Raw genomic sequence first — 51,531 nt, forward strand, 5'->3', positions numbered from 1 at the left:
ATGTTAGCTATTTCTATTATTGATTCTTGTTTCAGGTAATGTCCTTTGCCACTGTGGCAGTACTTGCTGACTCCCACAGAAACATAGGCCTGTGTCTCTATCCATTCCTTAGTCAGTGGGTATTGTAACTGGTTGACTCATTTAGAACAATGGCCAACACAGAACCATGAGTATATATATTCACAATATCATTTGGTGACACCTAATTGCATAGTTAGAACTCAAGTGGAAATGAAAAGAAAAAAAAAAAAAAAGAGGTCTTATGCTAAGGCTTCTTTGCCTTTTAAATTCTGTCCATGATGTGATGTGATATTTCCTTGTTCCTTATACCAGTGATGTGAGGGGTCACCAGGACATTAGCACAGAACTCAATACTCCGTTTTCCTTTCCCAATCCATAGATTGTACAGTGTTTGGCATGTCATATACAGAAACACAAGGAATCTCAACTTTACTGGGGCAAGAAAAAAATCTTTGCTATCTGAATCTACCCTTTAATACAAAGATCAACAACACAGACACCAAAAGAGTTCATTAACTTTAATAGTTTAGCACAGTTTTAATAGTTCTTTCTAAGAATTATGTCCCAGGGACCCCCAGGATATTCACATACCACACCTACAAGTAGTCAAATTTTATAAATGCAATATTGCCAAAGCAGGAGAAGTAAGGAAAGCCTTTAGAGCCTTGAGATTAAAACAATGCTTAATCATGCTCTCAATTCTTGTTACTAGATGCTAAACACTAAATGCTAAAAAAGCTGGGCTGGTGGCTTGGAAAAAGCATGAAGAAGAAAGCTCTCAAAATGATGAGCACTTCTATACTCATTTTTTAAAAATCTCATAACCAGGATGACACAGGATAGGTCTCTCTATTTTGGTAACCATGTTGATGTCAAAGGGAGAAACATTTTCAGAGCAACAAATAGAGTTGGTTTTATTTATGCTACAATATGTTAGTGAGGGCCAAGATACCCAGACTTCTTATAACTGTGGTTTCCCCTTTTGCTCACACTTGGTGTCAAGAATTGAAACTAGGAACACAGAGCCAGAATCACTGTAGTAGCACAATAAAAATGTGTTAAATGAATGAACTTATACTTGGCATGCAGTGTGAGCAGGCTGGACCTAATTTTCTCTAAGTAGAAACCTTCCTGGGACATTTTGGGGAGGTGACATTCCAGCAGCAAGCTTGACTTGTCAGTGCCCTGGCAATCCCATGAAATCCAAAGAACAACTGAGTTCTTACTAGTTCATCCCAGTCCCCTGAAAATGCCCACTCAGCCTCAAAACTTGTGACCAGAATTTCAGACTCAATATCATATATAGTAAAATTAAAATGAATATGTGCATGCTTCATTCAATTACATTCAGTACATACAAGACTTTAAGTCTGGGGTAGAAACTGAGCAATGTGAGATCCCTTTCCCCCACCTTAACCTTTTGCCTTTTTAGCTTTCTCTCACTCTCTTATTGTCTGTCCTCCTTCCTGCCCCTTTCTTCTGAACTCAGTCTTTTGCCCTTCCCCCTGCTTTCTTCTTTTGCTTCCTCATTACTGAAGTTGAATAATTCTAAATATCTGTGGCTCCAGAGGGTTGGTCCAATGAAGTTGTTTTTAGTTCCCAGAAATAAGAGCAGTTGTAAGAAAAAGAAAATGGTTTCTGGCTGCATTAACAGTGATTTAGAGTCTCTTTTGAACACATAGATTTCGAGAACATTCTATTGAGTGTGAATATGGTACCTACACAGTAAGCTGGGGGTTTTAGTTTCTAGGATATAAATTTCATGGCGATGATAATGATATGATGATAAAACAATAAACAATTAGTCACACAGTGAGATCCACTTAAGTAAAACAAGTGGTGATGCTATTTAAAGCAGATGGGCATATCCAATACATATTTGTCACCATTCTTAATTTCAAATTCACAAGTGCTGGCTGGAGGAGATCCTTTCAGGCAGTAAATCAGTTTGCATTTCTTTCATAGCATAGAGAGCAAGACTAAAGGAGCCAGTCAGAATTACTGCAGGAGGTCAGTTCTCTGCTTTCATCTCCCTTCTCTCCATGCTTCAAATAAGAATATGAGGGAAATTCCAGGACACCCTATTGGTTACTATCCTTAGCCTGTTCCTACCCTCAAGAGCATAAGGTTCCTTTGGCCTATAAGAGTAACAGAAGTTATTTCCTTAGATAATTCTTTTTAAGGCTTTAAATTAATTCTACCCTGACACTGTATGGTTCTAAATGTCTTTTCACTCATTCATTCATTCAACAAATTTCCATTGAGTATCTACTCTCTGCCAAGCATGATTGTAAATGCTGGGTAATACATCAATTCCAGCTATTCTAATATTCTTTTGTAAGAAAAATCTTTGACACAATTGATATGATCTATTGGTAAACTGGAATATGCACAAATGTCAATCCTGTCACTATTAAGTGTTGAATCATTCTCAGCATATCTTATCTCTTAACTCTTTGGAAAATTTCCTTCCATATGACAATAATGAGAAAAAAGATGATACAAAATGGAAAATGAATAGCTACATTCTGGTTTTCTTCTTCTTTTGAGGAGCATACAAACCCATTTCCAGGCAACTTGGTATTGTGGGAAGACTACCAAACCTGGAGTCAGATGGCTTGGATGCATCTTAGCTTCATAACCTTCAGGAAGTTACTTCATTTTTTGAGTCTCCATTTTTTTATCCTAAAAACAGTCCAGGAATCTTTGCCCTACCTTCCTCTGGCATAACTGATACAAAAAATAACAACACTGAAATAATGTTTGTAAAAGTGATCTGAAAACCATCAAGCCCTTTCAAATGCAAATTACCACTATCAAACAATCTGATGCTCCTTTCAGGGAAAACCTTCACATTAGAATTTCTTTTTCTCCATTTTTAAGGGGGAAATTTACATAATCAACTAGCATTATTTGGGCATTTGGCAGTATAACCCACATTTATTTCCTCATGAAGTAGACCAATTAGAAGTTTTCCTTATTGAAAATGAAATGCACTCCCCGAGGGCCAGATTCAGAGTTGGAGATGCTTTGTTTACTGAGGGTTTCAGCCAAGGCTTCAGGTCCGCAGAGGAAAACTCCTATTCTGGTACTTTGGGGAAAGAAAGAAAGAAAAAGACAATTTCAGGCTTTGGGATGCCATAGATTAAACAGTAGTACGGGAATTTCCAAATGATTTCAGGCCCCAGGGCACAATCCCCTCTGCTCCTCCTTTGTCTTTTCTACAAATGGCTGAGTTCAGATGGCCCTGTCAGAGAGCTGCTCAGCCCTGTTTGTGAAAGCAGCAGGATACTTCAAATGGAAATTAACGTCCCTGGAAAATGACATTCAAGTAGGGTTTATGGAAATTTCTACTACAGAAAAAATGGTGGTGAATTTGTGAGTTGTGGGTTACTCGCCTCCAGGGCTCTGTGTCCTCCCAACCCTCTCCAGCATCCTGAAATTAGGTGCAAATCCAGTTTAGGTACAACAACTCTGCCCACAGCTTGGTGTGACTTTATCCCTCTACATTTTAGAGTCTGAAGCCCTGCTTCTCAAGGTGTGGTTCCAGACCAATAGCCTCAGGGGCAACTTTTTAACAATGCAGATTTTTGGGCCTCACCGCAGATCTACTAATACCAGCACCTGCATTTTGAAAAGATCCCCCAAGTGATTTATATGCTCATTAAAGGGTAAGCAATGGCTTAAGGGTATATTTGTGGAGATTTCTTGAGTTTATCATGTATTCTAGCAAGATAAAGGATCCCCTCAAAGTTTCCTGATGGGTAAAGTTTGAGTGAAGGCAGAAAGGACCTTGAAATGTCTGTCAACTTATGATTTTAGAAGCAAAAACTAAAACTGAAAGTGGGAACAGTGTCTCCTTAATAATATGTATAAATTGTAATAAATTAAAAGAAGTAGGGACACTAGTGAAATTTAGAAGGTCAAAGAAAAGAACCGACTTATGGCCCTATTGGGAGGAGCAGGATTCAGAAAGTCTGAAGTGGGGGCCTGAGAGTCTTTGCTTCTAATAATTCTCCAGGTAATTTTGATGTGATTAAAAGACTCCTATTGAAGTCAAAGATATGCAGAACCTTCAACTCGGTGTAAATACAGGAATCTTGGTATTTTCATTTTCAGTATACAGATCTAGCCATGTTTGGGAGCTGCTGCTTTTAGGCAGACCATGAGCCTCAAGAACACCTTGAAGTGGGAGATGCCTTACTTTGGGTGTTGACTCGCAATTGTCTTGAACTCATTATCCCAGTTGGGCCGTCCATACAAAGTCTTTTGTTTCAAGCCTGTGATGACATCTTTCTCTTCATCATGGTGCACAGCAAAGTGATCGGCCTGCAGGAAAGGAAATGAATTTAGAAAAAAGGGACATACTGTAAAAACACGTAGATATATTTACATGTCTCACAAAGCAAGCTCTCACTACCCATTCTAACAATATATATATATTTGGAGCAAAGCATTCTGAAGGGTAGAAGATAAAAAAGATGAACAAACTAGGTCTCCTCATACAATTTATAATCTAGAAGGGCAGACCTTGAAGTATCAATATGAATAATCATATTTGTAGAAGAGGGTATGATGAGTGCCATGGAAGAGACACAAATTTCTCAATGAGAGCAAAGAAGGGAGTTAAGGTGGGAGGATATGGGATGGTTTCAGGATGGCATCATTTGATTCAGGCTTTGAAGTGTGGGTAAGATACAAATTCTCTTACTTATTTTTCTCTCTGCTCTATATGTCATCTGCTCTACCACTTCATCTCTGTGCCAATATACTTCCACTCCCACTCTTGGAGGACAATCACTAAGCATTAAAACAACCATTGACTAAAATGCACTCATAGCCCGGCCGGGCGTGGCTCAGTGGTTGAGCGTCGACCCAGGATCCAGGCGATCGGGGTTCGATTCCGGGTCAGGGCATATTCCCCGGGTTGCGGGCTCGATCAATGACTTTCTCATCATTGATGTTTCTATCTCTCTCTCTCCCTCTCCTTTCCTCTCTCTGAAATCAATAAAGATATATTTTAAAAAAATAAAATGCACTCATATTTTGATAACATAATGAGACATCAAATCAAGCTTAAAGCCAGTCTGTGTGTGTGTGTGTGTGTACATGTCACATATTGATTTCTGCTACCATTCTAGGGAGCCTCAGTTTGAACAACAAACATGTTTTATAAAAGCAGTTACTTAAATTTATTTAAAATTAAATTAGATTTTAAATCCACTGGACAGGGGATGAATGAAGTTAAGAAGGGTGGTTACTCTGGTTTAATAATCATCTAGAGCCTAGTTTGGCAAAGCAAAATAACTCTTTTTCAATACAAATAAATTTCCCATAAAAAACTGTATCTGGCTCTTTAAATAACAAAACTGTAAAGCAATTTATATATTATAGATTTTTTTCAGAATTTCATTTTTATCAAATATTTTTTGTTGTTTTGTTTTTAAATTACAGAAGTCACATAAAACCACTTTTCTGGAGTAGCAATTTTCATGGTCATGTCAAGACTCTTCTAAGACTTAGAGAATCTATGCTAAATAATATGCCAAAACTCAAATGAGAAAAGGTCAATTTTCAAGGTACGAGGTACATGGGGAAGATGCCCAGGATTGAGGAGCCACTGTGATACTGAGATACTGGTCAGGATAGACAGAGACTCTTGCCTGTAGCTCTTCTCCCAGTGACAACTTATGCTGCTTCTATGCAAATAATTAATGTTTGCTTATTTATAAATATGTTATCCCCTTGGAATTAACTTGTTTTAAAGTTTCTCAACTGAGGCATTCTTGTCATGTAGGGCTAGATAACCCTTTGTTGTCGGGGGTGTCTTGTGAATTGTAGAATGTTTACATTGCTAAATGTCCCTGGAGGGAGGGGAAACATACACACACACACGCACACACACACACACACATATATGTCATCTATGTTAGATATATTTTGATTTATTTACAAATTATAATAGTGAACTACTGGGAGTTGCTAAGGGTCCAGCTCTTGAGCATTCTGACTCTGCTAATTACTAATTGGATGCCCTTGGACAAATGACTTCACTTGTTTTAGGCCTTGGTTTCCTCATCTGTAAAATGTGGATAATAATACTGGTTGCTTCATAGGGTTGTTGTGAGGATTCAATTAGACAAACTACATAAACACTAATAATAATATCTGGCCCATAGTATATGCTTAATACCTCTGAGCAATTTAATACTAGTTTAAAAATATACTGTGTATACTATAAAACATGCACAAACATAGAATTAAAAGTATGTACAGTATATGTATGTATGTGTATCTATAAAAGGAGAGAGAGAGAAAGAGAGCTAATACTTTCTTCTCATTACCTAGTGGATCATCTAGTCCACCTGGTTTGAGACCCCCTGGTGGTCTAATAAGGTCGAAGTCATGCCTTTTATTCCTTGTCAGCTCCTTAGCTTTGATCTGTTCCACAGATATCAACTTTAAATATAATCTCAACAGTCTGAACAAGTGGGGATACTGAGTGAGAGTGAATGGGCTGCGTCACCAGAATCCATCAACTGTTATTAGTAAAAACAGTGCACAAGATACTCCAATAGCCAAGGGGAAGTCAGTAAGCCCTGGGCACTGTGGGAAGGACCTGAAATTTGGGATCTTGTCCTCACCTGTGACTCATCCCAGCCGGTGAGGTAGATGTTATAGCTGAGGAAGTCAGCATTATTCCTTTCCTGCATCTGGGTCTCCAGCAACTGTAGCAAGTCTGCAAACCACTCAAAGGCATGTGTGTCCCGGCACAGCCAATAAAAGTAGATCTGAAAGAGGATGGATCATAAAGCAGATTATATTTAAGTAGGACTTGTCAGAATTGACACAAAGATTTCTTCCCTCCTCCCAACTTTTTCTTGCTGCTTAGAAGGTCTAGAAAGAGGTTTTTAGAAAGCTCTGGGCATTTGGCAAGCTGGTTCACATGAACCTGCTCTGGCCTTCATATCAGCAAGGCAGTAAATGAATTGTTTGGCCTCGAAACACATAGTTAAGAAAAAATATTAGCCCACCACTTTCTCTCTGGGTCTGCTCTTGCCATCCCAGAATCCCTGTCCTCTTTTGTACCTCCTTTCAGAAAGACCACTGGAATTTAGACTAGTAATGGCTGCCACAGGACTACTTTCCTGACTGCTACTGCCTGAGTTCCTAGGGAAAAAAGTAGTTCTACCCACACCTTCCTCACATAGAAAAATGGAAAAGGGGGTAATAAAAGGTCATGGTAAGCTTAGTGTTCCTATTAGAGGTAATCTCTAAGGTTACTAGAATGTCTCAAGTTTTTTTAAAGATGTCCTCTATCAGATAATGAAGCAAAATTTATATGGGACATACAAAATCCTCTGGGAATTTATTCTGAAGAGATATCCATAAGAAAGTAAAAGTTACATGAAAGACATGTCTCCTGCTCTCTTATTGGGGGGCTGAAAATGAAATCTGTCTTGATCACTAACCTAAGATGATAGAAAAATTATTCTATATTCTCTCAATGCAACATGAAGGAATCATTAAAATGATTATTGTAAAGCCTGCGACAACACTGAAAACACTGTTTTTAAAAAAACGACATGAAATTGTACATCCTCATCAGTTACAACTTTCTAAAAGAATGTAAACATGTGGGAAAATATTGAAAGAGAATATACAAACAAGGGTAGTTATTGGGTTGGGGTTGTGAATATTTTCTCTCTACCTCAACTTTCTTCTGAATTTCCTGTAATATACTATTCTATATAGTAATATACAAATACAGTATATTACTTTTACTAATGGGCCTGTTTATATAGAAGAACATTTAACTTATCAAATAGCCCTTTTAAGAGAATCCTGCCTCTCAGGAACCATCCTGAGCCTGCCTACACTTCCCTTGGTCTCTGTCACCTTCAGCCACAAAGTCTCCCTCAGGCTTCACTGGTAAGAGTGTGATGGATATTCCAAGCCCTCTGAGAAATGATGGAACCTACCTTTTTGAGCCTCAGATTGGTGGCATTATTGCAATATTTGTACCAGACTGACTTGAGAATGGATGCAAAGGGTGTGACCCCAATCCCTGCTCCCACTAACATCACCACCTCATAGCTGAACACATCTTCGCTGGCTGTGCCAAAGGGCCCGTCAACCGCTATCCTGGAGGGAAGCATAAGAGGAGATGGTTACAGACATATTTTACACTTCAGAGTAAGATGGAGCACACATTATTACCGGGGGTGTGCAATCTGTCATTGCAAACCAGGACAAGGCATCTACGGGGCACTTTATTTTGTGCAACAGCTTTCAAGTAACCACCTTAGTGTCAACATTGGGGTTGGAAGGACGAAGAGGAATTTTTAGCTTATTGAAAACATTTGGTAACTGTCAGGGGTATTTTGTTCATCTCTCCACCACTCTTCACCCACAACACACTGACATACACACACACGCACATCTGTATTTCTTGCTAGGGCATCCCACGCTTGAAATTTCTGCTTATATTGCACATTGAAGTAAAGTGAGAAATTTCTACATCATAATATCTTATAGATTTAATATGTCCAATTTTCATCTGTCTATTCATTGAGTTATTCAACAAACTTTTCTCCAGCATCTACTAAATGCCTCACATCATGTTAGGCATGTGGGGAGAAGGAGGTAAAATGAATGATATATGGCATTTACCCTCAAATAATGTATAGTAATTATACTTTAAGAATATCTTTAATACACTATAAGTTTGTTAGAAAGGTTAATATACCTTGGACTTGATCCTTACATGCTGAAAGGAATTTTGGCATGTTCATTGTTAATATTTGATTCAAATATTTTACATTTAATATAAGATTTATAAATATATGCACAAATACACCACATACATAAAATGGGGACTATAGAGATAGCTACCTATATTTGTAGAACCTGTGTGTTTTGTCAGACTCAGGAGATAGAGATGGGAGGAAAGGAGCTTTTTAATGTCATTTTTCCTTACCTCATACATCTTTGCAATATGTACTTTGTACTCACTTAGGTAGTTTCCAGGCATCTTGAAACTCCTGCTTATCACAGCCACAAGCATTAAACAGTCCCTCCGTCCAGTCCCCAACAATGCGGATATGGATGCTAAAAAAGTCTTCCTCAGGGGCAGAGGTCAGCGTGAAAGGGTGCCACTCCAGCTTGGACACCTTGGGGCATTTGACAAAAATGTATTGCCCCACTTCCATCTTGAATCCCTTCTTCTTCATCTGTAGCTCGATGGTTTTGAAAGGATGAGTGACCACCTATAGAACAAAACATGTCTCTGAAAACTACACTTACAAAAAAGCTTGCTTTTTCAGTATCCATATGGATGAAGAGCTTAGCTAAGATGCCACACCCAGGACCCTTCTTCAGGGCCAACACAGCATTTCCTGCAGTGGATGTGTCTCTCATTGGGCACTGCCCTTGGTTGTAGCCCATGGCCAATGAGCAGCTGGTGCAGGGATACAAAGGTTTGGCCCCTTTCCTCAATTTGGGACAACTCGAAGGTGCTATACTAACTCCAGCAATTCCTGTAGGATCAGCTGAGGCTGCAATTGCAAACATACTGAGGGTCAGCTTTTTCCTCTGCCTAATCTTGCCTTTCTTTTCTTTGATGGGTTCATCTCCTGAGCTGAGAACATGCCCCAGCAAACCTTCCACATTCAGTTTTCTGTCTCAGAGTCTTTACAAGGGAATTCAATTTAAGACACCAACTTATTATCACTTTTTTTTTTTCCCTAAGAAGTCAAGGCAGGGGCTAGAAACAGAAAGAAGAGAAGGTTTCCTGCTCATCCTTCCTGTTTCCCCAGAGAATGAGAGTCTTAGCAACTGGATAGAAGAAGAAGAAGACCCCATTGGCAAGTTATAGCAATATCTCGCAAAGGCTAACTGTATTTGTCTGCCTTTGTCTTAAATCACACCTTGAACCTGTCTGACTCCATTCATTTTTTCTACATTTTGTCTTATTTGGGGAATACACCATCCATCTCTCTCAAAGCCAGATGCTACCTACCCATTGCCATCCATCCGTATACGTGGGTGTTAATAACATCTTTGTTTATAAAAGCAAAAAATTGGAAATAGTCTAAATGTACATCAATTGATAACTTGGTAAGTAATTTTTAAAAATAGAATGCAATAGATCCCAAGATGGCTGCGGACTGAGTGGAAGCTACACTGACACTGTCTTAAGACTAAACTGGAATTACAACTAAAATAGAGGGAAAACATCCTGAATAATCAACTGAAGACTAGCTAGAGAGAACCCTCATAACCAAGGTCATCAAGTGGAGATGAATAGAGACTGGTAGAAAGTGTGGAGGCGTGAGATGGCTGGCGGGGATCCCACAGGCAGCAGCTGAAGGTCTGGAGGGATATTTCAGCTGTGGGGGGTTCCCACTGAGAATTCTGGGGTCTAAATCCCAAGCTGGGCTCCCCAGTAGAAAGTACCACAACTGAGAAAGGTGCCCACATAACATCTGGCTGTGAAAAGCAACAGGGTTTCTGTCTTCCAGGGAGAAATGGCTGAAAATGCAGGCACCCTCTTAAAGGGCCAATGCACAAAATTTTGTGTGCAGCAAATCACCTTGGGCTCTGGCAGACGGAGGGAGGAGTGGACTAGAGCTATGTGAGAAAAACCCAAGGATGCTTGCCCTGGGGATAGAGCTCAGAGGGGAGCCATACGGATCCCTGTGATGAGTCATTTCCCTATTCAGCAGAAGACATCGTTCCTAGGCAGACAATTTGTTGCTTTTGCTTGGAGGGGGGAGGGAGAAATTGCCCCACCCTGCTGGAAAACCACTTGCCCCACCCTGTGAAGTTTACACCTTACTGTGGTGTACAGTCTGAGGCTCATTAAGAGACTCAGATTAATCTTCCTGCAGGCAGAGGTGGGCCTCTGGGTATTTTGAGACTTTGCCTGATATGCTTCTTGACCTGAACCTTGGAAAAGCAGACTTTGTTGGGCATCTTGGTACTGTCCAAACACACCCAGCCCCAGCAGAGTGGACAACAAGTTGTGGATTGTTGATAGCTCCAAACAGGGTACTGAAGGCCAGTCACAAATAGTGTCTAACATTGGCATCCAAAAAGACTGGGAGTCCTAGCAGATATACTTAATACATAGAAACAAATCCAAACAGGCAGCCAAAATGGGGAGACAAAAATACAAGCCCCAAATGAAAAAAAGAGAGAATTATCCAGAAGAAGAACTAAATGAAATAGAGGGAAGCAATCTATCAGATATAGAGTTCAGAATACTGATCATAAGGATGCTCAACAGCATGAGAAAAAATATGGAAACTATGAAGGAAATTAAGAATGACATAGGAGAAATAAAGAATACATTGGAAGAAATAAACACCAGATTAGTGGAAGCTGAGGATCATATCAGAAAATTAGAAGACAGGGTAGAAAAAAATCACTCAATCAGAAAACTAAAAAGAAACAACAATTTAAAAACAGGAGGACAGTTTAAGGGATCTGTGGGACAACATGAAATGTAATAATATCCACATCATAGGATTGCCAGAAGATGTAGAAAGCAAGCAAGGGTGAGAGTACCTGTTTGAAGAAATAACGGCAGAAAGCTTTTCGAACTTGGTCAAGTAAAAGTCACACATGTTCAGGAGGCACAGAGAGTCCCAAGCAAGAACCCAAAGAGGCCCACACCCAGACACATCATAATTAACATGCCAAAAATTCAAGATAAAGAGAGAATATTAAAAGCAGCAAGAGAAAAGCAATCTGTTACCTACAAAGGAGCTCCCATAAGGTTGTCAGCTGATTTCTCATCAGAAACTCTACAGGTCAGAAGGGAATGGCATGAAGCATTCAAGGCAATGAAAATCAAGGATCTGAAACCAAAACTACTCTATCCAGCGAGGCTATCATTCAAGCTTCCTAGACAAAAAATGGCTAAAGGAGTTTATCACCACCAAACCAGCATTGCAAAAAATGTTAATGGGACTGCTGTAATAAGAAGTAGAAATAGAGAGAGAAACAGGCATAAAGAATTAAAATGGCAAGAGATAAATACCTATCAATAATAATCTTAAATGTAAATGGATTAAATGCTCCAATCAAAAGACATAAGGTAGCTGCATGGATAAGAAAACATGACCCAGATATATGCTGTCTACAAGAGGCCTACCTTAGAACAAAAGACTCACACACGGTGAGATTGAAGGGAAATGGAAATGAAAAATAAGTTAGGGTAGCAATACTCATATTGGACAAAACAGACTTCAAAATGAAGGCCATAAAAAGAGACAATAAAAGTCACTACATAATACTAAAGGGAAAGATCCAACAGGAGGATATAACCCTGGTAAACATATATGCACCCAATATAGGAGCACCTAAATATATATATAAACTTCTGGAGAACTTTAAAGGGAAGATTGACAGTAATACAGTCACAGTAGGAGACTTCAACACTGCACTGACTTCACTGGATAGATCTTCCAGACAAAAAATCAACAAGGGAACAGTGACCCTAAGTGACACACTAGATCTGATGGATTTAATTGACATTTACAGAACATTTCACCCTAAAGCTGCAGAATATACATTCTTCTCAAGAATGGATAAAAAATCTGAGGTACATTTATACCATGGAATACTATGCAGCTGTATAAAAGAAGGATCTCTTACCCTTTGGAACAGCATGGATGGACCTGGAGAGTATTATGCTAAGTGAACTAGGCCAGTTCCAGAAAGACAAGTATCAAATGATCTCACTCATAAGTGGGATCAAATGAACAAAATAAACTCATGAACAAAACAGATTCAGAGACATAAAAGGATGGAACAGACTGAGGAATCTCAGAGGGAAGGCGGGGGTGGGTGAGTAGGTGAGGAGAGATTAATGAAAGAACTTATATAAATATACACTTAACCCATGGACACAGACAACGGTGGGGAGAAGGCCTGGGGGGGGGGGTGGATGCGGGGTGGAGGGGATCAATGAAGGGGGAAGGGTACATCTGTAATACTTTCAACAATAAAGTTAAATTTTTAAAAAACATTAAAAACTAGAACACAATTAAAAGCTTTCATTTCAATACAGTAAGTAAGATATTGTTTCTTTGACGATGCCTGAAAAGCTTAGAAGGATTTCATATGTACAACTAAAAACAAACCAAGGGATATAAAAGAAAAGAAAAATCAATAGAAAAAACAGCAATTTCCTAATGTTGACTAATCTTGCTGAACTTTTCTTTTCGCCAGTGAGGAAGAATAGAATGGGAAGTCCTTTTAATAAAAATTGCCAAACATTTCAAAAATTTGTGATTTAAATATATCTTACATGATAAAGCTGTAACCAACTTCCTTTTATTGCTGAAATAAAGAGTTATAAAAGCTTCATTTTGAAAACAGAAAATAAAAATTTATCAAAATTATTTTGAAAATTATGTTCACCTTGTTGCAATTTTGTATGGTGAAGCCAATTTTTACCACATAGCAATTTTGCTACCACAGGAAAAAATTAAGATTGAATTTAATAAAATAAAATGTATTAAGGAACAGTATTATCACTGGAATACTTATAGAACATACCTTGTTTCTTATGTGTGTTTATATGAGAAGAAAACAAGTATCTGTTTTCTTCAAAAAAAACCAAAAAACAAGTTTGCCTTAGAAATATGTGTAAGGGAAACACTTGTCTGGTTAGTCAGTTCTAGTCTAGTAAGGGAAATTTTGAGATAGCTTTTTGCTGATCTGTGGTATTTTTCTTATAGTACGATATAAGTATCATAAAAGGAGAACTTTTGTGGCTTTTTGTATTTCCAGATTTCCAATGTCAGATGGGCTGTCTTTATTATGACCTCCCATAGTAGCCAAGAAAGAAAAGTTAGGGTGAAGGACAGGAAGAATTTGTGTATTTTGCAAAAATAACCCATAGTAGGGTTTTGGCAAATATTTTCTGAACTGAAATAACTTTAATTAAATTTTATTTGATACAAATAGTCTTGTCTGGTGTTTCCTGCAACTATAATAAGAAGTTTCCATTTCTATTTATTTAACTGGATTTTATTTATTTATTTATTTATTTATTTATTTATTTATTTATGTATGTATGTATGTATGTATGTATGTATGTATCTATTTATTTAATAATGAGAAGCCGCATAGATTGTTGGGGAGAAAACCACTATGTGCTTGGCGCTAGGAGACTCAATTTTAGATGCAATTTAGTTAATAACTTGAGACTTTGGGCACTTTAATTTTGTAGCCTCTGACTACATACAAAGCACAGAAAAGGAGATAAAGGGGACCTGGGAAACTATCTCAACCTCAACCAGACCTGGTCTTGGTTCCTTGGTTCTTTTGGCATCTGAATATTTTAAGGCTCAATGTATGCCCTTTTGAACTTACCTCTTGCTTCTCCTCTCTTAACTAATCACATTATCACTTTATGTCCCTCCCCTCTACACACACACACACACACACACACACACGTACACACACCACATTCATTTACACAAAACATTTGGGTACATTTTCAACAGAAAATGTTAACTTCTAGTTTACCCAGTTAAAAGGCCCAACCATTTGATTATCAAGCTAAGTACATTGAAATTAACTAGGTTATCTCTCCGCTCTAAATTTAATCAAAAGAAACAGCAAAAGAGAGCTCTGGCTAATGATATAGAGAACTTGGGTAGACTTTTCCATGCTATAGTTAGATTCTATTACTAATTCCTAAACCAGCCAATACCTTGGTGATGACCACCTTCTGTTGAGATCGCCAAAACCGTACAAGCCTCTCACAGAGGTACAGGAACATGGGACCCACTATCCATTTCCAAGTCTGTAATCAGAGCAAAAGATTAAAAAATGAATGTGAGAAGGGGTGATGGCTAATAAAAGATTCATGGGGACAAAACATTTTAGAAGTCAAGTTAATCTTTGTAGGCTTTAAAAATATTTTATATTAGATTAGTAAATGTCTTCCAGAACAGAATGCATGAAAATATCTAAAATTAAAAGTTTGAGCCAGTAAAAATGAACATTCTTCAAGGCCATATTGGGGAACTGTATCTACAGTATGAAAATTTCCAAAGAGGAACTGTGCACAAGAATGGGATTTCCTCCTAGTGTTGCAATAGCAGTTGCAATAACCCTACAGCAGAGCAAGGTTGGTTTCAGAATTAATATTTCTCTAAAGGTTAGTATTTCAGCAACACCATATTTTTAATGCAATATTGCAAATGCTTTCAATTGTTATGTAGTCAAAATGTATTCTTTTGCAAGATGAGAAATTTTATGTAAGAATTTAACTGTTTCTCCAATATCCCTGTAAGTTCCTAGGGACTATGCAATGCACTTGCTAAATAGGGCTAAACCGAAAGATTTTCAGATTTCTCTAGATTCCCTCCTTGTCAGAATCTGTGGTGCTTCAGAACACTGGAATTACCTTGTAGCACTGTTGGCTATATAAAAACATTTATGTCAAACAGATCCATCTTGGGACTCAGTAAGTTAGGTTCCTAGTTTAATACCTGAAGTAGTAAAGAATTTTAGAAGGCAATACCATCTAAAAGATGACATTCCAGAATGGATTTCAAGAAGAAAATAAAACCATGAAGTGTTTCTCAGTCTCACATATGATCTATTAATTTTTTTCAGAAACTTATTATTGGAAGTTGAGAGCGCCTAGTTCAATACCTGAAGTAGCAAAGAATTTTGGAAGGCAATATCACCTAAATGTTCCCCTCTCTAGCCATAGTTGAAGAATATCTACCCTAAAAGTCAGAATGTTCTGCTAACGGCCTTTGTTTTCATGGCACAGGTTTTTAAAACAGCCTGGCATCACCCATCTATTTCCTGGGTGCCACCATGGGGATCCATTGAATGGACTTAGGCCTTGAACATTGCCTCTAACATCCTCCAAAACCCAGAAGCTCCTCTGAGGTAGATGCCTGTTAAGGAAGTAGTACTCTAACTCCAGCCACCTTCGAGGAAATGTGCCTTCTCCTAGCCTATAAGAGAACCTGAAATACAGTTCTCTTTTTATCCTTCCTGTTGATGTCTGCATATAGTGAGGACAGTTCACTGAGGTGTCTGGTTGCTTTTATTAATGAGCAAGGATGTTTAAAGATGTTGAGTCCCCAAAGTACACGCTGTGTCTAAAGGAAGAGTAGTCCTATATTAGTAAAGAAAACAAAAAAGAGAAAATGGGATGGGAAATTTACCATTATAGTGTACTCTGCTTAAGAAAAAAATTATATTTCTGCTCAGAAGCCCTGTACAAATGTTGTGGGGATTTTTGGGCTAGCTTTATACCCATGGCTAGCATAATAACCAATAAAGTACACTGCTTGCCAAGGGAGAAAAATATGAACATCATAGGGCCCACTTCTCACTCTACGGAACAGAGATATTAAGAATACACAAGCCTGGCTGGCGTGGCTCAGTGGTTGAGCATCGATCTAGGATCCAGGAGATTGCGGTTCGGTTCCCGGTCAGGGCACATGCCTGGGTTGCGGGTTCGATCCCCAATAAGGGGCATGCCGGAGGCAGCCGATCAATGACTGTCTCATCATTGATGTTTCTATCCCTCTCTCCCTCTCCCTTCCTCTCTGAAATCAATAAAGATATGTTGTGTTTTTTTTAAAAAAAGGATACACAAAATGGAGTTTTCAGAGCTCCCAACAAAAGAAAGTAAACATTTCGGCAAGTTTCCCTTTTGTCACCCTTGCCACACTCTTGCTCTGCCATGCAGTGCCCTTGCATGTTAGGATGAACCTGGCTGTCCAACCTCTTCTATGCCTCATTGACAGGACCTCCCGAGGCCTAAAGGTAAGCCTATGTGTCACCTCATTGATTTCCTCCCCAGGTCCAAAAGCTATATAGAAGCCTCTTCAGATACTTCCCGGTATCTGAAGAGGCTCCTAGCTCCTTATAGGTGATTTTCTCACCTACCCAACTCAGCTCATGGTGGGATTCCTCTGAAAATCATTAATTGGCATTATTATGACCTTCGCATCCAGAAGAGAAAAGATAGAACTTCTTGATTCAAAGAGCACTGTCAAAAACAATGTTTTTCCAAGTTTTATACTAGGATGTTCATCAAAGACCAATGCAAAGCTTACTCTTCAAGAAATAATTTTCTACTAAGTTTAGTAGAAAAAAAAAGTAGATGCTTATAACATTCTAGCAATTCCATGACATTTATAAGGGACAACTCTATGACATTTGGACGTATTTCTTAGACACGGTTTGAAGATTTTGGTAATGAAACTGTAATAGCAACAATGAACTGTACATACCATAGGAGGGTTGCCATAGAACTGTGGGACTGGGCAGTCCTTTGTTTTTCCCCAAGCTGAGAAGTTTTTACTACATAATGTTATGTTGTGCTCCAGCAAACTCTTTGGAGTCTGCCCACGTACAATTCGCCTGGGGAGGAAATGTAAATACAGATCATTTAGTAGCAGGAAATTAAGCAAATTATTTTATTTGTTTTTTTCAATCCTTACTTGAAGATAGGTTTTTATTCATTTTAGAGAGCAAGGGGGGAGGGGGGGAGGGAGAGAGAGAGCGTGCGAGAGAGAGAGTAACATCCACCTGTTGTGTCCTATACATGCCCTGACCAGGGATCAAACCTGCAACCTAGGTAGGTGCCCTGATTGGGAATTGAACCCAAAACCTTTTCATATAAGGGACGACCCTCCAACCAACTGAACTACCCAGCCAGGGCTGGGCATATTTTAAGTATTCTAATATGGGTCTTGTACTTTTCACTAAAATGTTATATCTTATTGCTCCCTCCAAATAGATTAAAGAAAGGGAAAGAAAATATATGATCTTCAGCAATAGAAAAAATTATATACGGTGGCACAAAGAATAGTTATATGTAACCTTATAGAGGGGAAGTTTTGGATCAATCATGTTTTCTTAAAGGGAGTGTTTTTGCTTCTGTTTCTAGAATTATTTTCGTTTATAAACAAAAAACAGAAAAACTGCAAACTAACAAAGCAACTGCTAACCCAAACAGTGTCTTTGTGCAATTTAGAACAAGATGCTCCCTCTATGAGGACAGTCCTACAGGCAAAGATCTTGGCCAGCAGAATGTGGGTTAATTTTATTCCTCTTGGCCAGGTATCCTTGTGTAGTTGACAACCCCTACAGTCATAAAAGGTAGTCATGGGGCTTAGTACAAGTATTTTATTTGTTGTTTCAAAATTGTCTAAATTAAACCAAAAGGTTGAGATCAATTTAAGAAAACTTAATTTTGCGGAGATTAAGACATTCTCACAGACACAAAATAGTGATTTCTCCCTTTAAGTGCTCAGAGCCCATTCACTTCAATAAATACGAATTTAGCAACTACTAAAACTTAAGATAATGCAAGTTTAGTGGAATAGAAAAAAGGAGGCATAAAGTTGAGTAAGTCATGTCCCTGACCTCAAGAAACATAAATAGCAGGGTCTTCAGAACATGTAATAAAATGAAAAACAGAAGGTCCTTTGTAGAAGTTTGTTTAGAGACCTAAAATGTATCGTGCCACTAGGTATATTCTGAGAATGTTTTAATTCAAGGTCATTAACCATCCTTTTCTATCCCTAGGTCTCGGGGACGAGATTACCATGTATTGAGCATCTATTATGCACCAGGCCTTGGAAAAAGCACTGTATACAAATTATCTCACTTAATCCTCATAACAAGCCTGAAAGGTAAGTATTAGTACTCCTATTTCACATATGAGGACAATGAGGCTTAGAGAAACTAGGTAACTAGAAGCATAATGATCTGGTGAAAAGAGTTCTGGACCCAAGCCAGATAGCTTTGGTTTCACATCCCAGGTTCACCCCTTACTGGCTTGGTGAACTTGGGCAAGGCATTGAACTTCTTTGAGCTTCAGTTTCTTCAGCTATAAAACAGCTATATTAGGACCTCATCAAGTATTTATTTTAATAATCAACTGGCATGATTCATAACAAATGCCAGGTACAAAGTAAGCATCCAACAAATGATAACTATTTAAATCCTTTTTTAAAAAATTACTTAATTTAATTTATTTATTTTATGTTTTTATTGATTTCAGAGAGAGGAAGGGACAGGGAGAGAGAGATAGAAATACCAGTGATGAGGGTCATTGATCGGCTGCCTCCTGGATGCCCCCTACTGGGGATCAAACCCGCAACCTGGCATGTGTCCTGACCAGGAATCAAACTGTGATCTCCTGGTTCATAGGTCAACACTCTACCACTGAGCCATGCTGGCCAGGCACTATTTAAGTTCTTAATGCCCAAGTTCACATGGGAGGAAGAAATAGAAAAAAAAAATCTGATTTTCTCCTTCTCTTCTCAACGCAAGTACCAGAAATCAGAGAGCCTGGATTTTAATCCCAGTTCTGCTATTACCTAGCCATGGGACTGTGAGCAATCAGTCAACCAATATAAGTAGCAGATTCTCCCCAAATGGAGAATGGGTAAATACAACACCTCTGCCTGTTCCAAGAAAAATGCTTACCTATGAAACTACACGAATGTACAGTAGTGGAATTATTAAACAAGGGGGGGGGGATTCATTTTTTTCTCTCTCTAGGGTTCTCTGAAACAGCTGGATTATGATCAGGTCCCATTTAAAGATACTCAATTGCACTTTGAAGAGCTGAAGTTTAAGGTAGCTATTCCCTTTGCATAATAAAAAAAAATCAATGAAATTCATTACCAAAAAAAAGAAAATATCCCCCCAAAGAGCATCTTGCAATCTGAGCAAGACGTTATAAAATAAGGGTTGAAATTACAAAAGACAAAGAAAAACTGTTCATTTAAGATGAGCAAGTTATTGAAGTTCTAGTTTTAGGATTCTTTCTTACATGATAAAGGCATAATTTGGTTGGTTGTGCACTTCATTTTTAAGGTGTTTTTTAAGAGAAATAAAATAAAATTATATATATTAAAAACTTAAAATACTCAATTGCTTTAGGAGAGTCAAGAGATTCATTTTCTACACAGATTCTTCAGTGCATAGAAAGAGTAGCTCAGGGGTCAGAGTCAGCAAGTTGATCAGTGGTTGCCCAATGACGGTTTCCCCACCTTCCGCTTTTCACACTCACTTGACCACTTCTAGTCTGACTTGCTCTGAGCAGAGTCCTTGAGCCTTACTTCCTCCACCCTTAGTTACATGAAGCCCTATTCCACCAGTGAACCTCCCCAAACCTACTTTTGTGTGCAGGTGGGAGAATCAGTGTTTCACACAGTGTTTTCTAGTGTGAAACAGTAGAAAAAAGAAACCTGGTATTCAAGAGGATTCTCAATAAGGCAAACTCTTCCAACCACATGTTCAGGCACTGTGTCTCTGAGTTGCCTTAGACCAACTAGGCTCCAATCCCAGCTGTGCCACTTACAAACTAGGTGGCTTGGGCTACATATTTTACCTTTTTTAGTCTGGTTCTCTGTCTATAATTTCCCAAGGAAATGGGGATAGTAAGAGCATCTCTAACTCTTGGGGGTTAAAAGAACATTTAACAAGTGCTCACTAGATGTTAGCTCTTACTTCTATTATATTAGAATGCTTGAAGGCAATTACCATGTATTTTTCCTTCTAGTATTCCTCACAATGCCTGAGATCAGTTCTCATACACAGCAGGCAATCAATAAATAATTGGCTTGAATCAAAACTCATTGAACTACAGCAAACCCTTTCAACTGATTAGTTGTTAACTCTTTTAGTTTGGGGATTTGTCTAATACATTAGTGATTAAGCCACAGGAAACAATATAGCTGACATCCAAGGCCATGTAAGCATTCTCAACATGTTTTATGTGCTTGCAAAGATACTCCAATTTTTATGTATTTTCAAGCTTGCTATAAATAGTTGCACTGTGAATAGCTCTCAATTGGGTGCAAGAAACTAAAGTTCTGCTATTACACTGACTTCTGTTGTCCCCTCATATTCCCTCAGAAGACCAGCTGACCACACAGAGACAAGGAGGTCACTATGCCTCTAACAGAGCATCACACTTGGAAACTGAAGGTGTGACATGAAGTACTTGACCCCGGAGTTTAAACACTCACTCAGCTCCATGGATGGCGAGACCAATGAAGAAGATCACAAAAAGATGGTGTGTGTACCAAAACACTTCAAAGTAAGACCTCCGGATGGTTTTGGTGGAAGAGGTGATAATTAATATGAGGCACAGTGTGATGACAATTCCAGTGATGCCTGCCAACCGCGTCACAGCCACATACAGGCCTCCTTCAGGATTCTATAAAAAGCAATTACATACACACATTATTTGTAGCCTTTCAAATGCAGGACTACCTATATATAAAGTGTCCAGTGTATAGGGCAATAGGTATTTTCATTCCTTCTTTACATAATCCTAATCATCCCTCATAGAACTTGGAATAGATATTTCTCAATTTCAAAAAGTCTTATGTGGTTGAGGTATCATAGGAAATATGAATTGATACACTGAAATAGTTCTAAGGGAGTATCAAATAAGGGAAATCAGTCTACTATAAGAAGGCTTAAAGCAGGCTCAAGATCTTTCTCCCTTTGATTTGGAAAAGGCCACAGTGCTTCGTTTGCAAATTCTGGGCATATCTCACATCTTAGGCTGCATTTCTGCAAAGCAGACCCTGAGATGGGGACTCATGGGCAAGTGATTTAAAATGTTGTGGTTCAGAAGAAACTGGTAAGAGAATAGGTAATAAGACAGGAAAGATGAACAAGTCAAGTAAGAGGGTGATCTCAGGCCAAGTCTTATAGAGGGTAGCTTCATCTTGATGTTGCAGGGGAACTGTGGATGGTAAGTTACAACTCAGAGTTTATCCTGACTCAAACCAAGAAAGCTGGGCTTTCATGGTCTGCATCCATCAGTTATTGGTTAAGGGCTGCTCAAGGAAAGGTAGCTATCCCGGCCTTTCTAGATCTCTGAGCTTGTGGGCAAAGGGACTCCAATAGCCCCAGGGCTATTGAAAGTGAAAGAACACACAAAAGTGGGCTCACTTACTTCATATGTTCATAATGCCACCCTTATATATCATTGTACAAAACAATGAACAATATAAGAGAAAAATATCCAACACATTACAGAAAAAAAGGGTTTCTGTTGTGTCTGATGCTATTTAATTCTGTCCCTAAGTAGATCAAGGAAATTTTTGCATGTCAAGCCCAAGGATAATTATTTCTTCAGAATTAAGTGACTTTTCCTGTAATCTTTTCTAAACAGAAGGAAACATGTTTGCAATTTGGCGTCTAGTGATGTGATTTGGCCATTCTCCCAAGCCATTGGGTACATGAAGACAACTTTGAGTATCTCCCTATAAGTGCAGGAAGCTTCAACAACTGCTTGAAGGGAAGAAGTTCTTCCCTTGGATACCCCAAATGGCTGCCCCTTGAGAACTGCTGAGTTACTCCCAGTGCACTGTGCATCTCAAGGAATGACAATTAGCAGACATAAGCTACCCCTTAGATTTTGTAGGTAAGAAACAACAAAAGCATCACTGACAATTGTCAGCTGGTGGCTGACCTGGTACTCACTCCTAGACCAGAGTGTTCCCTATATTACATGAACAATTTCATAGAACACCAGCATCATTCTGTGACTATAATAGGCTGAGACATAAACAAAACCACTTCAAAACCATGTCTGAACCAAGATAAAAGCATGGGTGACTGCTGCTTCTTTACTTATTAAAAATTTAGCCTTATTCTATCCCCTTGTGCCTCCTAGAAAGATATAAGGATACCCAATCCTAGAACTACTCCCAATTCCTGACCATACCTGATCCAGAGCAAATCCTTGCTTGCTTAATGCCCTCCCAGATCATCTAACACAAGCCCAGGTTCTACAACAAGCCTCTCTTAACATCCTACTGAGATGCCTCAGATTTTCTCATGGTGTGAGGTCTCTTTTGCTGCAGCAAGCAATGAATCCAACTTTGTCTAAATGTGTATTCCTGGTTTTCTGTTGGGCCTTGTCGTGGGTAAGCCTGAGTTATTCTAGGCTTCACCCACACACATTCTCTCAGGTGAGCTTAAGGAACTGATAAACACCTAGTAACCCTCTACACATGGGATGAAGAGTGTGAGAGACATTTTCTCTGTATGCACTTTCTTAGAACCTACAGACTTAATTAGTCTCATAATCAACTTTTGTCACTGTTGTTGTTCTGGCCAAGTGAAGTTCTTCACTCATTAAAATCTAGTCCTCAGTTTTAATGGTCTAGGAAACATCATCAGAATCAGGAAATAAGAGGCTTACCTTGATTCTCTCTCGAGCAAAATTGAGGTAAGTTTCACCAGGCTTATCTCCAATGTCAGACAGTGCTATTGAGTAAGGGTCAGAATTGTTGACTCGGGCATTCACACAGTACTCCACATTAAATAGATGTGCAATGGTGTGAATCGCTAAAGAGGGCAGAGAAGAGAAACAAAGAGGGTGAAGGGTGTGAAAAATTTTCTTGTAAGTTGGGTTTGCCTATAGCCCTTGACTCTAGGATAAGTTAAAGGGAAATACACCGATGGCCCGGTACACTTATAAACCAAAACTGGGTCTTCAGGACCAGAGAGGCAAGGCAGCTATTCTCTGGTTGTGTGAGCATAGGCAGGTCACTTAACCTCTCTGGTCTCGGTCTCCTAATTTGCAAAACGAAGGTGTTGAACTACATAATCCTAACGGTTCAACCAAGTTCTAAGATTGTACAAAATAACCTTGGTCTCTGAGGATATTTAAAAGTCCTCTCATTGTCTCTCTTCCCCTGATATATTTCTGCTCAAACAAAAAGACTCTCATGTAACATATACCTTTGGCTGTTCCATTCACCGGACTATCTGACATTACTCCAGAGAGATGACAAAATTATATGGAACTGATACAAATCAATGGTCATCAGAATGAATCTCTTTTTTAAAAATTGCATTCTTTGCTTAACAAGCACTGTCATAGGACTCACTAGAGGCCAAGCACTGCTATAAGTGTTTTATAATTACTTAATTCTTATGAGTCAATGATTTAGATACTATTATTATCATCTCATCTTATAGATGAGAAAGCTGAGGCATAGATTTCTTTAAAATCTTGCCCAAGGTCACCAAGCTAATAATTAGCAGGGTTAAGAATCAAATCCAAGCAGCTTGGTCCACAAATCTGTGCTCTTAACTGTTACACTATGTTGCTTTCTAACAAGATTTTATCATATATTTCACTTTTTATACATTTCACTTTTGAAATATTTCATTTGCCACAGCTCGGAAAACCTGCATGATCTACTTGTAAGAGATGAGAAACCCAGTTGAACGTCTGTGATCTAAGCTTATTTACTCAGGGACAAACTCCTTAACCTCAGAGTAAAAGTCTGTTTTCATCACTGTGTATATGTGCATATCTATTGTCTAGCACACCAATTATTTATTAAGTGACCTAATGGAGATTTGATAAGGGTCCCAGACACATCCCTTCTCTCTTTTTTTCACTTTTTAATTGGGGTATAATTTAGTTATATTACATAAGCTTCAAGTGTATAACATAGTAATTCAATAGTTGTATATGTTGCAAAAACATCCCTCACCACACATAGTTACAGAATTATTTTTTTGTTAAGGGAATTTTTAAGATCTACTTCCTTAGCAACTTACAACTACAGTATGCAATACAGTATTATTAATCACAGTAGCCATGCCAGATACAACCCTTCTTGTGCCAACACCACCATCTTAATAATTCTAATAATAATACATTGTATATAATACATATAAACACATGTTTACCTATATGTGTATATATACATATATATAAATTATAATAATAAATAAAATGTTTAGCTGACAAACTCTGATCTTAAGGGATTCTCAATTTATAGGCTGTGGCTCCTCTAAGATTATTACAAAAAATCCACAAATCTACATGTTCAAAGAAGAATTTTTAAAATGAATGAATAAAAGCTCTCATATGTGGACTAACCAACATTTCTGATATTAAAAAGGGCATAAAAAAGGCGAAGATGCTGGGATTTTACCAGAGGAGCCCAAGATAAAAAAGTGTTAAGACCTGAAGTAATAAATCATAATATTGTGATGGTGAATAGAGGGGTGGATATTTTTTAAAAGAACTCATTAAAAAATACAACATACCTAATCACCACCTAATGTGCCTATAAAAGCTGACATTTTATTTTAAAAAGTATTTAAAATAGGGGGAAATATCTGGTTCCAAGTTTTCTTTGCAATCTCAAATATCTTAAGAAACTTACCAGAGTGAAGTGCAATCATCCATGCCACCATTTTATGAAAGGTGAGGTTCCTGTCCAGTTGTCTTCGAATTCTTGTTGAACAGAACTTTGGATTAAGGGGAAAATAATGAAATAGTAATTGTTAATAAGACACTTTCTCTGTGCCAGCCATTAGATACGTATCATCTCATTTATTCTCACAACTGCCCTAAAAACTGTATCATTCTACCCATTTGGTAGATGAGAAAATTGAAGCTCAGATTGATGTAGTCATCTTCCCAATATCAAAGGACCAGTAAGTGGCATAGCTGGCTTAACCAATATGTTTTATGTTCCCTTACTAGTAGCCTAAAAAGTTTCTACTGGAATCCATTGCTTAATTGTATAAAATATGAATTTGGATAGAAAACATATCTAACCACATAGTCTCTAGTTCAGATTAATTGATTTAATAAACAGAGGATATAAAAATTAACAAAGGACAGGCCTGCCCTAAAAAACCTGACATTATAATGGGGACACAGACAAGTAAACAGTTCTAGAACAAGTGTGTAGTTTTAGAACAACACCCTTCAAGGAGAAAAAAAATAGTCCACCTGCCTATGTTGATAGAGACAACATCACAAGGGGAGTTCGTTAACCAAACAATAATAGCATAAATAACAATAGCTAATATTTACAAAGGGCATATGCAAGGAGTTGCTTTAAGTGTTTTACATGCATCGCGTTTTTTTCATTCTTACACCAATCCTATTAGGGAGGTACCATTATTATCACTACATAACAGATGAGAAAACAGAGGAATAGAGAGGTTACCTTGCCTTAGGTCACATCATTAATAAGTGGCAGAGCTGGTATTCAAATTCTGACTGTCTGATGCCAGAGATATCAATATTCTGACATTTTATATCTTATATGATTACCTTGACATAAAAAATAGTATTTTGGTCAGTACATTGGTGTAACTGTCCTTACAGCATACATAAAAAGATATGGGCTTGAATCTGAATTCAGGCCATTGCCCAAAGTAGAAAAACACACACACAACAACCTGGGTTATGTTTGAATCAGAGCTTTGCCCTCCTGAAAACTGCTCAAATGCTCACTATGACTGCTTTGTTCCTGAAACTAGATGTATACTGCCATCCTGATTCAGAGAACTTTTAAGGAGAGCAGAGTGAAGTTCCAAAAAAACAACACCTTAGGTATTATAAATATCTGGCTCTAAACATATTATTCAATTTAAATATAGGGGTGTTTAATATATTATGCTCCGATTTTCTAGAAAAAATATAATTGTACGAAAAACTGTGTTTACTCCACTCTCTCTCAGTTAGCTACATCTAGGGAGGACAGGCTACTTGCATCAGGACAGCAGATTCCTAGAACTGTAGAAACACTAGTAAGTAAGACATTGAGGATTCCAGAAAAAGCAAAACAGAATTGGGCTTCTGTGAGCCAGGCAAGTTACCCATAGTCATTACCTCATTTAATATAATGAGCTAAGTATTATTGTCCTCATTTTTTTTTTAAATATATCTTTATTGATTTCAGAGAGAGGAAAGGAGAGGGAGAGAGAGAGATAGAATCATCAATGATAAGAAAGTCACTGATCGAGCCCGCAACCCAGGCATGGGCCCTGACCGGGAATCGAACCCCAATCGCCTGGATCCTAGGTCGACGCTCAACCGCTGAGCCACGGCCGGCCGGGCTATTGTCCTCATTTTAAAGATAAAACTAAAGTTGTCATGTTCCTTGGATCCAAGTCTAATTGTCTTTAAGGTTCATGCCCCTTTCCACCAAACCAAACATAAAAATATAATTATTATTATTCTTCTACCTGTCTAAAAAACTAAGACAAGAATTTAATTGTAAGTACTCTACCTGGAAGGTGATCACAGAAAGCGAGATTAGGGAAGTAAGACTGAGAAAGGAAGGAAACCTATAAAGAGTGTGTTATATCAATTACCCCTATCATATTGTATATCAGTCAACTTTCTGATCAGGGAACTCTGGGAGACTGTGTAGAACAGGCCCCACGGTTCTGTTTTCTGTTTTACTTTTTCCTGAAGGGTTAGGAAGCTTGATACTCATCCACCAACTTCCATCTATCACTGGCTGAGGGCTGTACCCAGAGCAGGCTGAAAGAAAATCCTCAGGCAGAGAATGGGGTTTCCAGAAGGCAGTTACCCATGTACTGAAACTGTCAGTGTAGACGGAATATGGGTGGAGTGCCCGCAGCTTCAGCTACAAGGAAATGTCCCCTAGTAGAGTTCAGCAGTGACTCAGGCTCTCAAAACAAGAGTTTCCTGTTGGAAATCACTTATTTTACATTTTTCCTGGTGAAAAATTGACTGCTGTCCTTGTTTTCTTCTATCGCCTCATTGTCTTTTGTGTTTATTTCAAGTTTTGTGCTTTGTTTTACTACATGGTGTTCTATATAATTTTATGTGAATATCTTTTCCCTATTTTCCAATTGTTTCTTAGAGTCCCTGTGGTAAGCAGAAGTCTAAGATGATCCCCAATGACTTGTATAATATTCTCCCTTTGAGTGTGGGTGGGACCTGACCTATGAATATGATGGGATGTCACTCCTCTGATTTTGTAACATTATATGGCAAAAGGGACTTTGCAGAGGTAAAGTCCCAAACTGACCTTATGAGAGATATTATCTGGGTGGGTCCCAATCACAAAAGCCCTTTAAATCTAGGTCTAGAAGTCAGGGTTGGAAGAAGTCGGAGATTACAGGCTTGAGAAGTGTTTGAAGCACTATTCCTGGCTTGAAAATGGAGGGGACTGTTACCAAGCAGGGGCTCCCTGCCCAATGTGCATAGAAGACAATACTATGGTATTGGCTTTTGAGAAAAGAAAAGGCTTTTATCTTTGACTCCACTGGCAAGGAGACAGGAGGCAAGGCTCAAATCTTGCTCCTCCATCCAGGGTTTGTGGTGGGACTTTAAGGGGTTTCAGCATCAGATCTTTCTGGACAAAGGACCCTTCACTTCTATATTCAGGTCGCTGTCATGTCCTCATCTTTTGTTTTCATGGCGAAGTTTAGGTGAAGCAGTTACGGGTTCCCAAGTATTACTCGTAAGGGGTATTCACAAGTGTTGTTCGTAAGTGGTGTAAACTTTGGTTCTGGATTTTGTTGGAAACAGGATAGGACCAGTGTGAGCTGGATCTGCAGTTATAGAGCCACATAATAAGGAACAGAGGGAAATATAGGATCTGAGAACGGCCTCTGAATGACCATCAGCGAGGAGACAGGGACCTCAGTCCTGCAACTGCAAGGAATTGAATTTTGCTAACAAGAATGAGCTTGGAAGATTTTTTACCCAGTTTCCATATGAGAATTTAGTCCAGTTGACACCTTGACTTCAGCTTTGTGATACCCTGAGCAGAGAACCCAACCACAGATGAAATTCTGACCTGCAGAACTGTGAGCTAAAATATTGGGATTGTTTTAAGCCACTGAGTTTGTGGAAATTTGTTACATGGTAAAAGACAATACAGTCCTTATTGGCATGCTGGAACACAGCTGGACTTCTACGAATGAGAGAATGAAAATAAGTAGCCCTACCATCTAGCTGTGAGACACTGAACAATTGAGTCAGTTTCCAGTTTCCTTACCTATATATTTATCATAGTTTTTCCCTTTTAGGTCTTTTTCATAGATTCATTGAGTGGTGTTTAATAAATATTTTCTTTTTTGTATCATTATTTAACTTCTCATTTAGTATGGCATGGTTCCCCAGCTAGAAGGTAAGCTTCTTGTATGCAGAACAATATGTCATGTACTTTTAAAAATTCTTTAATAATTATTTGTTTACATGAATTACATTTTCACTGTCCTAGAATCTAAGATGATTATTCTAAACCTATAGAGATGTATTTACCCACACATCCACACTTGCCACACTGTTTTCGTTTCTACTTCTTGACAAATCATTTTGAAATTCTTTGGCAATTTCTGTATGCTAAGCCCCATCCTTCCTCATCTTCCTCAACAAAGCAGAATGAGTCTTCGTTGGGGTGAGCCAACCCTACATATTTCTTTCTTCAGGTCACTAGAAGGATTATAGGGCAAAATTTAAATGATTAAAACCACTAGAAATAGAACAGAAGTTCTGTGATTGTTTAGTTTGCATAGTGTCCTACTAATGAATCCTTAAAATTACAACATCCTTACCACTTTTAGCCTAAATTATTCAGAATGCTCAATCATTCATATATATGATGGACTTTCTAAGACCATAATACCACAATAGGACAGTTTTGAGTTTAGGCAGCATGTAGGAAAGTGAATAGGCTTTGGGGGTACAATGACCTTGGTTTGAATCCCAACACTCCTGTCTAATTTCATCCTCACCTCACTGGCTTGATGTGTAGATTTCTATGAAGACTCAATAAGTGGCAACTATTATGATTTCCAACATTAGTCACAACATGCTCACTCACTTTAATCCCAATCAGAAAAATAAATTTCATTTGCAAAGTTCACATTTAAGGCTAGGAAACCCTGAAGGAGGGAAAACCCCATCTGTAAAATAATGTTTCTTGCTGCTAATTTTTAAAAATTTATTATTTTACATACAGGTCTTTCTGGTTACAGAGCTGAGCTTCTCTGCAATTTGAAGAATAGTCTAATTCCGTCTCTGTCTTTAGAGACCCTCATGAGAATTTTCCCTCCTGGTCCACAGGAAGCCTAAAATGAACGGCCATTACCACAGGCACCGCTCATGGGGCATGGAAGCTCAACGGCAGTGCAATTTGGGCCTGTGGGGTAACAAGGATTTCCTAATGGGTCAGCCTGGCGAAAACACTGCCTATTTATCAGGGTTTACTTCCTCTAAATAACCAGTATTTGAACAGGGGGCAGAGGGAATAAAAATGAATTTTGTCTCTAAAAAACAAAAAGCTACAGTGCATGAGATTCATTTAGCAAATGTTCACTTGGTACCTACGGTATATCAGACATTGCACTTTACAGGTGGCTCATCAATAAAACTTTCAAGCAAATAGTTTTACCTCTATGGTTTCTTCAATTGAAAAGATTATTTGAAAATCTTTGTGATCAATGTCTACTATTAGTTGTTGTCCACTAATGTTATATTAGTAAATTGAGTGTTGTATTGTTAATTAAAGAAAAAAAAAATTCCCCTTAGGATCAATGTGAATTTAGTATGACTAGTAAAAATGAGGCAGAGTTCAAGATGAGTTCTCCTTGTTACTAACAGTTTAGACCACTTTCCTTCCCCAAAATATTCTATAATTGCCAAATTAGTGATTACCTCCTCAGCTATACATTCAAGGTCCTAGTTTACCAGCAAAGCTCCAGCTTCCACATCGGCCCTATCTCAGATATCTGCCCTTTATAATCCCTACATTCCCATCAAAGTAGATTGCTTGTTGCTCTCCTCTAGAAATTATCTCTACTTAATAAGTCATCTTTTTTAGAAGAGCTAGTTAATATTAAAAACAAACATTTTATTAAGAGAAAAATCAGAGGCTAATAGTGGCTCATGAGCTACTAGAATAAGTCCCACCAGGGTATCAATCCCTAACTTTGGAAGAGTTATTCTGGTGTGATCAGGAATGGCAAAAATGTCCAAAGGGAAAACAGAAGTCATGCTTACTCAGGGCCTTCAAGAATACAATTTCCTAACCATTTCCTATGCTTTTGCCGATGCCATGTTCCCCAGGTAGAATGTCTTTTTCTCTTATTTACATCTCCTAGAAGCTTATTTTATCCTTATATGCCTATATCTAATGTCACCTTCTACCAAAAAGCCTCTCTTCATCTTCTGCCCACCTGATATAATTTTCCTCTCCTTTGATTTACTGTAGCTCCTTATTTATGTTTTGTGGGACCCATTTATTTGAGTACCATGTGTAGATTCTAAGTTTCGTGTTTCTCATCTTTGTATAATAATATCAATAAGAAATTCATATACCATTTTATAGGTTACAAAAGTTCTTTCTACATAATCCTTTTTTTTCTTTTCTCCTAGCATAGTACATTCAGGGGCTCATGAAATTGTTGAATTGAAAGTGAAAGGAGCCCAGCCAGTGTAGCTCAGTGTTTGAGCATCGACCCATGCACCAAGAGGTCATTGGTTCGAGTCCCTGTCAGGGCACATGACTAAGTTGCAGGCTCGATCCCTGATGAGGGGCATGCAAGAGGCAGTTGATCGATGTTTCTCATTAACGTTTCTGTCCCTCTCTCCCTTTCCCTCTCCCTTCCTCTCTTTAAAATCAATAAAAACATATTTATTTTTTAAAGTGAAAGGAGGACCCCTGGGCAATTGGAAAGCTCTGAACACCTCAGTTCCTCAGACACAACACCTCTTAATCACATTCATTATAGTGAGACTCATTGCCCATTAATTCCATCTGCTTGGGATGTTATCTACAAAAGAGATTTTCTCTGACTTTGAAAAATGTGGCACTGTAAGATTAATCCCCAAATTTCACATCAGCCTCATAAAGCCCTAGTTATATACATATACATACATATTATATATGTATGTCTCTGTGTGTGCATGCACATGGGCTTTATTGTTATTACTGAGGTATAGGTTGATTGGTTGTTGTTGTTTTAATGTCTGTTTCAGGTTAAATGGTTGTCCTTGGGAACTTCATCAACAAATAATATGGAAATCACTTACAGAATCAAGCATGGCTTGGTTCATTCTACAGAGGTTGAAATCCTCACAAACCACTGGTTTACTTTTCCTAAGAAAGGGCATTTAGCTTGATGGCATTTGAAATTTTGAGGAACTCAAACTTTGTAAATGTTTGCTCTTACCACATTGGAACCCCTGAGGAAGGAGAGCAGATTTCGACAGACGGGCAACAGGATCAGCATGCAGTTGAAATTGAGGCAGGCTGCAGGGGCCCTGGCCAAGGCCAGTGCTGACTAGAAGGTCAGAAGGGGGGTAGGGTTACACCTGTGAGCACAGAACACCTTGCCCTATTCCCCAGGGTTCCCAGCATGAGGCCCACACACCAGGGACATCAAGTTCTATGGAAAAGAAGGTCCTTCGGAGCCAAGGGTTCACCTTTAGAGCCTGCTGGGACCTTTTGTTTTAATCTGACTCTTATCCCTCCCCCAAACATTTTTTAATGAGAGTTTTTAAACATAAAAGGAATTTAAAATCATTTCATGTTGAATACTGTTTACCCATCTCCCATATTCTACCTTTTACATTTTTACTATGCTTGCTTTATCACAGATCTATCCATCTATTCATCTATATACCCACCCCCTATCCATCCATAAACACACCTTACTTTTCATGCATTTCAAAGTAAATTGCAGACATCAGTTCACTTCCCTCCCCAAATACATGCATATCATTAATTAGAGTTCAGTATAGAAACTGGGGTTTTTAAAGGAAGTTTTCTTAGCACTTAGACTAACCTCAGCAGTAACTTAAGATGGTATGATATAATGCTTTGGCATTATAATTGTTCTTTGAAATACCTAAAAAAGTTGCATATTTTGGAGGGGAAAAACAAAGAGAAATCATCCTTCTTGGCATCAACTTGAATAAGTTAACTACAACCATAATAATGTAGTATGATATAATTATTTATACATATAATTTATAATACATATTATAATTAGTATTATTATTAAGTAATGAATTCATGGTTTCAGCATGATGTAGCAAGTAATATCCTCTAGGGGAAGCTATAGTTGTAATTATTTTCATCTGTGATGAAGAGGAGTCCTGTCAGTTCAACAAAACTGACAATGCTAACGGACACAAGGAATGTTGGGGGCCTTCACTCTGCTGGCCTAATCAACAAATGTGACTCTTGGGAAAATCCTTCAAAGGCTCCATATGTAGGGAGATTCATATTTCCAGAAGATCATTTTATAACATGCGACTAGGAGCAGAGCTTTCCATGCACAGAAGTGGCAGGAATCAGATGATTTAGAGAATATGGAAAGTCCCACTTGTCCCAACTGTGTCACTCTTGGAAACATCTCTCCAACCCGTCCTTCCATTCCAGAGCCAGTATTAGACTTCTCCTTTAAATTAAACACTTGTCCAGTGGATTTTGGGAGTGGAGGGATGCTGTTGGAACCCCTACTGAACTTTTGTTTGTCCCACCCTAGAAGACCTAAAAACTCTTATCCAGGGAATTGCAATGGAGGGAGTGAGGCTGATGGTGCTATTTGGGTTGGTCAGAATATTTACAGAAAATGTTAAAAGGAATATGAAGAATATTTGATTTAAAATGTGAACCAGGCAATATTGCATGAGATGGACTTATACTTACCCCAAGAAGTTTTCTAGTGTAAAAGAACTTAGGTGGAACATCATAAACCTGGTAGTACCAGACAAAGAGGAAGACGTTCAGCCCCAGCCACACCAGCTGCACAAACAGAAACAGTTGCATGAAGTTTTCACATCTCGACAGGTGGGTTTCACACAATATTGTTGACAGATCAGGGTTAAGACTTCCCCAAGTCCAGCCTTTGACAAAACTGGGTGTAACCCTCTTAGAGCCAGATCTTTCCTAGGGCAGTGACACTATACTTCTGTGTAATTAACCTCTCCATCCTTTGTTCCACATGATTGTCTTACTACTTGGCTAGTATGCCAAGTTGTTATCAGTCTATCATCCCTCCTTTCTTTCTCCTCCTCTTTTCTGCTTAACCTTAGATGATAGCGTGTGATTCTTCTTAAAAAGAAAAGGAAAAGGAATATGTTGCTGTGTTGTCCCCCACACCAGCAGGACTCCATGTTCTACTCTCACAGGTGCCAATCACCACCTTCCATCACACCACATCCCACCCCAGCTAATGGGAGTCTCATCAGCTAAAATGTCAAGTCTTTTAATTCGGTGATTTTCAACTGGTGTGCTTCAGCACAATGGGGTGCCACTAGAGACACACTGGTCTGCCATAAGAATTTTTAAAACATGCAATACCTGACTATGTAGTCAGGGACACTGACCTCTTTTCCTTAGATTTTCAATTTTTTTAAAATGACAACAGCCAATACAATAATAGCTACCTGGTGTGAATGAATCAACATTATATCTATATTTTGTCAGAGAGGCAAAAGATATACTTTTTTGTGTGCTGCAGAATTTTAGTAATTAGTTTATGTGTGCCACAAGATTAAAAAGAGTTAAAAATCGCTGCTTTAATTCTATTTGGTAAGTTTTGCTTAAATTTTGAAGGAGTGTTGTTGAGCCTGGATAAGGAGGTGAGGGGCATGGGAATTTTTTAAAAAGAGACCCTTCTAGATTGTGACTGTTTATTTCATCTGAAGCACTGACTGCATCAAGTGGTGACACTGTCCAGTCCTCTACTTTCAGCTCCATAATGATATTTTCTTAACTGTGCTTTGAAGCTATTAAACACCCACAGACACTTGAGAACAGTCTCTCTTTAAAAAGAAGGTACTAAAACAACTTTTTCATTTCCTAACCTTGTCATTCTTACCCTTGCTTTTCAAGTTGTGCTTTCATTTTCAAGTATGTGAGTATATAATTTAGAAGGAGGTCATTTCCTGGGGAAAATTGTGGTAGGATCTAAAAGTATAATTTGAACTTGTTTTCTGTAGGAGTAACCTGTTCATAAAATGGTGGTAACTTAGGTTAACAGCTCTGAGTCCTCAGAAGAATTCTATATGCATTAGAATGTTGGTTTGGCATATTTTTTAAATGACAAAATATTTGTTGTTTCAATTATATTTGTGCCATTAATTTCTCTCTACCTCAAAAACTCAGACTCAATATTCATGATAAATTTTTTCAAAAGTTCAGTTATGAGTTCTTTTTAATATCTATATAATGCTTTCATTGGGTATTTGGAAATGTTAGTCATGAATCACATTTCTATCTTCCCAGTTGTCCATGATCGCTTTGCCGAGACCACCATCATAAAATAATAGTTGATCTTTGCTATGTTAAAAACTAAAGAAATTAACATGTCTATTTGAAAATTAGCCATATCTTTACTTACAAAAATTGTTTCTCAAGATAAAATTGATTTAAATATATAATTATATATAATATATGTTATATAGACATATATATACACACTGCATATATGAGTCTAGATATTTAATTTCAATTCTTTTTCCTTAAATTTTTATAAACCTTATAACTCAATTTACCTCAGAAATAAGAAGGCACTTTTTAAAAAAAAACATAGGTGAGAATGTCAATCATTTTTGTTGTAATTACTGAAATAAAGGCCAATTTTCCACACATGAGCCAGTCTTGCTCTTGTTACTTAGAAAGTGATGTAAAATTTCAATTGCCCGTTTTTAAAGTGGTATAAACACATAAGAAGTAGAAATTTTCCTTCGGAGTAAACATTAATAAACAACTCAAAGTCAGTGATCATTAGCCTGAAATGTCTTCTACTCTCTGTGTGAAATGCTGGATAAACGAGTACTCTGAAAATCTCAAGAAATAAACTAGGTGAAGGGAGCCCATAGTTACATTCTTTCCAAAAGTAAATTTGGAAGAATGGACTCAGCCAATTCACAAATGGATGCATGTTTACACAGTACATCCGTTTCGGCACAATTTATCAAAGAAATAAAATGAACAAGAAAGCTTTGCTCTACTTTAGTGCCCAAGAAAATTCAGACAAGTCAGAGAATTCATAATATATCTCTCATTGGTACTTACAATGACAAAGATGGAGAGGCCCTCATTCACAGCCCAGTTCCCCATGGTGGCAGAGGCTCAGTGCTTCGTGTCTGCCTTTCTTCTCTGCTATGCTTCTATCTCCCATGAGGAAATGAAAATAGCGCTTTGGGGCAACCAGTTTCCTTTTCCACAATCAGAAATTAGCTAATCATTGGTCAACTGAAAAGCTTATTTTCATTAAAAAAAAATTTAAACCACAAAAAACTACAGAAAAAAGATCTGTAATGATCCAATCGCAACTCAACATAATGGGATAGGAATGAAACTAATTTCTACAACTGAGAGACAAATAACTGTAATTCATAGGATGTATTTTACACTGTGAATTAACTTTTTGACTATTCAGTTAACAACTAGAAATTTTTAAAACGTCACCAACTAATCATGTCTTCACGCTGGGTAAAAAAGCATTAAATAGGTGTGATATATTTTGACAGGCCAGAGCAGCATTTTCAGTTGAGAAAAATAATAACAATAATGACTGTTGATATTTATAGAACACTTACATTTGTGTCAATTTTCTAAGATACATACATATATGTTTATACATACATACATATACATATATATGTGCATATGTGTTGATACATATACATGTGTGTGTATACACACATATATTAATTCAGCATGTATAATTCATTTGATTGTAATAACTCAAGCCGTATAATGTAGGTCCTATTATTATGATTACATTTACAGATGAGGAACCTGAGACCCAGAGCAGTTAAGTTACTTAGCCAAGTTCACACAGTTAAGCCCTGCAGGGTGTGGCTCAGCAGTTGAGCATCGACCTAAGATCCAGGCACATGCCCAGGTTGTGGGCTTGATCCCCTATTGGGGGCTTGCAGGAGGCAGCCGATCAATTATGATTCTCTCATCATTGATGTTTCTATCTCTCTCTCTCCCTTTCCCTTCCTCTCTCTGAAATCAATAAAGACATTATTTTTAAAAATGTCACACAGTTAAGAAATAGTGGAGCTGGGATTTGAAACACAAGCAGATTGGTTATATTTTTAACTGTGTCACCAGACAAAAAGCCTGACTGTGCCATCCCCATCCAAAATCACTCCAAGTATAGGAAATGAAAATATAACAAGTATACCAAAATGTTAGGATTATAGTATTTCCAAGCAGATATGACATCCTCTAGGTCAGGTATGTAAACAGGGTTAGAACAAAAGTAGGTCAGATGTGATAGATGCCAAAAGCCAGATTTAGCATTTTTCCCTGACTACTACCCAATCTTTAGAACATGAAAGGAACAGGATGGTAGGATGGCAACCCCACTATGAGATCAAATTTGACTAATTGCACAAAGGAGGTTGTACAAGAGCTATATTTATTAGAAAGGTAAGAGAAAAAAATGGAAGAACAAAAGGGAATGAGAGAAGTAAAAAGAGAAGGGGAGGCATGATATCTTTTGGTCGTTGTCTTTGAACAGTTTGAGACAGCCTCCAGAATTATGACAATTAGTAAAGTAATATTATTATTTTTTTTTTTAGTATTTAAAGAAAGATACTCAAATGTGACCTTCTCCATTGTTCTTGGATAATATGTAACTCACATAAAGGACTATTGGCTTCATGCTTCTGTTCCACACAGATTAATTCAAAGAAACACAGACATTCAAAACATGCGCCAGTTATTTGTGTCTTCTCTGATATCTATTCTCCACCCTTTCCTTGCTCTGCTCTGTTTCAGAGAGAATTGTATTTGTCAGGCTCCTAGCCTCTGGCTTCTGATATGTTCAGCCCAACTGGAGGATGAGAAGCAGGAGAGAAGTCAGAGTGTTTCTTCCCCTGGCTTTCTGCTTCAAGTGGCATCTCTGGAGTGGCTGCATTTTCACTGAGGCCCCAGCTCCCACCAGTCAGCCTTTCCCTCTGTAGCATAAGCTCCTGCAGGCCATCGCCACTCTAGTTCTAGTTCCTTCCAGATGGTACTGGCTCCTGGGATTGAGTAAGGGTTGTAACCACTTCCTGTAGTTGTTAATATTTATTGCCTCTATACCCACGTTGGGATTCTCCACTTTCGCATCATCCATGTAACAAATTGCTGGTGTGAAATTCCCTCTGTCGAAATATGATGGCTTCTGTTTTCTGACTGTACTTTGCCTGAAACAAAAAGTAATTCAGTTACGTACTCATTTTCTCATGTAATTAAAGAAGTGAGGCATATATGTCTAATGAGAAACAAAACACCTTAAAAATCTGCTTTCCCTATCTAGGGCACTCTCGAACTCTTTTCATAGGGATGACTACTGCTCCACTGAGCTCTTTGAAACTTATCAAAGTCTTCTCCTCTCTACTTCTTCCCTTTTTTCTCTTTCCAGACCACTGATCAATCTCCTCTTATCCTATCCAGATCTTCAAGTCTCTCCCACATTTTTTCATCTCTATCCTGAGACCTGCGCTCTGCTGAAGAAGCAATGGGAAGGGAACCATGAATACTCATATACTAGGAAATAATGTTCCTTGTTTCACATAATAAACCTATTTCTGGAACATTTTCCAACTTCTTTCCCCTCCACAATTTGAGAAGAAAAATTTAGAAAAAAAGAATATTTGCTGTGGGTAATCAACCATTCTCTCTTATTGCTTTTTTTTTTTCTTTATAAAAGTAATCACAGGGCTGTGAGTAGAGATTGCTTGAGAGCTTTAAGAACCTCAATCAGTTTCACAGCTGGAGGAAGAGAGATCAGTTGCAATGAAAAGTAAAACCTTTCTCTTATGGAAAGCGCCCTCCCTTTTGGGAACTCTGTTCTAGCAAATGGCAAATCATAATGTACACTGCTCTTAGGAAGACAGGCAGAGTTGGATAAAAGAGAAACAGGTATTGGTTGACTGGACATGCAGAGTGAAGAATATTGAACCTCAATGCATTAGCTAATGATTTATCTTTCCAGTTAATTTGGCTTCCATTGTCTCCTAAGCAGTTAGTGTCAAGTGAGACTGGGGTGAATGTAAGGAAGTACTGACCCTTTCCAGGTGGCAGTAAGGATCAACATCCTGCAGCTTGTGATTGAAATCTTAAACACCTCTGGCTGGGATAAAAAGGGAGAAGCAAACCCAAGTTTCCAGGAAATTCCCTGACTTTGCATCTGAATATAATCCCTTCTTGACTTCTCAAATTAAAACATCAGGTTACTAATTTATTCCATGGAGGATGTGTGAAATTGCTGAAGAAAGAGAGGTTGTAACTACACCAATATTCTCAATGAACCTTGTTCCTGGTGATGAAGAAAATGGATTTATGTTCCTTTCATCTCTATTGTACATGCTGTTCTTTCCATGCTTCTATGAGTTATGTGACCCTACTTTCCTTGCCTAAGAATGACCAGTGGAAGGACTCATCTCACTGGATACAGTGATCGTCCCATGGGTGGGCACTTGACCCAAACAAGGCCAATTAGAGTTATTTGCATGAGGAATGAGTTGTTAGGAATGTTGGCAGAGAGAGGGTGAAGCTTTTCTCTGTTTGTCAGGGATACATGCCTGCTGTTGCCATAGATCATCTTTACTACTTTATGCTAAGAAAATGCATAAGAATTATGCCAACACAAACAAAATCCAATCAGTAGCCGGGGAAAGATGGAGAGGTTTGGAGACAAATATGATGACAATGTTTGAATTCTCAGGTCTGATTTGCCTGAAATACTTGGATATTTCAATTATTCTCACAGATTGGGTTTCTTGGGAAGTAGACTCTTAGATGGAGATTAGTGTTCAGGAGATTTATTAGAGGGTGCCTTTGGAGGTAAACACCTGTGGAAAATAGAGATAAGAAAGCAGAAGAAGTGGAATTATCATATGGTCACAATAAAGCCTGAACAATACTGTGGGAAAACCTATAGCTGGGATGCCTCTGAATTATCTTGGACAATGGTTCTCTTCACTAAGACAATCCCTGTAGGTGCTGACAGCAGAGGAGTAAGTCCTTTATTCTTGACGTTCAACCTGTACCTAATATTATAGCACCCACCTTATTATATAAGCCATAAATTCTCACCATTATCACTTTCTGCTTAAAAACAAAAGCAGTGGCTTTCTACAACTTATACTTAAAAGGGTACCTACTAAAGCATGTTGTAATGAAACTCACTTTTATTCCATAACCACAATCTCCAAAGTTAGTGAAAGTTGAATAAGGCTGCTGGAATGGGGTCCTGATGTTTTATCTCCCATTTGAAGGAGAAAATAAAGTAAGAGAAGGAACATTCAGAAAGAAAAAGGTGACAAGAAATAAGATGGGGGCGTCGGTAACAGCTGTACCTGCCGCCTCCCACAACCACATCAAAATGACAACTAAAATACAGAACCACCAGCACTCAGAGCCTCCTGAAATCTAGCTGAACAGAAGCCCTACAACCAGGGAGCTGAAGAAGCACCGAGACCAGAAGGGGGGGAGACGCGGGCTGGTCGGGGCTGAATCCCGGAGACACGGCCAGGTCCCACACCCCGTGTCGCAGGTAAACCCGTGAGGGAGATCTCTGTGGCGGAGGTTTCCCAAAAGAGTGAGGGGCCCCAGCCCCACATCGGGCCCCCAGCCCAGGGCTCCAGGGCCGGGAAGAGATGTCCCCACACCTTCAGGCTGTGAAAAACAGTGGGAACTGTGGCTGAGGGTCACAGAGGCTGCGGGAGCCCCAGCAGCTCCTCTTAAAGGGCCCATGCATGGACTCACTCAGATACACTCCCTCTGAGCCAGCGCTGGGCAGCAGCTTGAAAGGACCTGGGACACTTGGGGAGGAACTAACCTGCCTGAAATCGGGGCGAGAGCTGGAGGGGCAGCTTCCTCCCAGGCAGAAGGGCTGGCAGAGGCCATTGCTCCTTAGGTGAGTCCTCCCCTCACACAGCTGGCAGGCAGGCATCATATTTGAATCCCCAGCACCAGACTCACACCTCTGGCCCCACCCCAGTGATTCCCGGAGGCCCCGCCCCTCCCCACCTGCAGCCCATCCAGGCCATTTCCAGGGGCTTTTCTATGCAAGTGACCTCTCGAGTCTTATGCTTAGGACTTTACTAAAATCTCTCAAACAAGCCGCAGCGGGCCCCATACAGCTGGATAAGTGGTCCCAGGCCTGGCACTAGCGGCAGCCTGCATTGGCTCATAGCTTGGCCTCTCCTGGATACCTCCAAGCCCAGCACAAGGAGCAGCCATCTATGGTTTGCTGTGTAGCTTATGCTAGGTGGCCCTGGGCAAGGCACTGGCAGAGGCTGATTTTGCACCTCCCGGGAGGCCCCAGAGACAGTGCACCTGGTGGTCAGACTCGACCATGCTGGATTACAGCCTTACCACATCCACAAGTGACACATTCAAGGAGTGCACTTGGTGAACACCAAAGCTCCACTGAAGTAAATCCTGCTCCATAGGGGTGTCTCCAGCACAGCAGCTCTTTGGCTGTAGTTACAGTTGGTCCTCACAGCCAACAGACCTGGGGGTCAATTCCTCCCAGTGAAGCCAACAGCAACCAAGGCTCAACTACAACAGGACAGTACACACAGCTCACACAGGGGAGCAACTAGAAGGCTCAGCTCAGGTGACTGGGGAGGCTAAGCCACTGGACCCTACAAGACACCTACTACAGAAAGCCACTCTACAAATTGCAGGAGATATAGCAGCTCTACCTAATACATAGAAACAAACACCTGGAAGCAGCCAAAATGCAGAGGCAAAGAAACATGTCACAAAGGAAAGAACAGAAGAAATCTCTAGAAGAGGAACTCAATGAAATAGATCCAAGCAAGCTAACAGATACAGAGTTCAGAATAATGGTTATTAGGATGCTAAAGGATATTAGTAAGAGTATGACGAAAATAACTGAGAAAATCAATGACATAATAAAGTAGCAATTTGAAATGAAGACTACACAAACTGAAATGAAGAATAATTTACATGGAATCAACAGTAGAGTAGAGGACGCTGAGAATCAAATCAGCGATTTGGAACATGAGAAAACAAAAAACCCCCAACCAGAAGAGCAAAATGAAAGAAAAATCCAGAAATATAAAGATAGTATAAGGAGCCTCTGGGACAACTTCAAGAGTGCCAGAAGGAGAGGAAAGAGAGCAAGAAATTGAAAACCTATTTGAAAAAATAATGACAGAAAACTTCCCCTACCTGGAGAAAGAAATGGACTTACAAGTCCAGGAAGCACAGAGGGTCCCAAACAAGAGGAACCCAAAGAGGCCCACAGCAAGACACATCATAATTTAAATGCCAAAGGTTAAAGACAAAGAGAGAATCTTAAAAGCAGCAAGAGAAAAGCAATTAGTTCCCTACAAGGGAGCCCCCATAGGACTGTCAGCTGATTTCTCAACAGAAACCTTGCAGGCCTGAAGGGAGTGGCAAGAAATATTCAAAGTGATGAAAAAGAAGGAACTACAACCAAGATTGCTCTACCCAGCAAAGCTATCATTTAGATCTGAAGGTCAGATAAAGAGCTTCTCAGACAAGGAAAAGCTAAAGGAGTTCATCACCACCAAACTAGCACTACAGGAAATGTTGAAGGGTCTTCTTTAAGAAGAAGCTAATGAACAAAAGAATCTGATGAACTAAATAGATCCAGAGACATTGATGCATGTAACAGACGATCATATTTCAGATGGAAAAGGGAAGGAGGGTGGAGGGTGGGAAGAGATTAACCAAAGAAGTTATATGCATATATGCATAACCCATGGACACAGACAATGATGGGGGCAAGGCCTGGGGAGGGGGTGAAAGCGAGGTGAAGGGGGTCAATTGGGGGGGAAAATGGGACACCTGTAATACTTTCAACAATAAAGATAAATTTTTTTCAAAAAAGGAAAAAGCAATTTAGTGATCTAGGTGACTAAAGGCATTAAGTACATGGTTTTAACTGGTGTTTCACTTAATAGAAAATGAAAAAGATCTATGTGATGAAGATTCAAAATTTATCTCTTTATGTTAAATGATTTGCATACATTAATTCATCAGAATTAGTAAAACAATTAGGAAAGCTTACATATTTTCTCTCACTAATCGTTGATTTGAATTTAAAACTTTCTATGCCTCCTATGTAAATTGGCTATTTTCTTTTTTTTGGAAAAAATCTATTTGTACAGCCTGGCTGGGTGTGGCTCAGCAGTTGAGCATCAACCTAGGATCCAGGCAATTGGGGTTCGATTCCCAGTCAGGGCACATGCCCAGGTTGCGGGCTAGGCAGCTGACCAATGACTCTCTCATCATTGATGTTTCTATGTCTCTCTCTCTCCCTCCTTCCCTCTCTCTGAAATCAATAAAGATATATTAAAAAAAAAAAAAAGTTTTATAAAAAAAACCCTATTTGTACAGACAGATCTTGGTCTTAAAAACAGCTAACATTTGTAAAACAGTTTATATACATTCCAAGTGTCTTATGCACCCCACCCAACTTGCAGCCTCCCCCCACCCCTGCCCAAGCAGCTTGCAGTGGCATTTCCATACAAGTGGCCTGTTTGGCTTACTCTGCAATCTTTCTAAAATCTCTCAAAGGTCCACAGGCCCCAATCAAGCAAAATTTGGCAGCAGCATGCTCTGTACTTCTTGCTAAACAGCCCTAAGCCGGGCACTCCTGGGAAACTCCAAACCTAGCCCAAGTGGAAACCATCTTCAGCTTGCCTTGTAGCTCATACAAGATGGCCCCAGAAAGGGCACAGACCATGACTGACCTTGGCCTGTAACTTTTAGGAGGCCCCAGAGCTAGCATACACAGTGGACATCTTTAGGCCATGCCAGAGCACCACCCAATCACCTCCATGAACAACACACTCAGGTAAATTCAGTGGGCACCAGAGCCCCTCTGAAGCAAGTTCTGCTCTGTGTGGTGGACCTCTGAACAGAAGCTCCTCTGCTATAGTCACAGCTGGTTCTCACAGCTGATCACCCTGAGGTTTAATAATTCCCATTGACATGCCAACAGAAACCAAGGCTCAACTGCAACGAAAGGGTGCACATAGCCCACATTGGTGCACATCTGAAGTGCCTCACTTAGGTGACTGAGGACGCATGCAACGGGGCCCCACAGGACACCTACTACATAAGGCCACTCCACCAAGACTAGAAAATGTAGCAGCTCTACGTAGTATACAGAAACAAACACAAGAAGGCAGCCAAAATGAGGAAACATGTCCCAAATGAAAGAATAGGGCAAAACTTTAGAAAAAGGGTTAAACAAAATGGAGACAAGCAATCTACCTGATGAAGAGTTCAGAACATTGGTTATAAGAATGCTCAATGAACTTAGGAAAGAATTGATCAACTCGGTGAAAACTTTAACAAAGAGATAAGAAGCATAAAAATGGAGATAGGAAACATAAAAAGGACCAGTCAGAAATGAATACTATAAGTGGAATAAAGAATACACTAGAAGGAATCAACAGATTAGATGAAGCAGAGGATCAAATCAGCAATTTGGAAGATAAGGTGGCAGAAAGCACCTAATCATAACAGCAAAATAAAAATGGAATCCCAAAAAATTAGGTTAGTTTAAGGGGCCTCTGAGACAACATCAAATGTACCCACATTTGCATCATGAAGGTGCTGGATGGAGAAGAGAGAGAGCAAGGAAATGAAAACCTATTCGAAAAAATAATGACAGAGAACTTCCCTAACCTAGTGAGCGAAATAAACATACAAATTCAGAAGGCACAGAGAATTCTAAAAAAGATGAACCCAAAGAGGTTCACACTAAGAAACATCACAATTAAAACGCCAAAAGCAGCAAGAGAAAAGCAATTAGTTACCTACAAGGGAGCTCCATAAGATTGTTAGCTGATATCTCAACAGAACTTTGCAGGCCAGAAGGGATTGGCACAAAGTATTCAAAGTGATAAAAGCAAGGACCTACAACAAAGATTACTCTATCCAGCAAAGCTATCATTTAGAATTAAAGGTCAGATAAAGAGCTTCCCAGACAAGAAAAAGCTAAAGGAATTCATCACCACCAAACCAGTATTACATGAAATCTTAAAGGGTCTTTTTTAAGAAGAAGAAAAAAAAAAGATAAAAAATATGAATAATAAAATGGCAATAAATACATATCTATCAAAATTACTTTAAATGCAAATGGATTAAATGCTCCAATCAAAAGACAGATGGTGGCTGAATGGATAACAAAACAAGACCCTTACATATGCTGTATACAAGAGACTCACTTCAGATTGAAAGACACACAGACTGAATGTAAAGGGAGGGGGAAAAAAGATATTTCATGAAAATGCAAAAAACAATCAAAAAGCTGTGGTAGCAATACTTATACCAGACAAAAAGATTTTAAAACAAAGCTTATAACAAAAGACAAAGAAGAACCCAGTAATTCCTCTTCTGGGTATTTATCTGAAGAAACCCAAAACACTAAATTGAAAAGACTTGTTCATTGCTGCATTATTTACAATAGCCAAGATATGAAAGCAACCTAAGTGTCCATCAATAGATGAGTGGATAAAGAAGTGGTGCATATATACAATGGAATATGACTCAGCCATAAAAATTTTAAAAAGAAAAGAAATCTTGCCATCTGCAACAACATGGATGGACCTAGATGGTATTGTGCTTAGCAAAATAAGTTAGAGAAAGAGAAATGCCAGATGATTTCATTTATATGTGGAATCTAAAAATCAAAATTAGCATGCAGAACAGAAACAGACTTATAGACACAGAGAACATTTTGAGAGTTGCCAGAGGGGAGAAGGATTGGGGGGAAGGTAAGAAAGATGAAGAGATTAAGAAGCACAAATTGTCAGTTATGAATAGTCATGGGGATGTAAAAGGTATAGCGTAGGTCTTTTATCCACTTAGAGTTTATTTTTATATATGGTGTAAGTTGATCTAGTTTCATTTGTTTGTATGTACCTGTCCAGTTTTCCCAACAGCACGTATAGAAGAAACTGTCTGTACTCGATTGTATGCTCGTTCCTCCTTTGTCAAATATCAATTGACCATAAAGATGTGGGTTGATTTCTGGGCTCTCTGTTTTGTTCTGTTGATCTATATGCCTGTTCTTATGCCAGTAACACATTGTTTTGATTACAATGGCCTTGTAGTATAGTTTGATATCCAGTATCATTATCCCTCCAACTTGGTTCTTCTTACTCAAGATGTAAGTTGCAAAACCATAAAAACCCTGGAAGAAAACAGGCAGTAAAATCTCAGACATCTAGTGTAGCAATATTTTTGCCAATATATCTCCTAGGGCAAGGGAAGCAAAGGAAAAAATAAACAAATGGGAATCATCAAACTAAAAAACTTCTGCACAGCAAAAGAAACCATCAACAAAATTGAAAGGGAGTCCACTGTATGGGAGAATATATTTGCCAAAAATACATCTGATAGGGGGTTAATCTCCAAAATATATAAAGAACTTACACAACTCAACACCAGGAAGACAAACAATCCAATTTTAAAATGAGCAAAGGACCATAATAGACACTTCTCCAAAGAGGACATACAGATGGCCAATAGATATATGAAAAAATGCTCAATGTCACTAATCATCAGAAAGATGCAAGATGTTATTATTTAAGAATTTCAAAAAATTTCCATATGTCCAATCTGGTGGTGTTTTAATTTATTCTGAATATTTTCAATTGGTTAAAAAATAAAAATGTTTCTGCCAATTGCTGCATACTGTTTATCTCTGGGTGAACATTTCTAAAAGATTAACTTTATAATTTTTTAGGACACTTAAAATGATGAATAAATCATTAATAAAATTAGTAATCTCAAAATTTTACTTTTTCAAGCAACAATTTATTCTAATTTTCAGGTTCTTTGGTTTTCATGACATAAATATGAATGTATCACTCAAGGTGTAAGATGCCAATAGACTAGTCTTCAATTATAGTAAGAACTAGAATGATACTTTATAATGTTTTCTATACAAACATTTACAATTAAAAATTATGCCATGGTTCCCTAGCAATTAGCAAACAGAGTAGAGTCCAAGGATATCTGGGATTAGGTCAGCAGCTTCCCAAGAGAATGTTGTCCACTAAATTCACTGAACAATCTCACCTCCACCCTCACTCCACCCCAATAATAATAATAAAAAAACTACAATGAAGTATCCCCTCACACCTGTCAGAATGGCTATCATCAATAAATCAACAAACAACAAGTGTTGATGAGGGTGTGGAGAAAAGGGAATCCTAGTGTGCTGTTGGTCAGAATGCAGACTGGTGCAGCCACTGTGGAAAACAGTATGGGGTTTCCTCCAAAAATTCAAAATGGAACTCCCTTTTGACTCAGCGATCCCACTTGTGAGAATATTTCCTAAGAATCCCTAAACACCAGTCAGAGTTTATGCACCCCTATGTTCATAGCAGCATTATCTACAATAGCCAAGATCTGGAAACAGCTTAAGTGCCCATCAGTAGATGAGTGGATAATAAAGCTGTGGGACATTTACACCATGGAATACTATGCAACTCTAAAAAAAGAAGTATCTCTTACCCTTTGTGATGGCATGGATCGACCTGGAGATTATTATGCTAAGCAAAATAAGCCAGTCAGAGAAAGACAAATACCATATGATCTCACTTACATGTGGAATCTAATAAACAAAACACACTGAAAACCAATATAGAACCAGAGGCGTGGATACATGCAACAGACTGACGCTGTCAGGGGAGAGGAGCGGGGGGAGAACTGGATAAAAGAAGATGAAGAGATGAGCCAAAGAACATATATGCATAGCCCATGGACACAGTTAATAGTGTGGTGAAGGTTGGTGGGGTGGGTGGAGGTGGATAAAAGGGAGGAGAATGGGGGACATCTGTAATAGTGTCAACAATAAAAAAATAAAGTATAGCATAGGGAATATAGTCAATAATATTGTAATAACTATGTGTGGTCCCAGGTGGGTACTAAATTTATCAGGGTGATCATTTCATAAGTTATATAAATGTCTAATCACTAGGTTGTACACTTGAAACAAATATAATATTGTATGTTAACTGTAATTAAAAAATAAAGAAAACTATTTAGCAAAAAAAAAAAAGAAATTTTTTATCTATGTAATCTATTTAAAAATAAACGTGTGTACTCCAAAAATATCATTGTCATGAAAGACAAAGAAGGGCTAGAGAGAGGATATGAAGAATGAAACAGATTAGAGAGGAGAGAGGATTCCATGCTGCTGGCTTTGAAGGTGAAGGAAGAGGCCAAGAGCCAAGGAATGCAAGGAATGCAGCTCTAGAATCTGTAAAAGGCAAGGAAATGGAGTCTCTTCTAGAACCTATAAAAGGAATGTAGACCTGCTGACACCTTGATTTTAACCCAGTCAAACTAATGCTAGATCTCTGGTGTCTAGAACTGTAAGAAAATAAATTTGTGCTGTTTTAAGCCAGTCGGTTTGCAGTAATATGTCACAGCAGCAGTAGGAAATATACACTATTTTACAGATGAGAGATAAGAGCCCCAGGAAGATAAAGTAACTTGTCCAGTCACATTGCTACTTCATGTCTGAGCTGAGATTTGACTCTGGGCAGCCTGATGTATCACTGCTTATTTGAGCCACCAGAACCATTTTATAAAGCTAGGGCTTCATTGTAAATAATAAAATCATTTCATGAGCATCAGCTACTGTGCCAAGGCTCCTGGATGGAATGTGAACTCTGCTATCTTGCTCTTGGTTTGTGACACGTAATATAACTCTTCCCCACAAGGCTGATCCAAAGAGCCCTTGATTTCCAGTCTCCTCATGGACAGCCTAGACTTCGCTGACAATTTCCTGCTGTGATCATCTGCATGCAGAACCAGCTCAACCCACGAAGCCTGAAGAAGTTTGTTGAGCAACAAGTGTTAGGTCCCTACAACCAGTTTCTGCATATTTTGCCTGGACCTGAAGGAAAAAGGCTCTGTCTCTGTGTCCCCTCCACTTTTTCTTGCCCCAGGATCTATCTGTACTCTCATAGTCCCACCTGGGGCAGTTAGCAAAGCCTCATTTTTGTGAAGATGTTAATTGATAACTTAAGTGTTAGCCAGGTGAGAGATTCAAGTTTGAGCTCTTGCAATAGGATTCTCTCTAAGAGAAAAGGCATATTCATTTCACATGACCCTGAGGTCTAGCTCTTTTGATACTTTCAACAATAATGTTTGGCCTAACAAAACTAATAGGGTCAGACTGCTTGCTAGTGAGGAAATGAAGATGTTTCATTGTAATTGCATGTAGTCTCGTGCAAAATATCTGTTGACATACATAACCACAGTACAATTATCAAAATTAGGAAATATAACATGGATACCACATTATTATCTAATCTACAGTTCATATTCAGAGTTTACCAACTAACCCAATAATATCCTTTTAGTGATTTTTTTTTTTGCTCTGCTCCAAGGACTAATCTAAGATCATACATGGAATCCAATTGTCACCTACCTCTGGTTTCCTTTAAACTGGACCATTTCCTTAGCCTTTATTTTTTCATGACTTGGCATATTGAAAGAACATAAACTGATTATTTTCTAGGCTGTCCCTCATTTGGGGTATGTTCATGACTAGATTCAGGTTATGCATTTTTGGCAGAAATATCTTGGAAATTATTGCATCTTCAGTACATCATATCGAGAGGCACATGATATTGGTTTATTACATCACTGGTGATGACCTTGCTCTTAGTATATACACACAGAAGTGTTTAAGAATAAGTGAAAACAACTTATTTTCAAATGATTCAAAAATAATATGGAGATAATGATAATGTAAATGTTACAAAATGTTAATGCTCGATAAATCTGGGTGAAGAGCATACTGGATTTCTTTGTTCTATCCTGGTAACTCTTCTGTATATTTGAAATTATTTTAAAATAAAAAAGTTCTGTAAGCTGCTTCAAATATAAAATTAGCTTGTCTATTGTGTATGTTCATTTAATAGCTTACAAGAGTCCTTTTTCTCATACAGCTACTTTTCCTAGTTTTATGGACTTGATTACTGTAATAATATCTTGTTTTCAGCCATGTAACTATAAACATACATTCTCTTGACGTCTCAGTAAATTTGATATATATAGTTGATGGGATTTTGTTATTTTATAACATTTTTGGCTACTCATCTGTCCAGCATCTTATTAAACTAAATACTGTGACCATTGTTTGGAAATCTGTTCTTTGGAAAAAATAAAAGCATTTATTTCACAGCTTAAAAAAATCTGATATATTAGAAGCTGTCTTCATTGTGTACATATTGCTCTGGGAGCTGGGGGCAGAATCAGTTTGGGGACATGATGCTCTTTTGTTAGGGAAAGCACTTTTTGATAGGCTTTTTGGTAATTTAAAGTCACTACCTGGTCCAGGGGCTAGAGGTTGAGCCGGAGAAAAGCTAAACTGCTGAATACAATAAAATGAAATGATGTTGTCCTCGGGTGGAGAAACTTACGGTATTACCGACCTGAGGCTTGCACTGGAGATTGTGGAAGAGAACGTCATGGTGGGTAGAAGTGGTTCTCACAGAGATGAGGAATAGGCTCTGGAATAAACAGAATGTCTGGCTCAAGAGAGGACATGGCCAATAAGGGACTTCACTGTTCATGGTGATGATCTTAGAGAACAGGGATACGCAATAATGATTTCTGGCTTTCCCTTCCCTATACTGTAATTCCTTTGTTTTGTTTGTATGTCTTCACTAAAGCTGATTGACCAGCACAACACAGCATCAACCTTGAATTAACGGTTATCTTGGGGGATAAGGCAGAAGCTGGTCATGGGGTGAAATAGGCTAGAGGGGGCTGAGGGAGCAATGAGAGGTAATGATGCGATAATCAGAGGTGACCCAGAGGAACAGCAGGAACCAACCAGGAAGATATCAACAGTCTGAAAAATCCCTGGAAATATTTGGAGACAGATATTAGACTTCCAGGCATTCTCTGGGGTTTGAATTATAGTGATTTGGATATTAAAGGGAGGAAACTGCAGAACCCTGAAGAATTTTATTATAAACAGGAAAGCAGAGTTTAATTGCCACATATAGGTCACATGCAACCAATGGTAAAAAAAAATATTGCAATGGTTTATTCAAGTCCAAAAATGAGTGTTGGTATGCCTGCCTTTTACTGCAATAATTGTTAGGCAAATAATGATTTGGCACGGAAAGATCATTCATTACAGATGAGGTGGATCAAGAATGAGAATTTTCTTATGTGTATATTTTCAAACTTTGCTAACTTAGGGATGATGTGCAAAAAAAAAAATAATGTAGTTAGATTATTAATTTGTGGTTATTTGTTACATTTACTGAACTGTTTCCTTGAGACTGAAATCTAAGTAATTAAAAATGTCTAAGGAACTCAACCAAGAGTTAAGATGAATCATAAGGTTTTATTTTCTCACTGATGTGAGAAGACATCTGTGCAGACTGAACTTGAAACTACAGCTAAAAATGTGAATATTGCTGACAGTTAAAGGAAGTAAAGATATTCAAACTGAATTCAGACTTTTATATAATTCAAAGACCACATTCATTTCACTTATTAAACGTCTCTGGGATCAATGGATTAACAGTTTTTAACAAAGGCAAACATTTTTGTGGAAGTGAAACCACAATTTTAAAGAAGATTAGATGACTATGAATGACATTTAAAATTTCTTCATTTTCTTTTGAAATTTAAATATCTATATCTGTCATATATAATT

General features: G+C 38.5%; 1 protein-coding gene across 1 annotated transcript; it reads right to left on the bottom strand.

Moving 5' to 3' along the window:
• Positions 1-1,523: 1,523 nt before the first annotated feature.
• Positions 1,524-35,933, bottom strand: CYBB (cytochrome b-245 beta chain). Its single transcript, XM_016216752.2, has 13 exons — positions 35,889-35,933; positions 33,516-33,611; positions 32,032-32,142; positions 25,245-25,329; positions 23,258-23,403; positions 21,063-21,253; positions 17,307-17,436; positions 14,753-14,845; positions 9,037-9,290; positions 8,004-8,166; positions 6,666-6,812; positions 4,226-4,350; positions 1,524-3,112 (listed from the first exon to the last, which is right to left on the bottom strand). The coding sequence occupies exons 1-13, from the start codon at positions 35,931-35,933 to the stop codon at positions 2,986-2,988; spliced, it is 1,713 nt and encodes a 570-aa protein (XP_016072238.2). The 3' UTR covers positions 1,524-2,985.
• Between the last annotated feature and the right edge of the window lie 15,598 nt (positions 35,934-51,531).

The sequence above is a fragment of the Miniopterus natalensis genome, chromosome X (assembly GCF_054644295.1).
Source record: "Miniopterus natalensis isolate mMinNat1 chromosome X, mMinNat1.hap1, whole genome shotgun sequence".
Lineage (NCBI taxonomy): Eukaryota > Metazoa > Chordata > Mammalia > Chiroptera > Miniopteridae > Miniopterus > Miniopterus natalensis.

What these genes read in the sequence shown, in the direction of transcription:
- CYBB (XM_016216752.2), bottom strand. Translation starts at nt 35,933, where the DNA reads ATGGGGAACTGGGCTGTGAATGAGGGCCTCTCCATCTTTGTCATT. An exon ending in TTGCTCGAGAGAGAATCAAG is followed by an intron (nt 21,254 to 23,257) that starts GTAAGCCTCTTA and finishes TGCTTTTTATAG; the next exon opens with AATCCTGAAGGAGGCCTGTA. An exon ending in CCAATCTGAGGCTCAAAAAG is followed by an intron (nt 6,813 to 8,003) that starts GTAGGTTCCATC and finishes ATCCTCTTTCAG; the next exon opens with ATCTACTTTTATTGGCTGTG.